Source organism: Medicago truncatula, chromosome 7 (genome assembly GCF_003473485.1).
Source record: "Medicago truncatula cultivar Jemalong A17 chromosome 7, MtrunA17r5.0-ANR, whole genome shotgun sequence".
NCBI lineage: Eukaryota > Viridiplantae > Streptophyta > Magnoliopsida > Fabales > Fabaceae > Medicago > Medicago truncatula.
In genome coordinates, this window is record NC_053048.1 from 3,721,854 (window position 1) to 3,792,291 (window position 70,438).

The 70,438-nt window shown below is 31.9% G+C and overlaps 10 protein-coding genes and 1 long non-coding RNA gene across 16 annotated transcripts in view; 4 read left to right on the forward strand and 7 right to left on the reverse strand.

Moving 5' to 3' along the window:
* The first annotated feature begins 4,932 nt into the window (after positions 1-4,932).
* Positions 4,933-6,995, forward strand: LOC11437018 (uncharacterized). Its single transcript, XM_003621306.3, has one exon. It carries the CDS (start codon positions 5,062-5,064, stop codon positions 6,700-6,702), a length of 1,641 nt encoding a protein of 546 aa, XP_003621354.3. The 5' UTR covers positions 4,933-5,061; the 3' UTR covers positions 6,703-6,995.
* A 1,669-nt stretch (positions 6,996-8,664) lies between these two features.
* On the reverse strand, positions 8,665-10,310 carry LOC11416342 (uncharacterized). The gene is made up of 3 exons (XM_024770338.1): positions 9,753-10,310; positions 8,847-9,596; positions 8,665-8,757 (listed from the first exon to the last, which is right to left on the reverse strand). The coding sequence occupies exons 1-3, from the start codon at positions 10,308-10,310 to the stop codon at positions 8,665-8,667; spliced, it is 1,401 nt and encodes a 466-aa protein (XP_024626106.1).
* A 5,113-nt stretch (positions 10,311-15,423) lies between these two features.
* Positions 15,424-19,344, forward strand: LOC11429183 (EID1-like F-box protein 2). 3 transcript variants are annotated; one of them, XM_003621339.4, is made up of 3 exons: positions 15,424-15,623; positions 16,945-17,724; positions 18,881-19,341. In XM_003621339.4, exon 2 carries the CDS (start codon positions 16,954-16,956, stop codon positions 17,704-17,706), a length of 753 nt encoding a protein of 250 aa, XP_003621387.1. In that variant the 5' UTR covers positions 15,424-15,623; positions 16,945-16,953; the 3' UTR covers positions 17,707-17,724; positions 18,881-19,341. The 3 variants fall into 3 exon arrangements, with proteins under 3 accessions (XP_003621387.1, XP_024626918.1, XP_039683712.1); XM_024771150.2 differs by having other exon boundaries at positions 15,425-15,623; positions 16,936-17,724; positions 18,881-19,344; XM_039827778.1 differs by lacking the exon at positions 15,424-15,623 and adding an exon at positions 15,681-16,162 and having other exon boundaries at positions 16,936-17,724; positions 18,881-19,344.
* A 2,898-nt stretch (positions 19,345-22,242) lies between these two features.
* On the forward strand, positions 22,243-26,277 carry LOC25497506 (uncharacterized). 3 transcript variants are annotated; one of them, XR_003006644.2, is made up of 7 exons: positions 22,243-22,600; positions 23,215-23,331; positions 23,450-23,586; positions 23,722-23,843; positions 24,084-24,303; positions 25,005-25,507; positions 25,899-26,277. It is a non-coding gene; the product is annotated as an uncharacterized lncRNA (long non-coding RNA). The 3 variants fall into 3 exon arrangements; XR_003006645.2 differs by lacking the exon at positions 23,215-23,331 and having other exon boundaries at positions 22,244-22,600; positions 24,088-24,303; XR_003006643.2 differs by lacking the exon at positions 23,215-23,331 and having other exon boundaries at positions 22,245-22,600.
* A 2,502-nt stretch (positions 26,278-28,779) lies between these two features.
* Positions 28,780-36,470, reverse strand: LOC11429184 (chaperone protein ClpB3, chloroplastic). 2 transcript variants are annotated; one of them, XM_003621342.4, is made up of 10 exons: positions 36,101-36,470; positions 34,437-34,655; positions 33,749-33,986; positions 33,182-33,377; positions 32,471-32,525; positions 32,111-32,261; positions 31,519-31,827; positions 30,716-30,981; positions 29,590-30,516; positions 28,780-29,299 (listed from the first exon to the last, which is right to left on the reverse strand). In XM_003621342.4, exons 1-10 carry the CDS (start codon positions 36,344-36,346, stop codon positions 28,970-28,972), a joined length of 2,937 nt encoding a protein of 978 aa, XP_003621390.2. In that variant the 5' UTR covers positions 36,347-36,470; the 3' UTR covers positions 28,780-28,969. The 2 variants fall into 2 exon arrangements, with proteins under 2 accessions (XP_003621390.2, XP_013447561.1); XM_013592107.3 differs by having other exon boundaries at positions 34,437-34,708; positions 36,101-36,220.
* A 1,176-nt stretch (positions 36,471-37,646) lies between these two features.
* On the forward strand, positions 37,647-39,432 carry LOC112416474 (CENP-B homolog protein 2-like). Its single transcript, XM_024770339.2, has 2 exons — positions 37,647-39,061; positions 39,426-39,432. The coding sequence occupies exons 1-2, from the start codon at positions 37,647-37,649 to the stop codon at positions 39,430-39,432; spliced, it is 1,422 nt and encodes a 473-aa protein (XP_024626107.2).
* Positions 39,433-41,649: 2,217 nt separating this feature from the next.
* LOC11421554 (glycosyl hydrolase 5 family protein) lies at positions 41,650-43,954 on the reverse strand. The gene is made up of 3 exons (XM_003621344.3): positions 43,544-43,954; positions 42,586-43,195; positions 41,650-42,071 (listed from the first exon to the last, which is right to left on the reverse strand). The coding sequence occupies exons 1-3, from the start codon at positions 43,952-43,954 to the stop codon at positions 41,650-41,652; spliced, it is 1,443 nt and encodes a 480-aa protein (XP_003621392.3).
* A 1,728-nt stretch (positions 43,955-45,682) lies between these two features.
* On the reverse strand, positions 45,683-50,400 carry LOC11424143 (glycosyl hydrolase 5 family protein). Its single transcript, XM_003621338.3, has 3 exons — positions 49,990-50,400; positions 47,024-47,621; positions 45,683-46,104 (listed from the first exon to the last, which is right to left on the reverse strand). The coding sequence occupies exons 1-3, from the start codon at positions 50,398-50,400 to the stop codon at positions 45,683-45,685; spliced, it is 1,431 nt and encodes a 476-aa protein (XP_003621386.3).
* Positions 50,401-54,610: 4,210 nt separating this feature from the next.
* Positions 54,611-55,736, reverse strand: LOC11410571 (prostatic spermine-binding protein). Its single transcript, XM_024770341.1, has 2 exons — positions 55,620-55,736; positions 54,611-54,841 (listed from the first exon to the last, which is right to left on the reverse strand). The coding sequence occupies exons 1-2, from the start codon at positions 55,734-55,736 to the stop codon at positions 54,611-54,613; spliced, it is 348 nt and encodes a 115-aa protein (XP_024626109.1).
* Positions 55,737-63,116: 7,380 nt separating this feature from the next.
* Positions 63,117-66,108, reverse strand: LOC11416331 (glycosyl hydrolase 5 family protein). The gene is made up of 4 exons (XM_024770343.1): positions 65,698-66,108; positions 64,694-64,903; positions 64,302-64,590; positions 63,117-63,403 (listed from the first exon to the last, which is right to left on the reverse strand). The coding sequence occupies exons 1-4, from the start codon at positions 66,106-66,108 to the stop codon at positions 63,117-63,119; spliced, it is 1,197 nt and encodes a 398-aa protein (XP_024626111.1).
* Positions 66,109-69,197: 3,089 nt separating this feature from the next.
* The window catches only part of LOC11414189 (glycosyl hydrolase 5 family protein), a 2,292-nt gene continuing 1,051 nt past the window's right edge, over positions 69,198-70,438 (reverse strand). Inside the window, exons 2-3 of the mRNA XM_003621321.2 lie at positions 69,893-70,438; positions 69,198-69,619 (exon numbers count right to left, since the gene is read on the reverse strand). The exon at positions 69,893-70,438 is cut by the window's right edge and continues 52 nt beyond it. Coding sequence (XP_003621369.2) covers positions 69,198-69,619; positions 69,893-70,438 — 968 coding nt within the window. The remainder of the gene's footprint in view (positions 69,620-69,892) is intronic.

The following is a 70,438-nucleotide window of genomic DNA, read 5'->3' on the forward strand; positions in this document are numbered from 1 at the left end:
GAGAGAGAACAGAAATTGATAAGGTGTGGGAGGGTGTACGATGCACTTACTCTCTCACGGTGGGAGACTTATTAAGCTCTCCCATCCTAGAAGGCGCCTCGGTCACATTAACTTAAAAGTAAATTTTATTTTTGGAGAACAAACTTCAAAGTAAATTTGAATGTAAAAATTATGTTTGAAATCAAAAACTAAACATCTTAATTAATTTTAGAATTAGAATCATTTCTAGAGATAAAATCAATTCTAATTAAGGACATCTAAACATATCAAAAATCAACTATATGCTTATAAAATTAATTTTGCTACGTCTAAAATTGAAACCAAACATACACTAAAAGTAAATTCAATATATAAAATTGATTTATATTTGAATACATCTTTGTAAAAGCGGATTTGAACAATTAATTAAAGACTAAAAATCAATTGTAGCGACATATATCTAGACTATATATTTAAGTTAAAAATTAATTTTGTTTCAAAAAATTTAAAATTCTTTAGACAAAATTAGGTTTACTATAAAATGTTTAAACATCTCAAAATCAATAACACATATCTAAAATCAATTTCAATTCTTCAAAAAGTTGAACAAAACAAACAATAACAACGTGTCAATGGGTATCTAGTGTTCAATTTGTATCAGCAACCTTTAGAAACCACAACATTGAGGTCGAAAATCACTTAAGACAACCCAACACAAGCACAAGTATTCTCAAATAATTGAAAAACAACAAAACCCTTATCTTTGTGGGACCTTAATTTGATTTGAAACTTCCGTACAAAACTAACAACTTAAGAGTTGCACCTCTCCTTCTTAATTAATTTTGAAGTGAAAGTGAAGCAATTGCACCATACACATGCACCAGGACACTCAAAGGTACTAATTCAAGATTATGTCTCCATCTTACATTAAGTGTCGGTTAAGATTATGACACTTGTTAAAACAATTATTAAGTGTGTGTTTATTTTCATTGATAAAATATATTTTATTAATTAAAGTGATCTTAAATATCATTTTGTAATTGTCCTCGAAGATATTCTAACTTAATACTTTAATGTTACCCGCTCTGGTTAAGCAAAAAAATAACTTTTTAGGTTCATAGAATAATTAAGTATCTAGTTACATTTATAGACAAAATACATTAGATATTCAATGAATCTAAAAAATTGTGTTTTGCTTATAAATGTGACTGGAGCGAGTATAATGTTAAGCTCTTATCATTGGATTAATACCTTCAGTATAAGTTTTATTAACTAAAATCTCCTTATTAATAACACAGTTGGTTTCGTCTGTAAGACCAAATTCAATTGACAATGTTAAAATTGTTAGATTGAACATCATTAGAGTTCAAATATGAGATCTCCGTTTTATATGTGATATTTTTCAAGTGATGTATGTTACTCCATCTGGAGACCAAAAAATAATAGTAAGTGACTCTTTTAAAAATAAAGTGAGTTGAGTAGTTAAATTGATTAAGATATACTAGAAAATAATGGTATCAGTGGCCAAAAAGTAAATAATGTTTCTTTGGGTATTTAAAAATAACAAATACTAATATAAGACAATTAGATATTTTGGAATATGGCTCAATATGAGGGTATCTAACTTGTAATTGACTACATGTACATTATTATTTTTCATACGATGCATTATTAAATCTTATAAGTTGAGAATTAACGATGATTAAAAATATAATTGTTGTAGATGCTCTTAGTGATTCATCTTAAGGAAGGTGTTGCAGAACTGAAGAATAGCTTAAGAATATGTAATGCTTATCATGTGCGAGATCTTTTTATTTTGTTTAAGTAAATGGGATATAGAGGAAAAACTAGTCCTGGAAATAATGTGTGAGTTCAAGATAAAAACGATATTGTACAGATCATAAAAGGCATATTAATTTGGCTTTTACTTTTTCCACTCTGTGCGTTACTCACGCGTCCTATTTTTTTTTCCATAATACTCTTTGCGTGGATTATATAATCTGAACCATATTTGAGATAATATAATCCAAAATTTTGTATTGCCTAGATTTACAAAACAACATTGACATATAATATTAAGAAGACATAATTAGAAATTACCAAAAAATAAAGTTACTATAAAAAGACAAAAATGAATCAAATTATCATTTTATTAATAGATCATATCTTTCATAGTATATTTACACTAATGTTGAAGCTTATTACACAAAATTATCAAACACCTAATGATAAACCTGTGGTACTGAGCAAATTCTCATTTCGTTAGTAGATGGAGGGTAAGGAGACTAGTATGAGGTTTATTTCCTCTCCAGAGAGAATGAGACTTTGATGATCAATCTTACACATTGACTATTGGTCGTAGCCATGCGCCTCATGCGCATGACTTATGGTAACAGGCGAGGGGCACTTCAGGAAGCCCCTCGTGCTCGAATTCTACAGTTTTTGACCATTTTTTCAAGAGTTCTTCCGTCTTGCAATGTCTTGGAACTTCAAATGAATTCTTCACTTTGTATTGTCTTAAAATGTCTTCTGAGAGTCGTTGATGTTCGATCTTTATATCATTGATCCTTCATTTGATGTCTTGTTTTGCCGATTCACATGATTTCTCATTAAAAAGACTCAAAACACCAATTTCTCAATTCAATCACGAAGTAAAGTTACCATTATTGACAACTTAGCATCAACAAGATGCCTATTTAGATGATCGCCAAGATGTTATGTTTCCTGTAAAAAAAAATAAAAACAAACAAACAAACAAGAAGTTATGTTTTTTTCTTTTCTTTTTTGTGAACTAATTTATGTTTATTCAAATAAAAATTCATTGTATATCAAAATAATAAATGATGAAAATCAATCAAAACGGCCCGTCCTTGTCTTAATGTTGAAAAAAGAAAATCTAAATCTACTACTCAATGCTCCTCTCAAAAATAAAATCTAAGTACTCAATGCGGAAATTTCAGTTTCTTTTTTTTTTTTTTTATTAAATTTCATTTGAAGAGAAAAAGACTTTATCACTTTTTCATGTGTGTCTCACTTGATCACTTTTAAAGTTTTGATGATCCGGTTAAATTTTAATTATCGTTTCAATATTTCAAAATTTGAAATTCAAAGTCTACAATAAAGTATTATTCAAAAAAAAGTTTCATACAAAGGTTAAAATCCACAAAGTGTGAGAACTCATAATATTTGCTATGTAAATTCATTTAGTAACCGCAAAGTGTTGGTTGTAAAACTATTAATGATGCAATTAAATGGATATTATCAACCATTAATTAACAAATCAAAACAAACATTCTAATTACATCATAATAAATCATAAATATGTTAAAAATAACAACACTTGATTTTCTCATTTTATATATTGCTATGATTATATTTTTTAAAAGGATTTTATTTCTTTTATATACTCTACTTTCCCCCTTAAAAAAAAAATACTCTACTTTCTATTTCCATTAAAAAAATCTCAATTTTTTTTTATATTTTTCTCATGTATTTTTTTTAGAGGAAATTTAGAAAATCTTTGTACCCGCCAAAAAAATAAATAGCAAAATCTCTCTCTCTTATTTTTAGATTTTATATAACAAACGCGCTATAGTGTAGTAACAGGCTCAACCAAAACCAAACCAAACCAAAAACTGTTACAATCTCTTGAACCCTAATCCTCATTTCAAATTTTGAAACCAGAAACTGTTCCTTTTTTCTTGTTTTTCTGTTAAACCCTAACCCTAGTTTTTCTCTATGTGAAACTGCGGTGTTATATAACAAAGGTACGTGTTCTTTTTAAACTATGATATTTGTGAGAAAATTATTGGGTTCTTTGAAATATGTGATTTTGTTTGAGTTTTGAAAAAAGGGTTTCAAAGTATACCCTTTTTCTTGAACCTGTTTCGTGTTTTACATGAGTTTCGATGGTTTTTTTTGTAGTTTTTTGATGTGGGCTTGCTGAGGAATTAGTTTAAGGTGAGTTTCTTTTTATGTTTTTGTTTTATGAATATAATGTATGAAATTATTTGTGTTATGCTTATGCATATGTTAGCATGAAATGGGTGCTGCATGGATCCCATTGTTTGTGTTAGATGCATATTTAAGATGAAAACGACCAAATGAATCTGATTGTAATGCTTTAAATTTTAAGTTGTTGTTTTCTTCTTTATTGATTTCCTTGTATGTTAGCCTCTATCGTGGTTTTAAATTGCCGTTAGGGCTACAATTAGGGTTGGACCGTGAACCTTCATACTAGAAAGAAAATGTGGTTGAGGCTGTCGAAATTGAGGTTGCAGGACTTCAAAATGTTTTATATTGTGGCTGCATTTGCGGTTGGGAATCACAATGAAAAACCTTGCCATTGACACTTTAGATCGAATCTTTTTCTTAAATTATCACCGACCCATGTAGTTATATCCAATCTTTTTCATTTTCTTAAATTATTAGTTATGTTGATGTGTCGTGTTAGTATGGTGTCTGATGTATGTCGACTACCTGCTTGATTTGCTTGATATGGACCTTTTTGTTTTACGAGTGTCTGTTAAATCTTAGAGATGCTCAATTGAAACACCTATACATGCAGAAAATTTGTTTATTAGAAGTGAGAATGTTGCTCAGTGAAATATATTTTTGATTTTGGGTGGCTGAAATTAAAGAATGAAGGAGCCTCTTAGTTTTTTTTATTTTCATCTGTTTTTTATGATTTCATTTGTTTTCTATGATTGCTGTTTTATGGCATGTTCTTATTGCATTTATTGTTTCACGTGTATCATTTGAATTCAAATTCGAATTTGTTTAAATTAATGTACATGAATCAGATGAGAAACCAAGTAATTCTGATGTTGAATTTCTTATACATTAAATTCTGTACATTATTTCCATTTATTGATAATTAAGCCAATTTTTAAATTAGAGATCATAAAATCAAAAATTTTGTTTTACAACTTATATGAAGAGTGTTTAATAAATTTTCATTTCATATCACCTTATAACAATTTAGATATTAAATAATTACTCTCTTTTAGGTTTTCTTGTGCTGAAATTTTGAATAGGCCTTGGTATTGCATTTTTCTGTTATTAACCATTTTCTGTTATCAAATGGCAGAGAAATGTGTTGATGTACCAGTGATTTCTGGACTAACTATGTCGACACGTGTTGGTGTATTAAGAAGAAGACACACTTCTGGAAAAACTAGTCCTGGAAATAATGAAGAAAAACTTGTTCCTCATTATCTTCGAGATTCGACAGGTTCCTGTCATGATTTTTGCAAATATGGGATGAAGCTTGCACTTGAAGAAAAGAAAAAAAGTTTAATACCAAGGATAGCCGAAAGAACACAACTTCACAGAAGTACACTACAGAACCTTGCTGAAATCGTAACATCAGGTGTCAAACTTCGTGCATCAATGAATTCCAAACCAACCAAGATGTCGTTGGTCAAACACAGGAAATCAACTGATTCTGAGGTCCGGATTTCTAATGTCTCAGACACGACCAAGGTCGTTAAAACTGAACCTTGCGAGCTAGTTAAACCTGGCAAGGAAGTTGTGGTAAACAGGAAGAAAACATCACTGGCCGGTGTGAAGCGATTGCCCCTCCTTCCAAGGTCGCAGAATTGCTCTACCTATAAAACAAGGAAGCCAGAAATTTCATCAAGTTCTAAGGTGGACACTACACCGAAACCAATTTCCAAGAGGGTTGGAGCTTCATCAATATCAAATTTCAAGAAAGAGGAACTTCTATTGAAATCAACCTCTCGAAGGGTGAAAACTCATCCAGTATCAACTTTTCAATTGGCCAAAACTTCATCAAATTCCACTTCTAAGAAGACGCAAATTTCATCGAAGTTTTCTGAAAAGAATGTGACTTCATTGAATCTAGATTCCTCCAAAGCAGATTCACCAAGGGCTTCCTTGTCATCAAAATCTTCTCGAAGAAGAGTTGCAGGTATTAATATCCACAAGAGCCTGAAAACTGCGTCACGTGTTAAGAATTATCCTAAGCCTAAAAAGGTTGAACATGAGGAACACTACAGTGAGGCCGAGGAAAAGACTTTGTATGTCATCAAGATGGAAAATGAAGACAGTACTTTTCAATCTGATCAAAATGCAATCCAAGATATTGAATTAAGCCCCTCTAAATCATTGTCATCATCCAAGTTTTCATCACAAGATCAAGAGGAATCTGAATATGCAACAAGTGAGTTCGAGGAGCATTCTTTTCCAGAAAACGATGGAAAAGAAAACAAGGAAACTTTGGAGACATTGTTGGATTTGGAAGTTGAGGAGAATGAGAAACCTCAAAAGGGTGAGACTGAAAAGTTGGCTGAAACTGAAAGTGAGAAAAGTTGTCCAACAGAAAACTATGGAAACGAAAACAAGGAAACTTTGGAGAGATTGGATTTGGAAGTTGAGGAGAATGAGAAACCTCAAAAGGTTGAGATGGAAAATTTGGCTGAAACCGAAGTCGAGAAAAATAGTCCAAGTAAGCTTAAACTCAATGGAGGAAAAGTGTTGAAGGAAAATGCTACTGATGGTGATGAAACTGTTGCTATAACTGGTCTTGAGAAAATTGTTTTGAGACATCAAGATGTGAAGGGGAAGAAAGATGAACAAGTATTGTTGAATAATGTGATCGAGGAAACAGCTAGTAAACTGGTTGAACCTCAGAAGGGTAAGGTGAAAGCTTTGGTTGGTGCATTTGAAACTTTAATTTCTCTCAACGAGAAAAAAACTTGAGAAAATGCTCTCAATTGATGTATCGGTAGACATTTTCTAGTTATTTCATTTAGTGTATGTTTGGATCGTAGAAGAGTTTGACCAAATCACAATGCGTCGTTGTGATTTTGTCAAACTCAATGTGATTCCGAACATTTATTTACTTTGTAAAGAAATAATAGGATAATAGACCAAAGCTTGTGACAGTAGATGTCAGTCAAGTTAACAAGCTGATGGTTAGATTTTCCTTGTTGAAGTTAAATTAGAGTTGAAAGGGGAATAATCTTTGTATTCCTGTTCACCACTCATCATAAATTGCATCGAATAGTTTGAGTAAACATGCTTCATTCTATTTTTGAATTCTTATCTTTTGAATAAAACAGTGATGATACGAAGTTATTTTGTGTTTATAGAAATGCTTTTAGTTACAATCTTATTGTTCACATAGTGAAAGTGATGTTGAGTTAAACAGTGTGATATTAGGGTTACAATCATATCAATAATTTCTTTACTCACATTTGACAGTTATTCTTTGCAATATTAAGAATTATTATGGTGATTAAGAATTATTATGGTGACTAAAAATACAGAAAATACATGTTTTGATATATATATTCACATATAAGAGCTTAAAAAGACCGCCGATGAAATCAACCGTGTATATCCTAAAAATTGTACTGAACTTTGAACTGGTGATACGTTCAAATCATAGATCAACCGCAACGGTTTTTTCTTTCTCTTACCATTTAATTATGATTATGATGGAAGTGAATGCTTGGTGCACTCGGGGCCAGAAGAAAAAAAATTAGGCGAAATTTGATTGGAATTCAAATTTTTAATCAAATGTAAAACTAAAGAGTTGAGAGGATTGCTTAGAATTTGAGTTTATCATTCATCACCCTTTCTGTGAAAATAAGGGAATGAAATGTATACTTTAATTGCTTTCAATTCAAGGACCTTGAAGTGTTGATCTATGGTCCGTGAGTTTGCAATGCTACACTAGCGCAGCTCCCCCGCCCTTGCCCATCTTCCATGTCTACGAGCCATACTCAACATTTGTGTCTTTAGCTTCAGAGTTGAAGGAGATTCTAAGTTGATTGGTTTCACAAGAACAATCATATTTTAAAGAAACTCTAACAATAAATGACGCAGAGACTAATGCAAAGATCATGGAATTGGAGGGAAAAAAAAAGAGCAACTTCAGGGTTCAACCTCTTCTGCTGAGAAGCACATAAAGGAGTTGGATGATCTTAGGACACAACAAGTAGTAACTAGAGCAACAGCAGATTCAAGTGCCGCATCAGCTCAATCAGCGCAGCTCCAATGTTTAGAACTTCAAAACGAATTAGATGAGAAAAAGTTCACTAAGAGAGCATGAGGAACACGCAATTAGACTAGGCGGTCAGCTTGATAATTTGCAGAAGAATCTTCAGGCAAGGAAATTTTCACAACTGAGAGATGAAGTTTTCAGCATTGAGCGTCATATTATGGAGGCTCTTGCAAAATCCAGAGAACAAGGATTGCAAAAGTGAGTTTTCAGAATTGTAACTGTTTTCAATGATCCTGTTTTAATATATCTGTTTTCCAATTATTTTGATTTGGTTTTACGGTAACTCTATCTCACGCACACTCACGCGCGCACACAAATCAAATTTTAAGGCAGAAATAATCACATGCGGATAGATGAAGAATACAGAACTCAATTATGGGATGACAATAGCTCTGTGCTAAGAAAGTTAAAGTGCAGTGGAGATTATTGGCTGCCAAAACAATATTAATCAACACTATTATAGCAATCATTCCAAAAGGGAGTACCAATGAGAAGAGAAATGCTATTATTCATGACAAAAACAGAAAATAATGAAGAAACGAAGATGTACTGTTGACATATTCAAAATATAACCAAATACTTGCTGAAATAGTGTCCATAACATATCAATGCTAATCAAGAGCAGCTACGCTACGGCCACGGCTCTAAATTAGTCATTTCTCCACCTTAACAGTTTTTATAAATTTCTTCAATCCACATTGCAAAGCAGATGTTGAGGTCAAAGATGCTTTTAATATGCTAAGTCCCTGTAACATTTAATGAATAAGCTAGTAAGTTTGAAGTAAGCAAATGAAAATAAATAACGATAAATGACACGTCTTGAGAAAATGCTTACCTCCTTCACACCAATTTTGATAACTCTTTCTTCCAAATCAGATAGACGAACTTTTGATCTTTTGAGAAACAACATTGTAGATATTGACGACATTAGACTCACAAACAAGCTATCAGTCACCATGTACGTTGATGGTCCTTTAACAAATGATGATTTTGCAATAGAAGGATCATGATCAGCCAATTCTAACGGTACAAACTTTTCTGGAAAACCAACTTTATCGTGAGTATAATCCGCTTCTTTCGTAAAATTGAGAACACATTTCCCACTTACGTGATCATAGTAAGTATGACAGTAATTCACAGGTAAGGTAGCTACACCAATTGGTAAGAGTTGTTTGATTAGCTCAAATTGCGTCGCTATGAGAGGCTTAGTTAGTTTATCTTTGAGTCCCTGTGACATTAGATATATATCTGGACTCAAGTCGCACAAGCTCTTGTATAAGTTATCAATGCAGCTTAAAGAGGAGAATCCTTGAAGCATGTGTAAAACCCGTCCTAAGGGGAAGGTTAGAAAACTATAAACAAAGTCAACAAAATCATCCCCGGCTTCAACAAACAGAATTTGTTCATCTGATTTTTGTACGGTAACTTTCACAGATATCTGCCTATCCTCGTCAGAAGGTAGCTCTCCAATCAGAAACTCCAAGTTGTTTCTTCGGCTCGGATTAACAACAAATCGGTTCTTCTTTAAAATAAAACTGGTCAAAGCAGCCTTTGAGGTTAAAGATAACTTGAGAAGATCAACTACCTATCAAAATTGAATAAGAAGTGATCAATTAGAGAAAATAATCAATATTTAAAGATGATGTAGAAGATGAGAAAACATGCCTATTTCTTGTCGATATCAACAGTTTGTTCCTCAATAGCATCGAGTCCAAGCTTTTTTCAGCAGACGTAAACTTGCCTCAAAAACATTCGGCATCACGTATAGATCATCAGAAATGATAAAAGTAACATTTTTCTTAACAAAACCGTTTTCCAGGTTTGGATATTCGGGGAATACTTCTCTATTCATTACTTTCCCACAATAGCATATTTTGTTCCTAAAAATGCTCAAACGACATCCGCTGTTTTTTCTTCTGCAATCCCAATTCTCGCACACAAAATACTGCATAGACGTGTCGTCTATATTCAGTTTGAGCTTCTGGCAATAATCTTCCATCGAGTTTCTAGGATTGAGTAGCATTTCTTTGCAAGTATGTGACCATAGATATTGTTGGTCAAATTTTGACACACTTTGATATAGTGAGCTAATGCTACCAAATTTCACTGCTTCAATATTTGAATCCTTAGAAACTAATCTTGCAATAGTACCTAGAGGCAATGTTAAGAAACTAAAGAGAACATCGACGAAATCCTTACCGGCTTCAGCATACAGAACTCTATTTCTTTCTTTGTCAACTAAAACTCGCAAGCTAACTTTGTCAACTTGTTCAACTGATTGAGTTTCAATTGCAGCCATGATATGGCAATAGAAGAACACAAAAATGCAAAGATGGTGTCCCAAAAATGCTTATAAATAAGAGTTCTTGTTTTGTTCTAGTTTCTAGACGACTTTGGAAAGGGAAATATAATTAATCACGTACTAAGATAGTGTAACCATTAAAAGGTTTGGTTATTTTGATACTTCATTAAAAATGTAAACAAATAACAATGGGTTTGGGGTTAATCGAAGAGACTAACCATATCTTCTTGAAAGAGTGAAAAAACTTGGTGGAATTGAAAGCGTTAATTGAAAGTAGGGTTAATTATGTTTTAGGTGCTTATAAATAGACGCGTTTTAACATTAGTCCCTACTTAAATTTTATTAAATTTTTGGTCCCCGACGTTTTTTTCCGTTAGCAAAATAGGTCATCGCTGTTAATTGTTGCTGATTGAGCAAACGGAAGCACACCTAGATGCCACATCTGACTTTTTTTTGTTGGGTTAAATATGTTTAGTTCCTATAAAATTGAGGCATTTTAAACTTAGTCCTTACTTAATTTTAATAGTTGTTTTAGTCCTTACAAAAATAATATGCATTCAATATTAGTCCCTGATCAATTCAAATTTGTTTAATTTATTCTTAAACGCTTAAGTTTTTTAACAATTTTTTGTAGACGTGTTAAGAACATTACTAAAAGTTCCGCCACAAAATTTGATTTATATGTCCATATTTTATTACTTTTATCTTTAACTTTTATTGTTTTCAAAAATTCATATTTAATTCGTTTCATGTTAAAAAAATTTAAATTTTATTAATTGAATCTTTCATAGTGTTTTAAACTTGCCTCAAAAAATTCATTCAAAAATTTAAGAGTTTAAGGATAATTAAACAAACTTTGTTTTAGTAGGGACTAAAATTAGAAGTGATTTTTTTTTGTAGGGACTAAAAAAACCTACTAAAACTAGTTATGATAGTATTTTCATCAGGAAAATATATTTTTGATTAGTAATTATTCCATAAAAAACTATCAATTCGGCAACAAAACCACTCATGCCCGACAATTAATGCAAAAGAAGTCATCGATAAAATAGTGAAAATCATGAATATTTTTGGCATTGGGATAGTCATTCCGCCCATTTCGTCAAGATAAAGAAGACGTAGTCTATCATAACAAAAGATGTTGACCAAAAGATGTTGAAGCGACATAGATTATGAGTAGAACCTAGATATCATTAACCAGGGGCAAAATATTGAATGAGCGTGGGAAAATAATTCCATATTAATTCGAATCAACTCATATGCTCCCATTTCATGCAAAACTAGTGGCAGTATACAAGATGCCTACAGATCAACCAAAGAGTAATGATTAACACATCTACAAAAAAATTGTTAAAAAACTTAAGAGTTTAAGCATGAATTAAACAAATTTAAATTGAGTAAGGACTAATACTTAGTGCATAGTATTTTTGTAAGGACTAAAACAACTATTAAAATTAAGTAAGGACAAAACTTAAAATACCTCAATTTTATAGGGACTAAAAACATATTTAACCCACCAAAAAAAGTAGATGTGACATCCACGTGTGCTTCACCGTTTGCTCAATAATAACAATTAACAGCGATGACCTATTTCGCTAACGGAAAAACGTTGGAGACCAAAAATATAATAAAATTTAAGTAGAGGCTAATGTTGAAAACGCGCCTATTTATTGGAACCTAAAACATAATTAACCTTGAAAGTATTACCAGTCATTTTATAATATCATTAAATAATTACTATTTATTTTCTTATTATGTCCTATACTATTTATTATTTTATCTTTTTTTAATTCATTTCTTTTATGTTTTTTATATCATTAATGTAGAATATTTAGTTGGACACAACCCCTGATCAAAATTATTTGAGTACATACACATAAATAAAAATTTAAAAGAGAAATACTTAAATCACATAACTTAATTTCATTTTATTTTTAAATTTTATCATATACGTATGTGTGTTCAAATGAATTTTATGTAGGCTTGTGTTAATTACAAAGAGTTGCTTTGTTTTTCATTAATAAAATAAAATGAGAAATGATATTTATACAATCACGTGTATAGTATTCTAAGATTTTAAATAAAAAGAATGGATATAAAAAACACTCTCATTCACCATCACATATTGGCTACGGAACCTTGATAACATGCAAGACAGTAGAAAATATACTATAAAAAGAGAAGAGAAAAATAAATAAATTTCAAGCACCCATCCAAATATCAATTTTAGGATCCTTCATAGCCTGGGAAACATTCATCCAAGTAGGAGCAATCTTCTTAAGGGAATGTCTTTGTTGAATAGTCTACATATTGTTTTGATAAGAAAAATTTATTGACATTGACTTTAAGTATCTGCATAAGAATTTATTTTTGACTTTGGCTAATGTATTTGCATAATACAATATTTTATTTGAACCATACACTTTTTTTTTTTGGTAGATAGACGAAATGGCAAAGCCATTATAAACTCACACACACAAGTGGAGGTACCAGGGTTCGAACCCCGGTCATGGCATCCGGCCTAACAATTTCGGCATTTTGCCAGTTGAGCTAGGACTTCTGGATACTATACACTTTTTTTTATTACTGAAACCTAATTCTGCATAAGATTATATTACATATTATGATTTGGACTGATATTCCAATTCCCCCTTTACTGACATGTTCTTCCTATTCCCACTTGTAGCCTATAATATTTTGTTTTACTATTGTCATATATCAACTGCTTTAAACCGTTTGAATAGGGAGAAAATCGCAATTGGACTATTCAAATAACTAAATTGTATACTTCATTTATGGTTCAACTGATTGAACCATTTGGTCCGACCTTTAGAACATTGCTAAGGATGCAAAATTTGTGTGCCTCTAGCACACATCACATTACAAAAACGAACTTTCATTATCTCAGAGCTGCGTCATAAGACGCTGCGCCACTTAAATTTCTGGTGGTACCAATGGATAATTCTTTGGATAATTCTTCAACAGTAAGAAATTTTAGAAGATTGGTTAGAGGATGCTTCACATGTTTTGTATCTCATGTGTGTATTTTGTGCAGCAAGTGTGGTTTAACAGGTGGGACTCAAGATTTGAGAATCAGAGACGTGTTTTGTGGCTTTGATATTGGTATATACTATCAGAATAAAATCATTTGAAGTGGATGTATTGATACTTTCGTTTGCGTATATTTTCTTGTTTGTACTTATGTGATTATTCCCTCCGTTTTAAAATATAAGCAAATTTTACTTTTTAGATTCATTCAATTAATGATGTATGTGGTTTATAATATGGACCACATACATCATTAATTGAATGAACCTAAAAAGTAAAATTTACTTATATTTTAAAACAGAGAGAGTATTAATTTAGCAGACAAGGTATATGTGTGTGTCTTTGAATTCAATTAATTAGATTAGAATATGCTTTGAAGAGAGGAATGATAACATCACTTACTTTCGAACACTTTCTCTAACATTCACTATTTTATTAGATGAAATGTATATCTCCCATCACTTTGTGTAGATTCTATTTTCAATGTGTAGAGTATTAAGGAGTGTCTAAAAAAGAGTGTTGTTAGCACTACTCATGCTTTGAATATACTTTTAGCTTCTTACTATGATAAATGTGGACCTTCATTAGAAACATTTTTATCGAGTAAGTGTAAGTATTTCTAAAATATTACTCTTTCTACTTGTCGCTTTCATAGGATAATTTTGTTTCAGTTTACTTGTCGGTTGTCACATTCAACTTTCAATGCAAAATTAATTATTGATTTATCGATAATACTCTTACATATTTATTTTAAAGAGAGAAAAAATAAAATGAAATAATAAATGGTTAAAAGTATTATAGAAAAGATACAAAAAATTTCATAAAAAATAACAAAATTAATTTGAATTTTTGGTATGTGTAAATTCCTTAAAAGTGACAAATACTATGAAACAAAACGAATAGTAACATTTAAGTGCACATGTTTTTATTTATTTAATATTTAATATTACATGTTGTCATTTGCAATTTCCAAATACGAATATGCTATAAGATGTGTTGATATTCTTAATTATTCCTTAAAACAAAATCATTTGAACGACTCTGATAGTCATCCATACCTAGAATAGATTATGTTTAACAATGAAATGAGATGTCACACTCAAAAATTTATACAATACAGAATATAGATTCTTCTTTCTCAGGATTTGGTGTGTGTGCCTTTGTATTTTGATCTAATCATCGCAGCCGAGTTTTGTTACTCTCAACAAACAATCTCAGAGACACTAAATCCACTCGTAGAACGTACAAGCTAGAATGTTAAATCTCCCCAACAACGACCTCCAAGACATCACCTTGATCTCCTTCACTAGCTCATCCTACCTCGCAATCTCATTGTTAAAGATGCACCCGGTTATAGCTTTCTAAATTACCCAAATCATACGCAATCCCTTTGAATTCTCTTATTTAGAGGACCACATCCCAATACTTCCAACGTGTAAGTTTTTATTGATTATTGTAATTTCGTCTATCTATAAAAAAAAAATAGTTGCACAAATTTCTACGCCAAAGTCTTGATTATTTAAACAAACTAATTACTCATGCGTCTCAAAATGATTGATTTAGTTTATTGTTTCACATGTTAATACAATTTTGACTTTTAATATTTTAAATTAATCTATTAGCAAAATTTATAATAAAGTTGATATTTAATAAATATTTATTAACAAAAAAATCTAACATCTTATATTCTGGTGAAAAAATATGATCAAAATATATTAGATAGATAATACATGTATACAAACTTTACTTGATCACTTGTTGTTTGGAGGAGTAATGATATTTACAGAAATATTTTATGACAACTTTTGAAACACAATATCTTTTGTTTTATGTTATTGGTCAAAAATAATATAGATAAGGAGGAAGAGAAACAATAAAATTATTTTTCGAAAATTCCCTAAAAAAATTGTGTTTTCAAAATAATCTACTTTGTGCCAGCTATGAAATGATTATGTCACCCATAACCACCACGTGTCGCAACATTACTGGGCCCCATAATTTGGATTATAAGAAAGGCACTATGATCCAAATGATTGTCCTAAAAAAATCTTTGCAAGTTGCAACAATCTCTGTTTCTTTCTGCATTGTCCTTACTCTTTTACCTTCTTTATTTCTTTATCTTATTACATTTCTTGACCAAATTGCCCCTCATATTAGCTGCAAATTGCTTAACACTGTTGTTGTTGATAACTTCTTATTCTCTCTCTCTCTCTCTCAATTGTTCCAATTGCACGCAGAGGTGGGTTTTTCTAGGGTTTCGAGGTAATTCTCTCTCTCTCTCTCTCACTCTATAAAATTCGATGTTCTTGTCAATCTTTGATTCATTACACTCTAAATTTGATTCAATATGTATTGGTTTATTTCTTTATTCAAAGTTCTTGTCAATTTTAACTTGATTTGAATTCTATTGATGGGAAATTTCTGGGTGATCTATGACCTTGGGACTGTTTGATGTGGATTCTAAAAATTTAGCAGAACTTTATTCTTTTGTGCTGTTGACTGATTGAAGTGACATCAAGCATGGTAGAATTTGCACAGTGATAATGCGACTTTCATTGTGTTTCTAACTCCGTCTGGAAGAAGTGTTGAGTTGATGATAGAATACAATGATATTTTTGTAGAAGAGAAAAAGTGTGCTTTCTTTATTTATGATATCTTTCCTCTAATGAAGGACGGCGTTTTGTACCAATAGCAATTACTTGTGTATATTTTTGTAATCAAAATTGAAAATTCTAAACACATCAATTAGTGATGGGTTTGGGCTGGCTCATTTGAGCTTGTCTACTGACATAAAAACTTGCGTAAGTCTATTTGTGAGAGCTTATGGAAATAACTTATGACATGTACATCAGCTGTTTTCAGCTTATTTCCATACGCTTATAGGATAGTTAATGAATACAACTTATATTTTATATGAAAATGATTTGACTTTATTTTATCTTTTATTATATAATTAGCTTATACATAAGCATTATGTGATAACTGCTTATGTTATAAGTGTTTAATTAAGTTGTTTATATTCTAAACATGGCTTTTATGTATGATTTGAGGGATTTATGAATATTTGAACTCTTAGGTGCATGAATTTTGATGATTTCGTATGTGATTTCGTATGATTTCGTAGGAATGAGTTGAAGCCAAATTGATTGAGTATTGTTTGGATTTTCTAACTTAATATTTTAAGAGCGTATTTGGGGACAAAATTGTGAACATGTGAGGGAAATAAAACAAGGTAGTATTTCTGTAACTATACTTGTGCTGGAAATATATCAGCAGAAAATGAAACCCACAGCACACTGTTGGAAGCAGAAATCTTATTTTTCTTTTCTTGAACTGGTTTGTGAGTACTATGAATTGCAACCCTTTTAGTTTAATATTAATTTTAATTTGCTTAAGTATATATTGGTATATTTCGATATCGATTCAATCAGTAGTCTTGATCTTGCTGAACTTTTGATATTACTGTGAAATGTTTTCTTTTTAAAGAAAGTCAGTGTTTAAGTTTTGTCAATTTGGTGAGTACCATGATGTTTGTTAACCAAGAATTTTTATAAACTGATAATTTTTCTTTTAGTTTTTCTAGGTGAAGAAAATGATTATCACAAAGCAGTACCGATGCATACATTCAGCTAGCTGTCAATGTTCCAAAGGGCATCTAAGTGAAGACGCGATTTTCTTAGTGTTTCATAATTTAAAATGGAATCCTAAGCTGATTGCTGCTCTATCATGTGTGTGCAAATGGTTTGACGATCTTGCGAAGCGAGTTCTATGGAAAGAGTTTTGTCGAACAAGAGCTCCAAAGATGTTGTGTGATCTGCAATCTACCGGGAGCCACGTCGTTGATGGGAACTGGAGGGCATTAGGGAAGCTTCTTACGTACTGTTCAGGATGCACGAAAGGTGGCTTGTTTAAAAACATTCAGAATCAGATCCCTGGTCACTTTGTGTATCAGACTCGATTTTCTAGAACATCAGGGAAGAGCTTTCTTTTGCCACAATGCAGAACTGATGTTTTGTATGTATCTGATCCTTGTGAGCATCTAGATCAAGGTGAAGAAGGAGATATAGGATTCTTCCGTGGAGTTTTTAAGTCGTTTGCAACGTCAAAGGTCAGAAAGATGCTTATTAGTAAAGGTGCTAAGCTTCATCAAACAGAAGTTTGCCCTTATTGTAAGGCGAAGTTGTGGAGCATGCAGCAAGCTAAAATGATTCCTCAAAGTGCTAGCTGCAGGTTGGGGTCTTATGAAGATGATATTGAGTATTTTGTGTGCCTCAATGGTCACTTGATTGGGATATGTACCCTATTGCCGTTGTCTGATTCGGAAGAGGCACCTGAATTGGAGTAATGGTTGAATGATTTTCAGGTATTTTTGTGTATCTGGAAAACCATAACTTACTCCTTTTCTGTTCATCTTTACTTTTCTTTGAGAACTGAACCCATTTTGAATGTTAGTAGGTAGAATTTTATTGTAGTTAATCATTATTCTTTACTGTTTTACAATAGAAATAATAATCTATGATTTCTTTGTAGGTAGGGTCAGTTATATGGATTGAACATCATAAATCCCTATCAATTATTAGGTCTAAAGATCAACCATTTACCTCTAACGATCTTTTTCTGATTTGGCCCATATCTTTCCTTAGTCTTCCTATACTTCAATATTAGGTCTAAAGAGTCTTTGATGTATTGTCTTTTCCACATGGAACCATGCATAGCTCGAAAGGAGCGGTTTCCCCTGAAGCGACAAAAAACTATGAACATCTACACTTCAATGTTATATATTTGCCACATTCCCTCTAAAAGTCATGTTTTAAATTTCCTCAATTTTTTTTTCTTGATGTCTAAACCACCTAAGTTGAGATTGGACCATCTTTTTCTCTCTAACGATTGACTTTGTAGTCCTATCTTATCTTGTGTAGCATTCTAATCTGAAGTAACATTTTCTGCAATGTAAATAATTTGAACATGTTAATACAAAAAATAGATAGAATCAATATTAATTATATTTGTGAATAGTTCGTTGTCTAGTGATTTTTCCTAATAATGAAAACTAAATGTAGAAATTGCCTCGAGTAAGACATTACTTGAGTAAATTGTATGTTGAATTGAGTGGAATTGTTGGAAACTCCTTTTTTCCTGTGTATCACATACTAATTTTTTTATTTTTTTTATTTTATTTCCTGTAAGAATTGAGTCAATGGTTAGTGATGGTTGCATTAGATATTTTGCAAATGGTTTTGTTTGAACAATTACTATAATTGCACCAGTGGAAACAAAAGTCTCAGATTAACCATTGTCAAACTGTTTTGAACACTTATTGACCACTTTCTCAAACAATGAATACCAGACCCTTCTACTGTTCTATATTTGCTAGTTATATATGTAAGGAAGTATCTGATTAAATTTGGCAAATGATTAGCAACTATCTTCTGGTACCTCAGTAACAGGTTAATTGTATGTGTTATGTGATTAAACTAGTTTGAAGGCTAATCACACTTGTGTACTAAATGTTTCTGCAGCTGTCATCATTCATTCTGATTCTGCTAAATTCAAGATGAAGAAGGCAAATAGTGTGCCTCTTGGGGTGGTTTATGATGTGCTATCGCATACGTTGGAAAAATGGTTGAAAAATTCTTCAGATGCAGATCACTTGTGCAGATGAAGAATACTCGTAGTATAGATGACTAGGATGTAGCATGTAGCATGATCCATTTATTGGAGGTGTTATTGTTGTATTATTCTTGTTTTATTCGACATTTATTGTTAATTCTATTATTTTCAATGTCTGGTTGGTATGCTTTGGATAGAATGTATATAATTGTTTAAACAACTAGCAAAATTTACAGTATGTAAGAACAAATTCAAGCAAATCAAGTTTTAGCACTCTGATTTTTTAGGGTATGTATGTAAGAACACTTATGCTTGGATAAGTTAAGATGTGTCCATCCAAACATGACATAAATAGTCTGACTTGGACAAACTATACTGGTTTTGTTGGCAAACTTGAGCTTGTTAGCACTCATTGTCCTCATGATATCGTGCTTACAAAATAAAGATGAATTTAATTGTTTTTGATCATTCAACATCTCAACTAACATAATTTTGAAGATCAAAATATTCAACCTTGCATGTTCAAAACGAGAAAAATAAAATATTTAAGTTTTTTTTTCTTTTCCATTTTGAGTCTTTGACATACCTTCTTTGTTTGACCGAGGAATGAGAGCTTCCATTTGATCACTATGTCGATGCGCCTCTACACCTTAGCTCTCGAGGAATTGAAGCAACGCCAACAATGGATGATGTGTGGTGGTGTGACGTTGAAACAAGAATGAAAGTGATGCTATACATTGCGAAGGGAAAACTCGTGAACCCATCACGAAGTACATTCCATAGTTAAAATAGTTTAACGGAAAAATGGCGGAATTTACAAAAATCAAGTAGGAAATCATGATATGTAATTATCTTCTCTCGGTGTTGGGTCTCAAACCGAATACCTTGAGGCGCAAGAACGAATCCGCAACCAAGTGACCTCTTGAAAAACGAGCAAATCATGATATGAAATTGTAATAATGTGTATCCTGATCAATCAGTGAAATACTATTTTCTATACATAACATTATCTAACGCCCACACCGGATATGGACCGAACTGTCTCACGACGTTCTGAACCCAGCTCACGTACCGCTTTAATGGGCGAACAGCCCAACCCTTGGAACATACTACAGCTCCAGGTGGCGAAGAGCCGACATCGAGGTGCCAAACCTTCCCGTCGATGTGAGCTCTTGGGGAAGATCAGCCTGTTATCCCTAGAGTAACTTTTATCCGTTGAGCGACGACCCTTCCACTCGGCACTCTTGTAGCTCGACTTCTTCCTCTTTTCATAGTGAAATATTCAAGTACCTAAAAGAGCCAGCTATATATGAGTAATTATGTTGGAATTAAGTCGCATAGCTTCTCATCTACTATGCAATTCGACTCAAGGTCTGGCGCTAATAGAAGTTGCTTACTCTCCTAGTTAGAAGGAAAAAGGCAGGGCTTTTTTCGTAGTAATAGTGGGCGGGTCTCATGATATCTATGCCGGCCGTCGGAATCAAATGAAGGGGACGGGCCTGAATTCAGACCAGACTCTTCTTTATTTGAGCTGCTCCCACGCGCACTTTCTCTGGGTTTCAGAGTGAGTGGGTTAAGGAGCCTTTTTCCGCCTTTCGTCTTTCCAGTCAAGCAGTGGTTCCCCTCTCATGAATCTACTCGACCTGGAAACGGAAATACCCACATTAATAGCTGGTCTGATTCCAGCATTGAATAGATCGGCCTTTTTTCTGGTAGCGCAGTGGATTTAGTCCTGAATCTGGTGCTGCTTTGGTCCCTATTCGTCACGCTCTCTTGAGTGGCTCTCGCAGGTGGACGTATCGAACCGAAATAAGATCTCATATTGACATCTTGATAAACTAATATACCATAATAATAAATAGAGTCAATGGTGACTCCGCCGTGGGAATAGCCGCTTCTTTCTTGCTTGATAGAGGGGCTTCCATTCACCAACGCTGACTAAAAGTGCTCTCCGAACCGTGCAGGATAGTCACCCATCACACGGCTCAGATCTAGCAGATATTTCGATTCCAGCTAATGATGATGCTATAGCTTCAATCCGATTAATTCTTAACAAATTAGTTTTTGCAATTTGTGAGGGTCGTTCTAGCTATATACGAAATTTTTGATTAATAATAAGCTCAAAAATGGAAATAAAGAAAAAGAAAGAACGAAGAATTAAAAGAATGGTTCAAAATTTAAGATAAGAACAAAAATTGTATGTATTCACAAAAAACTACATGGATAGAAACGAAAAAAAAAATGAATATCGAAGTTATTTGGGTAATTCAATAAAAATTATTCATGAATTAAACCATTTTTATCCTTTATTTATCCTCGTACAAGCAACCCTATGTCTGTCTGTATAAATGGCCCTAACATTGCGTTCTAAGCGCCAATCTCGATTCTCCTCGCAGTTCTCCCTTGAACCTCTAATCAAAAGTCTAGCTGTCTGCCTTTTTGTCGTACGAGGGGCTATATTCTTACCATAAATCCATCTTCTTTAGAAGTAAAGTGGGCGAACGTGAATCAGATAAATCAGAGTGTAGTAACCGCATTTCTTACAGCTGTAATTAGTTTTTATTTAATAAAATAAGTTTAAAAATAGAAATTACAAATTGACTAACTTTTGATTTAGTTTGATTTTAGTCTATGAGTACACCTCAAGACGTCTAATGACATTTTCACTTGCCACATCAAGGAAATTTGAAATGATTTATATCCAAATTTAATGTGAGAGACTAATTCGACTAACATAATACATGATCCAAGATTATTTTGTGTTTTTTGGTTGAGTCGGGAATAGAAATATGACCTGAACTGACAATAAATCAAAACCAGATTGTACATTGTTTGAACTTATGCCGAAACATAAGTTCCTTAAGCTTGTTTGGAACGTGAGAAATAGAGGTGAGAGAAAGACAAGAGAGAGAGGGAGTTTGAGAATGAATGCATCACTTCTTCTTTTTGGCACGGTCGAAAAATAGAGAAAAAAAGACCAAATTGATGTAGGACCCACAATTTATCTTCCATTCAATGATGCGAAGAAAGTGGAGAGAGTGACTCAAATTCTTACCTTTTTCCATAAATATGAATTATATGTATGAGTTTACTTTTAAAAAAGAGAAATTAAAAATAAAAATAAAATAATTTTTATGAGAATAAAAATTTAGACGAATTAAAATGAAAAAAAATAAAATAAAATTAGATAGATTAAAATGAAAAGTTGTAACGCTGGACGTCGTCATTCCTACTAAAATTAATAAATTTTGGAACTCTCGCTGAAACAACAACGTTTTTACTCTCTCATAAATAAAGGGCTTCACACTGCTCATTATCCTTCGCAAGTTTTATTCCTTCCTTCATTCCACCATCAAACCCTAAACCCATCTTCTTGGAAGCATATACATTTTTCACTTTTTCATCAGATCTGTTTCCTCAATCACTTCTCTCTTATCTCTAATCAACACTCGATGCACCTTATGGAATCGGATGTTACCGTTATCATTACTCATATTTATCTTATTCCTACGACCGTGATTTCCTTGATTAAATCAACATATACATGTACTGATATCTTCACACCCACCATCTATCAACTTCAACTTGCTACAAATCTTCATATCTTCATCCTCAGAAGATAAATCAATGTATTTCTCTTTCAATTTTGTTCTGTTCTTATTTTTTAATTCTTAACCTTGTTATTACAAGACTTTGATTTTCGTGTTTTTCTCTTTGGCTATTTGAAGTTAGTTTATTCAATTTTAGCAACTCTAAAGTTCGTTTATTCAATTAATGATCCTATGCACTATATGGTGCCGCTCTTCAATGTGTGTTTAATTTAAATTAATTTTAATTTGATGTTAATTTTGGGAATTTGACTAATGAATCCCAAAATTGTAAAATTTCATTCGAAATGGTCTATCAGTTAACTTATTTTATTTTTGCTTCGTTGTCTCTAATTTATTATCATCGGTGAGATGTAAAGCTCTCTATTCATACTACATGTAAAATTTAAAAAAAGCTTAGCTGAAAGATTTTTTTATATGTGATATGTTTTTCTGAATCTTGGATACATGTTCAACAAGATTGAACTTAGGCTTTGTAAGTGTTGATGTTTGCATATGATGTGTTTATCTGTGAAAGATGATGGGCTATTGTTACTTGTACAAAAATTGTACCCATAAAACTAATAATAACAATCCTATCATATGCTAAACAATTTAATTAATTTTTCTTGCATGTCGATGAATATGATGTTAAGGCCTTAATAGTGGGATTGCTACTAAATGATCCAAAAGACACCGAAGCATTTGTAAAAAGAGTTCAATTACCAGATGATCATTTAATGGCAGCTCATAAATATGGGTTGTTATTGAATGTATGTTCATTTCTTATTATTTTTACTTTTAGACAATTGTTTTTTTTTAAATTATGTCCATAAAACTAATAATAACAATCTTATCGTATGCTAACAGTTTAACTAATTTTTCTTGCAGGTTAACAAATATGACGTTAAGGCATTAATAGTGGGATTGCCACTAAATGATCAAATGATACCATGACATTCGAAAAAAAATATCTATTACCATCTGATTATTTAATGGCATCCCATAAATATGGGTCGTTATTGAATGTATGTTTCATTTCTTTAACATATGTCTTAATTATTACTTTTACTTTTAGACAATTGCTTTTTTTAAATTGTACCCATAAAACTAATAATAACAATCCTATTATATGCTAACAATTTAATTAATTTTTCTTGCAGGTTAGCAAAGTTCCTCAATCACTTACTATTCTTGCCAAGACATGGTGCTACGAAGAGAGACTCAACTAACGTATTAACTTACTATTCTTGCTACGAAGCATTTATTAAAGCAGTTAAATTAGGTAAAATAATCGCAACAGTTTCTATGTCATATTACTAACTTCTGACTACCCATATAAGTGGTAATGTGGCAAAAAATAGATTTTAATTTGATGTTAGTGTAGAATTGTTTTACACCGACACTGCATATCCATTAAATCCTGAGTCAAAATAGTCTTTTAATTTTGGAATTTGACTAATTTATCCCAAAATTGTAAAATTTCATTCGAAATGGTGTTTGATGACAAATTTTATCTTGCAAGGAAGTGAGCCACTCAAAGATGGATTTAACACCAGGACAGCCTAACAAAGTTCTACCAGATCTGTTTCCGCAGTCTCTTAATCGATGAAGCCCGATCATCGGATACTATCGTTCATCATTAGTCTATTAGTTTATTACCAACTGTGATTTCCTTGATTAAATCAGTGATATTGGCAATGATCGATCTTGGCAATGATCGATCTGATGAAGATGCGTTTAAGGTATCAAAGATCTGACGAGGACACCAAAACACTAAAATATGCTGTAAATTTGTTTGTTAGTAGTGAGAATGCGGTTTATTCAAGTTTATTTGTGAAATTGGGTTGCTGAAAATAATTTTCAGTTCTTAACTTGTTTTCTATGATTGTGGTTTTATGGCCGGTTCTCATTGCATTTGTTGTTTCATGTATATTATTTGAATTTGACTTTGTTTAATTTAACGATAGGGGTTGTCATATGAATTCTATTATGACTAATGCCATTCTAGTTTCTTTATTGTTGTTGCCTTGTCAATTTCTACGAGTAAAGAATTCTTTCACATTTCTGTTCGTAGTGTTGGAAATTCCGACTCTTAACACACACACACACATATGCCGATTTGTGAATTAGGCATCATAAAATTATTTACGAAATTATTCTGTTATTGTAACTTACAAAGAATATGATTTGTTAGTAGTATTATTCTTGATACATAACATACTCTTTTATTTAATTTGAAGAGTAGTTGATAAATTTTCATTTCATATCACCTTATAAAATGTAGATATTAATTACATGATTAGTCTCTTAATTTTTTTTTACATATGCTGAAACTTTGAGTAGGCTTTTGTGTTATTGCATTTGCTGTTTTTAATCGTTAAGTACCATCATGTATTTTTCTTTGCATTATTTGAAACTAATAACTTTCTTCTGTTGTTTCCAGATTCGTTTTTCAAGCATTGGTTAAGCGTGTTGTGAATCAAACTTATGGATGGATTTTAATGACTCATGGCGTAGACATTATTGAGCAAATTGGATGATGATGTGTGCACTGCTTCAGGTAGAACTGTGTCAACAGAATGTGGATTTCATGAACCAACACAAGTAATTCTTGATTACCTCATTGAAGACAATAAGTTAGGATGATGATCGTAGGCAAATATGTGAGTGGAGTTGAAAAAGCTGACAAGAAAATTAAAGAGGTTATTCCATCATATGCTCCTAATATTCATTGTGAAAGCGACCTAACAGTGATCAGTTCTGAGTCTGATGACTGTGAGGATTCAGATTGTAATCATGTAGATTCAGATTGTAATGAGGAGGAGTCCATTGATTCATACAGTGATGATTCTGGAAAGCAGTGACTTCGACCCACGTGAAGAAAATGCATATTTTGGCGGGGAACTTAAGGTCACCAAAGCTGTTGCAAGAGGACATAATGTTCTGGTAAGTTTACTCAAGTCTATCACATTTTTCATTAATGTCATAATCATTACACCTTTAGATGTTTCAACAAACAGAAGTCTATCTAATTCATTTTATTTTGTAGCATTTCCCAAACAACACTACTTAGTATATTATTGGTACCTCTCAGTCAAAAATAACAACGTATGTTTAGTTCAAGCCATTACTCTAATTGCAGTGGAGCTTCTAGATCTAAATGAAAAACAAAAGTCCTGCATAGATTAACCATTCTCAAACTGGTTTGAATACTTAATAACTTAAAGTTAACCACATTTTTAAACAATGAATTCCTTAAACTGGTTTGAATACTTATCCACTTATGTGATTAGATTAGTTTGAAGGCTAATCACACTTGTGTGCTATGTTTCTGCAGCTCTCATCATTCTTTCTGAATCTGCTAAATTCGAGATAAAGATTGTTTAGAAGCGTGAAGAAGGCAGAAGGTGCCTTTTGGAGCGGTTCTTTACGTGCTATCAGATATGTAGGAAAAAAGGAGAGAAATTCTTCATATTCAGTTCACTTGTGCAGGTGAAAAATACTCATAGTCTAGGTGACTAGAATATAACATGAGCAACCCTTATCTGTAGGTCTTGATATTGTATTATTCTAATTTGTATTCAATATGTATTGTTAATTCTGTCACTCTCAATGAGTGGTTGTTTGGATAGAATGTATATAAATACTTACACAACTAATGTGTCTTTGGATTGACGGTAAGTTCGATTGTCGGTGAATTTGACAAAATTGAGATACATCCTTATTTTGTGAAGCTCTAAACTATAGATTTTACCAGAATCGTGATGGCTCAACGTGATTTTATCATTCTCACCCTTAGTACAAACATGTAACACAAATTTTAGAGGCTTAATTATTTCATCAGCATAGTTCAATGGACTTAAATCATGTTTGATGATCGAAATGACATAAAGCCTGTCCTAAATTACTTTTTATGACATTTAGATATATCAAGATAAAATATTACATGTATTCAAACTCATCGATAAAGCCACAACTTATAGATTAAGGTCCCGTTTGGATTGTCTTATTTTGAGCTTATGTGGGCTTATCTACTTCCATAAGCCTTTTTAAAGGTGTTTGGGTAAATAGATAAAAATAGCTTATCATAGTTTCATAAGCTGCTTATGCCATATTTTAATAAGCCTAAATTTTTAGCTTACCCTCCGGCTTAACAAGGAGCTTATGAATTTATGTAACCTCCTTCGATTCTCTCATTTTTTCAAAACATATATATATATATATATATTTTTGTTTTTAGAAAAAAAACATATTTTAATTATAATGTTAGTTATCTTTGGTTGTACATGAGTAGCAAAATTGCTATATACTTATCTTACTAAAGTAACATACGTAACTAAGATTTTTTTTTTAAGAATGATTTTTATTATCTTTTTGTTACGTAACAAAATGAAACTGAATAAAAAAAACAAACTTAACTTGTCTTTTTTTGGTAACAAACTGTACATTAATATCTATATATATGGTAAGTTTACAATCATAATTTCTCAAGTTTATATTTTTATTATTATACTTTTTTTTAAAAGAAAGCTTATTATATATTATTATACTTGTGTATAATGATGTTTAGACTATTTATTTACACCTCAAATGTTAATTTTGTCTTATATGAATATTGATATTTTTTTAAGGATGAATATTGATTATACTATATATATAATTATAATTAATATATTATAATATTGTTTTTTACATCTTGATTAATTTTATAAAAAAAATCTTGATAATTGTGGTTCGATTCTTTGATTTTTTTGTTAAATTAAAAATATTTAAAATTTCGATAATTGCTTATGTAATGTCACATCCAAACACTTCAATTTATGTAAGTACTTTTTAGTATACATATCCAAACATAAATAGTTTATCAAATATAAGAGCTTATGATGTAAGCTCTAATATTATAAGCCCTAATGCTATAAGCGTCTATATAAGTTGTTTATCCAAACGAGGCCTAAATAGTCATGCTTTTATTTTTTAAAATTAATTTTTTAAATAACTTTGATTATAAATAAATTATTGATTATTTTACAACAAAAAAGTAAAAAGAATAATATTTTGCCTTTGTAGCATCATTTTCTCAGTTTGAAGTTGACACCGAAAATCTGAGTAAAAACTTTGGTGCTCTTGGAATACTTAAAAGGTGTGTTTTAATAAAGATATAGTTAAAAAGTTATTAAAAAGTTATTAAATACATATGAAGGTGAATGTTGCTAAAACATACCTTTTAAAAAATAAGTGGGTGTATGTTAGTAATTCCTATAAGAGTTGTTAACATACACTTACTTATTTTTTTTTTTTTTGGTCAAGTAGCCCAGCGGCCGGAGATGTTCACCTTAAAAGTGAAATAGTAGGGTGTCTGGGGTTCGAACCCCGGCCCCTACACCCACTTATTTTTTAGAAGATGTGTTTTAGTAAGTTATAACTAAAAAGTAGTGAAATGCACCTTAAGGTGTAGCTTGCTAAAACACTCCCACATAAAAATTAGTGGATGTGTTATACACAAATCCCATATATATATGATATTTGGTTGACGCATGCACAATGATTCATACCTTCATCATCAGGATTCAATTCAACGTCCATTAGCATGAATGATATACATAGTTGACGCATTCACAATGATTCATACCTCCATCATCAAGATTCAATTGTAAGGTTTATTCTATAATGAATCCCAAAAGAGATTTATTTTGTTTAATGACTTTGTGTATGTGTAGTTCGACGATGACAATAATTGATTTTTCATAAAATTGATTCTATCTAAAAGTTACTTATAGATACATTGAATTGTGTTTGAATGTAAAAGTGAATTAAACAATTTTATGAAATCAATTTTAAAATTACAAAATTTTAGCTTCAAAAGTAGAATTAATTATGGAGTGAAATCAATTCTACTTGAAAGCAACTAAACATGCCAAATTAATTTTACACCTGTAAAATCAATTTTAAAAAGCAAAATTTTGATTTTTTGGGTCAGCTACGAGACTGAACTAATTGACTAAGATATATATTTTTGGGAATCCAACCAAAACCATATCACATATTGCAGTTCTTAAGTCTGTAAATTTTAATAAATCTTTATTCTTGTTAGATTGAAGTCATGCTTCTCAAGTCGAGACATTAATTCTTAACGAAGCTGGAACTAATTCAGTATGTTAAAATTGAATCAAGCTCAGCCATACTCATATATACTCAATAGTAACATTATCATGGGTTCGTTTAGTCAATTCTGAAGGATGCAACTCATTCAATAGATAACATTAATTCAATATATTTACAATGCTTTGTAGTGACAAAGGTGATACTTTGTCATGTATGATATTCGTATTAATCAATAGATAGAAAACATAATTACATATTAAATGAATCTAGTACGCTGAAAAATCAGGAGCAGCAGAAAACATTCATTCAGGGAGCTTGTGAAGAATGTTCCAGGCTTTCTTGCGGTGTAGATCGTGAATCAACTTCAATCTTCCTAAAAACTAGCTTTTGCTGTGGAAGTTGATTGTTGGCTAATGCTGTGAGTTCTGTGTCTACTAAGATTGTGTCCTCATCTTTAAATTCTCCTCTCAGAATACCCTTGGCAAGTTCATTCTCCACATTTTGCTGAATCACTCTTTTGACTGGCCTAGCTCCGTAGTTAGGGTCATATCCTAAGCTTCCAAGAAGTTGGATGGCAGCATCTGTCACCTGGATTTTCATCTTGCGATCTGTAATTCTCTTCTGCACACGCTCCAACTGCAATAAAATGTAGAAAAAGATAGGAGTTAGGGACATTAAATGACATGTAACAATATCCTGAAAATCTTGAAAGGCTTGATGTAATCCTAAAGGGACTGCAACTATGGCTATATTAGTTGTGTTTAATGGCGATTTTCCATAATATCAAGGATCACAATGTGATCACAAATTTTATAATTTCAAAAGACCGATATTCATAATTTTGATATACTTGCAAGAACCGTCAATCAATATTGGAGTCGATCAAATTTTAGAAAAACGGAAAGGAGTGGGAGGAATGAAGTTACCTGTAACCTGACAATGCTACTAATTTGATCACGGTCGAGAGGCTGGAAGACAATATATTCATCAACTCTATTCATAAACTCGGGACGAAAGATGGATCTTGCAGCATCCATTACCCGCTGCTTTATGGTTTCATAGGCTAATTCCTTAGGCGCCGTGTCATCATCCGTGTTTAGAATGTACTGTGATCCAACATTTGAGGTCATAATGATAACAGTATTGGTAAAACTTACTGTTCGACCTTGTGAGTCGGTTACTCTTCCATCATCTAAAATTTGAAGGAATACGTTGAAGACATCCGAATGTGCCTTCTCAATCTCATCAAATAAAATAACAGCATAAGGTCTGCGGCGAACTGTCTCGGTAAGCTGTCCCCCCTCTTCGTACCCAACATATCCAGGTGGTGCCCCGATCAATCTTGAAACTGCATGCTTTTCCATGTACTCACTCATATCAATTCTTACAAGTGCTTCTTCTGTATTGAACATGTATGAAGCCAGTGTCTTAGCCAACTCGGTTTTTCCTACACCTGTAGGCCCCATAAACATGAAGCTAGCAATTGGACGATGAGGATCTGAAAGACCTGCTCTTGAACGTTGGATAGCCTCGGCTACTGCTTTAACGGCAGGATCTTGACCTACAACACGCTTATGAAGTACTTCCTCTAAATACAACAATTTCTCCCTCTCTGATTGTTGAAGTTTTGAAACAGGAATACCGGTCCACTTGCTTACAATTTCAGCTATATCACTCCCTGTTACTTCCTCTCTTAGCATAGACTTCCCAGAGTTCATATATTCATCTAACTCTTTCTCCGCACTCTCAAGTTGTCGTTGCAATGAGTTAAGGCTTCCATACTTTAATTCAGCAGCGCGGTTCAGATCATACTCCCGCTCAGCCTGTTGGATCTCAAGGTTCACTCTGTCGATCTGATGCATAAATACAGGACACATTAGTATTTGGTGCCGACCATTAATCAATATACATTCATTTCCTAATTAATTAAATTTCAATTATAGTTACCAAATCAATCCATTTATTTGCACCAGTTTTTCCACATTGTGAAAAATATTACAGAATCACATATTTGAGAACCTTTAGTATTAAAAAAAGTATATGATAACACACCTCTTCTTTGATTGATTGAAGTCGAGTCATTACTGACTTTTCATGCTCCCACTGTTCAGTCAGCTCAGCCTGTTTATGTTTTAACAGAGAGAGCTCAGCCTCGAGACGACTTAACCTATCTTTAGAAGCCTTGTCTGTATCATTCGTCAGAGAGAGTCTCTCCATCTCTAGTTTCAGGACCGACCGGTTGATCTCATCAAGTGCAGTAGGTTTTGAAGTGATCTCCATTTTCAATTTGGCAGCCGCCTCATCAACCAAATCAATAGCTGTAATTTGAAAGGAGCTAGAAGTTAGTGCCTTATGAACATTATTGATTGCGGCCCAGAAAGAGATTTTAAGCAAATAATCTTGATAGTGGAATAAAAGAGAGAAGAGTCAGAACTACATTTTTATCGTTTAAAGACTATGTTCCCTAACAGTAGCCTCAATTAGATTTAAAGATCTTTATGAAATGACAGTGTCATCAATTATGACGGCCAGCCAAAAATCCACCATAGAAATGCCGCGTTGCAGCCTACGGCATAAACATTGTGGATATACCAGTTGTTGCTGCCTATGGAGGCTAAAACAAAATCCATGACAACACCGTGGCAGAAATTTACCTACACTGGAAACTAATCAACAATTCTAACAAACATCTGTAAATTATCTGTTCTCCATAAACAAGCAAGTTTGTTTTCTCAAAAGCATGCTTAAATCAATCAAAAAATCTGAAGTGTTATATTAGTAATTTATTGTTAGAATCAAAGCGAATGCTTATGAAACTTCTCAGTCCTTTTGTAATTTAAAAAAGTTAAAGTTACCTTTGTCAGGCAAAAATCTTCCACTGATATATCGATCCGAGAGAATTGCAGCTTCCACAAGTGCACTATCAGAAATTCGGACTCCATGATGCAGTTCATACCTTTCCCGCAGTCCCCTTAGTATTGAAATGGTATCTTCAACAGTTGGTTGGTCAACATAAACTTGTTGGAAACGACGCTCTAGTGCTGGATCCTTCTCGATATACTTCCGATACTCATCAAGTGTTGTTGCACCAATGCATCGCAGCTCTCCTCTGCCGAGCATAGGCTTTAAGAGATTACCAGCATCCATAGCACCGTTTGTAGCACCTAACATGCGAAAAAGTATAATTGCAGTCAAATCCAGCATGCTCATGTTACTTTATAAATTCCATTAGGCATAAGCGTCATACAATGGTCATCTATATGATTAGATTCCTTCCGATTTAACAACGTTTTGGTAAATAAACTAATTTGCATCAAGCCTCTGTCTACCGACATTTTTGGTAAATAAACTAGTAATTTGCATCAAGTAATAGACCAGCCTTCAGCAGATTTTTAATCCACAAAATCAGATATCTGAAAATGAAAAGCTTTGAAGTTTATTTGTTACCTGCCCCAACAACTGTATGAATCTCATCAATGAAAAGGATAGTTTGACCATCAGATTCTGTTACTTCTTTAAGAACAGCTTTCAGCCTATCTTCGAATTCTCCCCGGTATTTTGCTCCAGCAATAAGTGCACCCATATCAAGGGATATAAGCTGAAAAGAGACCAGTGATCATTGAACTAAGAACTTCTGAAGGAATGTAAATAAGAAAATGTTATATTTTTTTCCTATAATTTAAATTCAAACTAGACTGGTAGAGGATATAGTAAGGATCATTACAATGAAACTGAAAATATTATATTTCTAATCTTTGCATGTCAGTTCTATAAACAACAGCCTAAGCATTTTGATGAAGCACATACCCTACGGTTCATCAAAGCTTGAGGAACATCTCCTTGCACGATTCTCTGAGCAAGTCTGTTTCAAAGAAAGAGATAGGTCAATGTGCATAAACTTGTAAAGAATATATATTAAAAAAACAGCATCCAAATTATGGGGAAAGAAAAAACATAATTATATAACCTGTTTGGTTTCCAATAAAATTATGAGACAATCCTTAACCTCAGGTTAAACACATTTCACAGGTACGAAAGTGGCAATGTCCACAGTAAGTACTATTCATATAATTGATCCTTATATTACCTCAAATTACAAGGTATCACATTTTCCTTAGTAGTTTAGTTTTTAATATCATTGAAAAGAGAGGAATAAATTGTCATATCAAGAATCAAGATGATCAGAAAGTTGACCAACTTATCATTTTAAATTATTAACCATTTAAGCCAAACTCTTAAACCCATTTCATATTTTTAATAGATATCTTTGAACTCCAAAATTTGCATGCAGATCTTATTTTCAATATATTTTAAAGTATGTTTAAATAAACTTTGTACTATTTACTTGCATTACTAGTATTTATGGAGCTAGTTAGAGTTAGACATTGAAATTAAGATTTTACGAACCAGCTTGTAAAATCTATTCCGATAAGATTTTAACAGCACAAGTGCTCGACAGATGGGAAAATAATCCAATCTTAAGGAATAGATATAAGGAAGGAAAAACTAAGCACGCACCCTTCAGAAATTGCAGTCTTTCCAACACCAGGCTCACCAATCAGCACGGGATTGTTCTTTGTTCTCCTGGAGAGAATTTGAATGCACCTGCGTATTTCATCATCTCTTCCTATAACTGGATCAAGCTTTCCTGCTTTAGCCATTGCTGTCAAATCTTTCCCGTATTTTTCCAATGCTTCATACTTCCCTTCAGGATCTATAACAAATATAAAGCAGTGTTGTCAATCGCGGACGGCGTAAAATAGCAATTTATTCAAACTCCACTACATGTAAGTGATCTAGCGCGCCGCTATGTGATATTATTTTGTATCAAATAACAAATTGTTCAAATTCCACCATAGCCGCAATTTCACAACATTGATGTAAGACAAAGTTTGATCAATACTAAATGTAGAAAATCATATACAACACACAACTCGTAAAAGCTATAAAGAAGAAATTCAAGTACAACATGAATCCCCTGCTTAATTTTCCCATAGATATCTAAGTCTTTTCAGTAATGAACAACACGTTGATATAATCATTTATTAAGAAATTTAGAATGAGACAAATGGAAAATGTCATTACCTTGGTCAATTACTGACTGGCGTCCCCTAATGGACTCTATTGCAGATTTTAGACCCTGCTGAGATATCTGAAAATCTTTAAAGAGTTGCTTCCCGAATCGTTGGTCCTGGATAAAACCAAGAACTAAGTGCTCAACAGAAACAAATGAATCCCCATATTCTTTCTGGAAGTCCCTGGCTCTCTGAATCAATCCCTCCAAATCGCGCCCCAACATTGAACCAGCTGATTCCCCTATAACCTAACATAATTGAAAGCGAGTCAAACAAATTAGCTTTTTCGGTACAGAATAAAGAAACCGGAACAAATATTTCCAGCCTATTTGGATTGACTTATTTGAGCTTGTGTACTAGCATAAGTGCTTCTGAGATTGTTCAGAAGAACTTATGAAAAGCTTATGACATATCTATAAACTGTTTTCAGCTCATTTCCAAAAGCTGAAAACAGCTTATAGTTTCTATAAAATCAGTTTGACTTTATTTTACCTTTTGTCATACTAGTACTTCATACATAAACACTTCTATTGTAAATGCTTATACATGAGTGCTGAATTGAGTTATTCATCCAAACAGACCCTAATCTGCTAATGAGTACATTAGTAGTAAAGCTAAAGTCAACAAATCAGCAAAATACAAGACTGCAAGTGCTCCTATTTCAATTCAAACTTGTTCAAATGTAACAAATGGATCACCTTGGGTTGCCGCTGAATGAACTTATCAGTAGCTTCTAGAAGCTGAGTATTGTCCACTCCAACCTTGGTAAAGATCCTGCGAGCAAGACCATTCTTCTGCTCCAACAAAGCCTTCATCAAGTGCTCCGTCTCCACAATCTGATGTTTGTTCTCTTTGGCCACCTCCGGCGATGAAACTATCGCCTGCCAAGCCATCTCTGTGAACTCTTGCTGTGTAATCTGCCATTGCATCAAAACCCCAAGTCCCAACATCAACTGCTGTACCTCACAAGCTATAATACACGTAACAAACAGAATAAAAATTTACAAATCTCAAATTTTGATAACAAGCTGAGAAAACCGTGTGTGTGGTTAGTTAATTGGTGAATAATTAGTTTGAAGAATATTGATTGCTCACTTTTTAACTCGTAAGCGGTACCTAGGCTCTTTCGTTGTTCCACTTTAATAACTTTTCATTATTCAATCAATTCTTTTTTGTCATCACTTCTCTCTCAACTTCCCATCCTCTCTACAATGTTTTCTCTAAGAAATCGTGGTTGAGCCTAACACAGCCCCACAAAACCGGCTTGTGAGGATTACCCCCACTTATAAACACATTGTCAGGCCATCACCTATCCGATGTGGGACTCTTAACACACCCCCTCACGACCAGCATTATTGGGCTTGGTTCGTGGACATAAATGGTGGGTGGCCCGATAGCGGAAACCTGATAGCAGCCCCCTCACGACCAGCACTATTGGGCTTGGTTCGTGGACATAAATGGTGGGTGTCCCGATAGCGAAAACCAGATAGCAGGTGGCCCAATGGATCATGGAGAGGCTCTGATACCAACTAAGAAATCGTGGTTGAACCTAACACAACCCTTATAAAACCGGCTTGCGAGGTGAGGATTGCCCCCACTTATAAACACATTGTCAGACCATCACCTATCCGATGTGATGTATAGTCAACTACCTTAACAAAACATTTTAACTAAGACAATGAGTATAAAAAGGCTATGTGATAGGTTAGACCTTGAGCTTAAGACCATATTAAACAATCTAGTCCCTTGTAAGATTGCATCAACATCTACGACGACTCTCCTCAGATCAGGTGTGTTCGGTGTCGGACAAACGTCGATGTCTGACACCAACATGTCACCGACACATATAATTACATTGAATTATATGATTTTCTCAAATGATTATCGGTGTCAGCGTGTCAATGTCTGTGTCTGTGTCTAGGTCAGTACGCGTGCTTCATAGATCAACATATTCTTGCACATGGTAGAGGTCGGTTGAGTAGCTAAACTGGTTTGAGCTAAGTGTTAAAGAAACCGGGTTCATACCCTGAGAAGGAGAAAATACCAATATAACAACTAATTACTTACATCTAGCTATCCAAAAAAACTAAAAACATAATCTCGTGCATAATCAATATTCCAAAATGACACTTACATCTAGCTATCCAAGATTGAACATACATTTTTTTTTGTCAAATAGCTAGTATCCGGGGTTTGAACATATTACAATGTATTATCTCTACCAGCTGAGCTGTTCATGGGACAAGTCATATAGTTTTAGTCTTATGACTCAAACTTGAATTTGAAGCAATTTAATCTAATAAACTTAATAGCTTCTACTATAATTAGTTTCAAAAAGGAAAGGGAAAAAGAATGAAATTACCCTTCCAGTGCCAGTTGAAGAAGCTTCACAACGAACAGAGAAACGCTTCGAATTTGTTTGAGTTCTGCAAATTCCATTTGCTAGAAACCGTCTTTGATTTAATGGAAGTGATGATTTGAGTGAAACGCGTTTAGCGGAGAAAGAGAGAGAAACACGGTGATGATGAGAAAAATATATAGCACTGTTTCTTCTGTTGAAGGAAATGGGAGTTGAATAGGGAAGAGAAAACGACGTCGTTGAAGCCATCACTGAATTGAAAGAAGAAAGAAAGAGTGATGATATTGAATATTGATAGTAAGAAAGTGTTTGTGTTTGCGTTAATACTGAGAAAGGAATAAGAGAGAGACTGTTTGAGTTTGATCCTTCAATGGATCATGAATACCAGTGTATTTAAAGCTTTTTTTTTTTTTTTTTGAAAAAAAAAAAATACAGCAATTAAAGATTATAAAAACATGAATATAGCCGTTAATTTTCATTTTTTTACCAATATTATTATTTTAAACTCCGTATCTAATTCAAGTACCGATTAATTCGTCATATAATTCACTTGCAAGAACTCATTTAAAAGTAGAGAAAAAAATTGCATGGACTTGTCCACTAAAATTGACACGGAGGAATCAAACATGATATATTGCAAACTCCTAAAGCAATCAAAATGATTTTATTAACAAATATTATTAGGTCATAATCCTCGAAGATTCTAACAAGTATTTAAAATAATCTCACAATTTTAAAATAATTTCCATTTTTGTAATACATTTAATAAAACAATCAATAACGTTAAAATATTTCGTTAACACGGTTATATCAATCTCTCTATATATTTATAATTATATTAATCTAATCAGTACCGCTTTAATAAAACTTATTATTAACATTGAATGACTATTTTAATTATGGAAGTGTACCATCAGAACTTATTTTTTAGGGGATAAAATTTATTGTGGAATATATTATTTGGCCAATATTATTACTGTTATTGAAAAGAAAAAGAAATTAAGAAGAGTGAGTGTGGAGCATTCTGGGAAGTTCGTGAAGAGTGTCGATGTTACGTTACTACCACACGACGAATGCGCCGTAAGCAACCTTTAGCCACGTGGGCCTTCTCTTCCATGTCACTTTATAGGTAGTTAAGATCATATATTCTTATTCCCACGGAATAACTCGTAAAAATATTGCATATTGCGGTAAAAATTCTATAAATTAATAATGTTGGAATTGGAGAAATTTATTAATTTAGAGAGTTATTAATTTATCGATAAATTAATAATTATTAATTTTAAGAGTTTTTAAGTAATTATACTGTACATACCAAACAAAAAGACAAATTAGTCTATGTCTCTTAGAATTACGTTGCACCAAATCTTGGGACTCAATGTAAATTAATAAATATTGTATTCATATCCATTGGAAATATGACTTTTGACTTTTAAAGTGTATAGTAAATGTAAACAAGTGGAATGTTCAATGTATTCTTAAAGCAAGTTTGGCATATATAAATTACATGAATGTGTTAAAAGTATTCAAACAATATCTCACTCACGAGATGGCTTCTCATCTAAAAGGTGTTGCAAAATCAACTATGTCAGATCAAATACATAAGGAGTTGTGCGAGTACAAGAGAGATAATCCTGCAACCACACAAAAAGACTTGCAGAGATGGCTTGAGGGAAAATTTCAGTTGAAAGTTAGTCAAGGAACAATATCAAACACACTTAAGCGGTCAAATGACTATCTCTCTGCTGAAATAGAAAAGGGAAGAGCGGAGATCAAAAGACACAAACCAGCAAAATATCCTGACATGGAGAAGGTTGTTTATGAGTGGTTTCTACAGCATCAAGAACGTGTGAATATCACAGGAGAATTAATTTTGCAGAAGGCAAGAGATACAATGAAACTCTTGTACCCTTATGATGATTCAGATTTTAACTTCTCTACAGGATGGCTTGGGAAATTCAAGCACCGACATGGCATAAAGTCATTTCGTCGTTTTGGCGAGAGTGGGTCTGTTGATGTACAAGACATGGAGCAGAAATTGGTATCAATTCGAGAGAAAATTGATCAGTTCCCTATGAAAGATGTTTTCAATATGGATGAAACTGGGTTGTTTTATAGGCTACAAGCTGATCGTTCACTGGCAACAAAACAACTTGAAGGAAGAAAACAAGATAAAGAAAGGCTGACGGTAGTTATTTGTTGCAATGAAGATGGCTCTGAAAAAATCCCTCTATGGATTATTGGGAAATATGCAAAGCCTCGTTGCTTCAAGAATGTCAACATGAATAGCTTGGATTGTCAGTATCGAGCTAACAAAAAAACATGGATGACTAGTGTGCTTTTTGATGAATATGTTCGTTCATTTAACCAAATGATGCATGGTAGAAGAGTTCTACTTGTGGTGGATAATTGTCCAGCACATCCAAGAAATATTGAAGGGCTAAGAAACGTTGAGTTGTTCTTCTTGCCACCCAACATGACATCAAAGATTCAACCTTGCGATGCTGGGATAATAAGAGCTTTCAAGATGCATTACCATAGAAGGTTTTACCGCAAAATATTGGAAGGTTATGAGGTGGGACAATCTGATCCAGGGAAGATAAATGTCCTTGATGCTATCAATTTGGCAATCCCAGCTTGGACGATAGATGTTCGAAAAGAAACAATAGCGAATTGCTTCCGACACTGTAAAATTTGTTCAGCTAGTGACGTTGTAGGAAATTTGGATGAATCCACTTTTGATGAAGAAACTCAAGACCTCCAGACTATGATCAATCAATGTGGCTATCGTAATAAGATGGATATCGACAATCTAATGAACTACCCATGTGAAAATGAAGCATGTTCGGAGGTTCAGAGTTTAGAAGATATTGTGCGTACTATCATTGAGAACAATGCAGAGGATGACGACGAAGATGATACGGTGTCTTTGGAGCATGTTACGCGAAAGGAAGCACTTATGGCGTCAAATACTCTTCACAACTTTATGATACAATACAAAAATACAACACCTCAGCTATTGGATGCAATAAGAAAAGCTAGAGATGAGCTCCAAACAGACTTGAACTTTAAAGGAAAACAAACAACTATTGAATCATATTTCAACAAAGTGTAATATATTTTTTTTCAGTTTCTATGAATTATTAATTTATGATTTTCTTGGGACCGAAAATTATAAAGGGATCTCCCAAAAAATTATTATCTTATTATTTTATCGAATTATTCAATTTTTTACACTGGCCCAAGTCGGGACCGGACAAATTTATTATTTTAGAGAGTTTATTAATTTACCGAGTATTAATTTAAAGAGTTTCTACTGTATATACAGGAACTGAGATTCGAACTCGGACACTCCAATTCTTCACAATTAAATTGTGTGAGCTCTAACCATAAGTTATTTAACAAAAATAAAAGATCATTTATGACAATTAAAGATATATAAAGAAACGTAAGTATTAACCTAAAAATCAAAACAATAAAAAGAGAAAAATAGTTGTTCAAATTGTGGTGTATGACTTATTTGGTGAAACACACAAAGTGTAGTAAACAATCCTAAAATATATTTTTCCTCCAAAAAAAATAAAAAAAATCTTAAAAGACATTATAACGAGTGTTTAACTACACAATACGAAACCAACCTTAACTAATAAATTACAAAATAACTCAAATTTAGATCAAACAAACACCCACCACAAACACAACCTAGCGTACCACATGCAAGATGCGTAACTGGATTAAAAAAAAAAACAATGGTGTTTGTGTGTGTTTATCAAGATCTAACACATGTCAAAACGAGAAGGCTCAGAACGGTTGAATCGATTCGAGACAAGCCCATAAACAAACATAATCACTTGAGATATGATGAATGACTACTACCACAAACACGATGTATCCCTAAATTATCATATTTTATTCAAATTACTCTTTTTTTTAGTAATATGTATAAAATTGTATTAAAATTGAATATTACTAAAAAAAAAAAAAAGAGTAATTTGAATAAAATATGATAATTTAAAAACTAAATTGATGGTCTCTCAAATAAAATTAAAAACCAAATTGATAATTTACTCTTATTATATAAGTAGTCGGTTTAGTGATAAGAGTCGAATTTTACATATTATTTATGTTGCATTTAGTTTGTTTAGTTGCCCTTGGGGACTCCTCCTTATATTAGTGAAAAATGAAATGCAATTCGCAAGGAATAAAAATAACAATATTCATCCTTAAAAAAAAAAGCATTTTCTTTTAAGAATTTAATTGGTGTCCGAGATTTGAACCATAAATCTTACATATATTATACATTAAGATAATGCTTGATATCCCGATCTTTTTTTTCAAGAGGATATCACGATGGTAGTTCTATAGAATGTGTAAGCCACACCACCCACAATATTCTCCTTGTTTTCCGTGAAAGGCCTGATTTAATTGGATGAAACTATATTCGGGAAGCTCTTGGAATGAAATAAGTCGTGATATATAGCATTGTCCTATTTATTTTGAAAACAAATTTGAGGTTTAATTTTCTTTACGTGAATTCTCGTGAACATAGCTCAGTTGATATAGATAATTAGGGATGGGAATAGGTCAAACGCTCGTCAGGGGTCTATGGTCCGGCCTACTGAAAGCCCGGCCCGGCCTAACTCGTTTAATAAATAGGTCAGGCATGAGATTTTTAAAAAGTCTATTAATTTAAATGGGTTAGGCTTAGGCTTATAAAAAAGCCTATCAAGCTTATCAGGTCGGTCCGTATATGAGTATATTATATTTTCCCACGTTTATTATTTACAAAAAAATAATAATAACAGTTCCTTCAAATTCTCATATTAAGTTGGTGATTTTCTATTATCACATTGAAGATTTTATGCATTTTTTTCTACTTAATTATTATTGATTTTGTTTTCAGTTTTTTATTGTTTAAAAACTTGTTAAGTTATCATTAAATACTCATATTGTTATTTGATTTGTGTGAACTTTTGAGGCTTGATACTAATATGTCTAAGGTTAATCATGGTTATCAGATTAAGTTTGAAATCCTTTTTGTTACCAACATTTATTCTTGATAGTTTCTATTCATCTGTAAATTTTATGATTGTGTTTTATTAGTTTAATATGTATCTAATTAATGTTGATCTCTATATTAAATACGTTGCTCAAATTAAAAAGAAAGAAAAATTGATGAATGAACTCTATTTGAAATTTATAACAAAAACTTGACTTTTAGACAAATTAATAGGTTAGAACAGACTTTTAAAAAGATCAGGTCAAACTTAAAATAAAGTCTTTGATAGGTAAAAGGTCAAGGCTTAGGCCTTAGTTTTATCAACCAGGTCAGACCTATTTAAGCAAAGCCCGACTCGGTCCGGCTTATTCCCACCCCTAAAGAACTACCATCGTGATATCCTCTTGAAAAAAAGATGGGGATATCAAGCATTATCCAAATAAATAATAAAGAAAAAATACGCATCACAATGTAGGGACTCATGCAGGAAAAACCCATAATTTATTTCTCATATTTGTATTATTCAAAACAAAACAAAACCAAAAAAAAAAAGTTACACATTTGTTGTAACTAATTGAAACCACTGACTTTGTGGATCCTCCAAACAAGCAGGATTATCATCAATACATATGCATCTTTTTGTGACAATCTTAGGTGAAGTTGGTGATTCCCTTTGCAAGCATAATTTTTGTCCTTGTTCATCCAAAGTACCCAAATGAAGATTAGTTGCTGATAATGTTTTCCAAAAACTTTGCTTGCTCTTGCAATCATTTGATACCTTCACTTGTGATCCATCACTAACTGCTTCTATGTATGTACCATTGCCAACCAATTTGATTTGTTGCCCTTCTTGATTCCATTTACTTGCCCACTCACAATCACCCAATTCAAGTTCATTGTTAGTGTTCACTTTCACACATTGTCCACTTAATGGGTGATATATTATGTAGGACTTGCTTGAATTTAAACTTGGGTCTGCAATTAATAAAATTAACAAGAACTCATCATCGTAAATTATTTAGATAAGCAACTTATTTTCAGTTTATAGTAGAATAATGATAAAGACACATGTATAATCTTACCTAAGCTATTTCTATAGTAAAAGATGAAATAAAATAATGTCGTTTTCGTTTATGCTATAAGAGGTTCTTATATGCTATTTTGGAGAACATTATGAAAATACTAAACAGAAAAAAGTAAACCTTATGAAAAGTAAACCTTATAAAAAGTAAAAAAATTACTATGCATGCTTGTAATAAATCTCTAGCAATTAGACACATATTTATGTTCTATTTGGTTCTATAATATTTTTAAACAATTATATTTTTATATGTACCAATCTACCTATGTATTAGCTATAACTTCATTCCAATATATGTCAATTATATTTGTTAACAAAAAGTTATAAATGAACAAGTATGAAATAAGTCTCAAATTTCATCTCAAAGTGTTAGAGACACTAAATTTATCAAGTAGTAAAATGACATACCTAGAAGCTTCTTTTGCACAAGTTGAAATCTTTGAGAAAAATCTGGATATCGAAGTGATTTAAAATCAATATTCCATATACCAAAAGGCTCACTCGCATTACTTTCTTTATCTCTAATATAGTAAGAACCTTGTGCAGTCCATAAAGCCCAATCCAAGTCAACCCCAGCAAGATAAGCTAACATACATGACAAGAATCTTTGATTGAATGTTTGATTCTTGTCATCAATAGCAGTCAAGTCAGCACCAAATTCACTCATAACCAATGGATTAGGGTTAGAACCACTCATTAGAAACCCTGCCTTATCATTCAAATTATTCATTACATTAGCACATTTTTTGTTCAATGGTTGTTTGTCCCAATCACTTCGATCCCCAGTTGACCATGCATAGGAATGTACCTCGTACACCAATTTGTCTCCTATGCTTGTGTTTAGAGGATTTGTTTTCAAGAAGCTTAAATCAATGTCATAGTTAAAGCCAGAAACAAATACAAGAACATTGGGATTTTCTTTGTGAACTGTTGTTGCTCCTTGGCTCATGTACTTCTGCCAACTGCTTATGTTTTGACTTGGACCTCTTAGTTCATTTCTTAACCCTATTGCCACAACCTATAATTCAAAACTCAAACATTAGAAAAATTGTTTGTTTATGGGTTTAGGGTTCTTAACCCTATTGCCACAACGAATAATTTTTTTATGTACTCTCTTTTTTTATGTACTCTCTTAACCCTATTATGCCATTTTTTCAAAATTTTATCCGTGTCGAAGATATTAGTTGAAGATAATACACCATTAGCCAAAAGAGAGTACATCAAAAATTTGTGTAACCCTTTTAATAGTAATATAGATAGAGTAGTAGTGTATTATATACTAGATGATTGATAAAATGAACAGTTAACCTAGAAATTAAATTTTACATTTGTTATAGAAGAGAAAGAAATAATGTTTTATATATACCTGAGATTTTCCTTTGACACGGTTGGAAACATTAGAAAGTCCTTGTAGCCATTCTTCGGGGTTGAAATATTGGTCACCAAAGAATCCATTCCCATCATTATTGTCACAACACCATTTTGGATCGCTAACATGATTATCAGCCAAAACCATCATACCTTGTCTCCCAAACTCATCAATCACGTTATCAAATGCTTCCACAACGGTAATGTTCTCGAAAGAAGGGTTATAAAAACGAATTCCTAACCTAGAACTAGTGAGGTTTAGTTTGTCTAAATTTTCTCCAACTTTATAATTTGAGTAGCGTGTGAACATTTTTGTTGCCCATGTGTATCTAACACAATCAAACCCTAATCCCTTCAATTGGGTTATAATATCTTTTAAAGGTATTGTTTCAAGACCTTCAGCTACCATTGCATTCATGTGACTTGACCAATTGACACAATGTAGCTTCACCCTCTTCCCCGTCTCATCTACTATCCATCTGTTGTTGGTTGAGAGAGGAAGAGAATTTGAATTTGATGCAAAAATTGAAAATGCCAAAAGTAAAATTAAGCTCAAAGGTTTTCCTCCCATCATGAAATTTTAAAATTTATGATGTGAGAAAGTAGAAATTTGTAAAATAGGTTTTTGGGTTTTGGTTTGGTGTCCCCTCGATTTCATGGTTTGTGCTTATATAGGATTATGAATATGCCTTTTTATTCAAAAAAAAAGAAAAAAGAAAAAGGTATGGATATGCCTTTAATAGAGGTGATCTCTTGGTCAAAAAAAAAAGAAAGATATTTTGGTGACATTGTTTGTTATTATGAAATTGATATAAATGATAAGATTGATTATTTTTCCTTTTCTAATTTTAGTATGAATATGTCTTTTTATTCAAAAAAAAAAAAAGGGTATAAATATGCCTTTAATAGAGGTGATCTCTTAGTCAAAAAAGAAAGGTATTTTGGCCACATTGTTTGTTATAATGATTATGAGCTTGATATAAATGATAAGTTGATTATTTTTCCTTTTCTAATTTTAGTATGAATATGTTAAAAAAAGAAAAGGGTATGAATATGCCTTTAATAGAGGTGATCTCTTAGTCAAAAAAGAAAAATATTTTGGCCACTTTGTTTGTTATAATGATTATGAGCTTGATATAAATGATAAGATTGATTATTTTCCTTTTCTAATTTTAGTTTGAATATGCCTTTAATAGAGGTGCTTTTTATTTTTATTTTCTTTTGTAGAAAAAATCATGAAGCAATTTTGTCATATTCATTAAGTATAAATATAAAAAAAAAGACTGTCAATTCTCTACACACAAAAAAAAAACTATACAATACATTGTACTACAAAAAAAAACCTTGAAAATTTTAAATATATAAAATTTATCAAACAATTGGGTCCAGGGGATCTCCTCCATCTTATTAGAGGTCCAAAGTTTGTCTTAGAAATGTAGTATTAGAAATATAGTATTGTATCCCCGTGAGTTTAACTCAGTTGGTAGGGATATTGCATTTTATATACAGGGACTGAGGTTCGAACTTCGAACACTCCATTTCTCCACAATTAAATTGTGTGAGCTCTAGCCACTAGACTACTTGACAAAAAAAAAATTGTTAAATCTCGTAGAGAAATATTTACCACTTATCTTGCTTCTATAAACTCGAGTGATTAGTCTATTTAATTGCGTAAAGAGGATACTTGATTAAAAAACAAAAATTTAATTATATAATAAAAATATCAATAATTATTAAAATATAAGATATCACAATAAATGATACTTTATCGTTAACTCATAGGGATTCATTGTTGGATTTTTATATCATGTGCAAATTTACACATATTAAGACGTTTAGAATAGTAAGTTTTTATTGAAATTTGTGCATTTTATATCAAATATATAATTTTTTAATAAATAATTGTTGTTTTCAATAAAAAATTATTATTCTTAATTGCTTTAACATGTGCGATATTACTTGCAATTTGACTCAAGTGGTTAATGAGCTCCACAAAATAACAAATTGTTTAGGAGAACCTTAATTTGTTTTTTGGGTGAAACAATTCTTGCTGTCTAATGAGAATGACAATAAAATAAACATAGTAGTTAAAACAGTTATACATTTGTATTATTCAAATAACAAAAAAAAAAAACAGTTACACATTTGTTGTAACTAGTTGAAACCACTGACTTTGTGGATCGTCCAAACAAGCAGGATTGTCATCAATACATATGCATTTTTTTGTGACAATCTTAGGGGAAGTTGTTGATTCCCTTTGCAAGCATAAATTTTGTCCTTGTTCATCCAAAGTACCCAAATGAAGATTAGTTGCTGATAATGTTTTCCAAAAACTTTGCTTGCTCTTGCAATCATTTGATACCTTCACTTGTGATCCATCACTAACTGCTTCTATGTATGTACCATTGCCAACCAATTTGATTTGTTGCCCTTCTTGATTCCATTTACTTGCCCACTCACAATCACCCAATTCAAGTTCATTGTTAGTGTTCACTTTCACACATTGTCCACTTAATGGGTGATATATTACGTAGGACTTGCTTGAATTTGAACTTGGTTCTGCATTTAAGACAATTAACATGCAGTTATCTATATTATATATAAAGAAAATAATTTTTGGCCCCTTTAGGCTGACTTGTTCTCTTCCCCAAATTACCATAAACTTAAAAGATAAAAATCACACATAACAAATAGATAAGAGTAAATTCAAATATTTAAAAAAGTGTAACAAACTCAATCTTTATAGACCAAGATATATCAAAATTTTGTTCCTTATTTTTATACTCTGAAACAAATTTTTCTATAATAATGATTGTCGTTGGTGTCATTAAAAAGATAAGAATTTAGATTTTTTTTTTTGTTATGTTGTTGGTGTCATTTAAATAGATAAACAAGGAGTTTGTTTGTTATAATTTAAAAGCAACAATCATTTATATTTATACTTTTAATCAAAATAAAAATTCCATAGAAAAACACTGTTTCATAATTTTCAAATTTTATTTGCTTGTCATCATAAATTATTTACTACTATACAACACTATTTGGATAACAAAAAAACTTATTTGCTATTTGAAATATCCTCTCTTATAATGAAGTCTTTGCATTTTGCAGTGCTTTAGGGAAACAATTACTATGCTTGTAATAAACCTCTAGCAATTATCCTTCAAAAAAAAAATCTCTAGCAATTAGACACATATTTATGTTCTATTTGGTTCTATACCATTTTTAAACAATTATATTTTATATGTTCCAATCTACCTACGTATTTGTTATGACCTATGCTATAATTTCATTTCTATGTTTGTTAGAGACTAAATTTAGAGGCAAATTTCATTCTTTCCCCTCTAACGATTTCATAGGTAATTCAATTTTTTTTTGTCAAGTAGCCTAGTGATAATTCAATTCTTTCCCCTACAAACTGAGCTAAGTTCACATGGTATAGGTAATTCAACTTTATTAAGGTGTAAAAATGACATACCTAGAAGCTTCTTTTGGACAAGTTGAAACCTTTGAGGAAAATCTGGATATCGAAGTGATTTAAAATCAATATTCCATAGACCATAATGCTCACTCACATTACTTTCCTTTTCTCTAATATAGTAAGAACCTTGTGCAGTCCATAAAGCCCAATCCAAGTCCACCCCAGCAAGATAAGCTAACATACATGACAAGAATCTTTGATTCTTGTCATCCATATCAGTCATGTCTAAACCAAATTCACTCATAACCAATGGATTAGGGTTAGAACCACTCATTAGAAATCCAGCCCTATCATTCAATCCATTCATTACATTGGCACATTTTTGGTTCAATGGTTTCACAATCCAATCCTTTGGTGACCCAGTTGACCATGCATAGGAATGTACCTCGTACACCAATTTGTCTCCTATGCTTGTGTTTAGAGGATTTGTTTTCAAGAAGCTTAAATCAGTGTCATAGTTAAAGCCAGAAACAAATACTAGAACATTTGGATTTTCTTTGTGAACTGTTGTTGCTCCTTGGCTCATGTACTTCTGCCAATTGTCTATGTTTTGACCTGGACCTCTTAGTTCATTTCTCAACCCTACTGCCACAACCTATAATTCAAAACTCAAACATTAGAAAAATTCTTTGTTTATTATAATAATACATAGTAGTAATAGATTTACCTAGTACTCTTGAAATTTTTATATAATAAATTAGAATACTTAATCTTCCAAATCAAAAAATCTTTTGACTATGAACTCGAACATTAACAAATAAAACTATATTTATCTCATCCTCGTGATCTTAGTTCAGTTGGTAGGGATATTGCATAATATATGCAGGGGCCGAGGTTCGAACCCCAAACACTCCACTTCTCTACAATTAAATTGTGTGAGCTCTAGCCACTAGACTACTTTAAAAAAAACAACTTATATTTATCCCACTGAAATGGGATATATTGATTTTTTTTTAGGGGAGGGATATATTGATTTAGTAACCACTTCCTCTCCTATTTATTTAGAAAGCTTGAAAAAATTGTGTGAGTTATAGCCACTAGATTACTTAAAAGAAAAAACTTATATTTATCCCATTGAAATGAGATATATTGATTATTTTTTTTAGGGGAGGGATATATTGATTCAGTAACCACTTCCTATCCTATTTATTTAGAAAGCTTGAAATGGAGCTGTGAAGGGGGTTATAACTTTTTCCTTTGGTGGTGTATGGGGTTCGAACCCATACCTTGCATATATTATGCATTGTCCTTACTAACTGAGCTAAACTCACCAGACAAGGGAGTTTATAACTAAACATGGTTTATTTTTCTCAGCCATGTTAACACTGGCGGAGCTACATGTACCCCAGTTTTTTTTTATCTCATGTGTATATCTGTGCAGTGGCGGATCACCACTTGAGCCAAGGTGGGCCACGACCTACCCCCCATTTTTTTTTTTTTTTTTTTTTTTTTTTATATATCTGTAAGTACAATTATACCACTAAATTTAAATGCAAAATTTAAGTTGCCCACCCAATTATATTCACTTCTATGTGTATGTTTTGTGATTTGTTTACTTTAAGAATAAATATACTTTTGGATCTCATCAAATGATTGATATTCATTTATTTGAAAAGTGTATAATATGTTAATTTTGAGACATTAATTCTAAATATAGCATGACAATTTATATTGAAAGAGAAGTTAGTATAAGTATTAGTTTTGATTATATTTTATGTGATTTCAAGTATTTTGGAATGCGTAAAAAAGTATTTTAAATTTATAATATATGTTGTCTAATTTTTTGATTTTAATCTTTATGTTTAATGCACACTGCAACATAAATTTTGCTTTATATATCATAGTTCATTTTGATGGCCCACCCAGATTTTTTTTTTGCTCCGCCACTGCGTGTGTGACTGTTACTAAATTATCTTTTGTGTGTAGATATATTTGATGTTAACTTTTAATATTTTAAGACAAATTTGTAGGATTAATAAGAGATACATTTTAAAGAAGAGTAATAAATGTATTTAAAAATTTGTAGATGATTTTATATTTATGGTGTAAAACTCTTTTATAAAGGGCCTTATAATTAATGATGGAGAGTAAAAAATAACATTAATTACATTTAATTTCATCCGTTAAATTTAACTTCTCTTTTTGATTCAATCAATTACAATTTTAAGAACAAATATTTCATTTTCGTAATTCATGCATCTCAATTTACACCGACACGACACTGATACGACATTGACAACTATGATTATGTTTAATTATGTTATTTTCTCAAAATTTTATCGGTATTAATATGTGTCTGTGCCAATATCGTATCCGATGTTCGTGTTTGTGTCCGTGGTTCGAAAAATTTGATTGATTTTCGACATCTAAGTCCCAATATTAAAAAAATAGCACAAATATGGGCACTAACGAGCTCATTTGTATGATCCTTTCAACAACAAAAAAAAAGAGCTCGTTTGTATGATTTTCTATTTAGGTATTATCCTATGTTTTTGATTACTTTTTTTTTTAATATATTTCTGATTAAGTTGAATTTTAGTTGAAGTTTTTTTCTCTCTAAAAGATTTGGAGTTTTGTTTTTGATAGGTAACATTCTTGCATTTAAGAAAACAATAATATATAAATATGATGAAACGAAAACTTGGTGTGAGAGATTAGTTGAGAGTGACTAAAGTCATGATTTAACAACCGAACCATTAATTGTCAATGTTTAACTTGTATATCGAAGAGAAGCTACCTCAAAAATTTGTGTAACCCTTTTATTAGTAATATAGATAGAGTAGTAGTATAATATAAAGTCCTTAAAAAAAGTAGCATATTATATATTAGATGATTGATAAAAAGAACAATTAACCTAGAAATTCTCCTTAAAAAAAACCTAGAAATTATCCTAAAAAAATTAACCTAGAGATTAACTTTTTACATTTCTTATAGAAGAAAAATAAATAATGTTTTATATGTACCTGAGATTTTCCTTTGACACGATTGGCAACATTAGAAAGTCCTTGTAACCATTCCTTTGGGTCGGAATATTGATCACCAAAAAATCCATTCCCATCTTTATTGTGACAACACCATTTAGGATCACTAACATGATTATCAACCAAAACCATCATACCTTGTTTCCCAAACTCATCAATCACAAAATCAAATGCTTCCACAACAGTAATATTCTCCAAAGAAGGGTTAAAATTCCCAATTCCTAACCTAGAACTGGTGAGATTCAATTTGTCTAAATTTTCTCCAACTTTATAATTTGAGTAACGTGTGAACATATGTGTTGCCCATGTGTATCTAACACAATCAAACCCTAATTCCTTCAATTGAGCTATGAGATCTTTTAAGGGTTTTATCTCAAGACCTTCAGCTACCATTGCGTTTAGGTGACTTGACCAATTGACACAATGTAGTTTCACCCTCTTCCCCGTCTCATCTATTATCCATCTGTTGTTGGTTGAGAGAGGAAGAGAATTTGAATGTGATGCAAAAATTGAAAATGCCAAAAGTAAAATTAAGCTCAAAGGTTTTCCTCCCATCATGAAATTTTAAAATATATGATGTGAGAAGGTAGAAATTTGTAAAATAGGTTTTTGGGTTTTGTTATAGTCCTCTCGATCTCATGTTTTGTGCTTATATAGGATTTTGTTTTGCCATGTTGTTTGTTATAATAATTATGAGCGTAGATATAAATGAAAAGATTGATTATTTTTCCTTTTTTAATTTTAGTATGAATATTAAAAAAAAAGGGTATGAATATGCCTTCATTACAGGTGATCTCTTAGTAAAAAAAGGAAAATATTCTGGCCACGTTGTTTGTTATAATGATTATGAGCGTAGATATAAATGATAAGATTATTTTTCCTTTTGTAATTTTAGTCTGAGTATGCCTTTTTATTAAAAAAAAAAAGAATGAATATTCCGTCAATAGAGGTGATCTCTCAGTGTCCTTGTAAACTTAGCATAGATGATAATACATAGGGTCGGATTTCGAACTCCAGACATCCAATTATTCACCTTTGGCTTAGTCCATTTACTTTACTATGAATAGGTTAACAGGTGGTTGGTGTTAAGCTGTTTTGTGGCGCTTGCTTTTGTTTCTTTGTAAATTTCGTACTTTGTATCATTTTTTAATGGTTTTTATTCCTTTGCACACCTTGTGTTAGGAAGGCCTTTATTGTGGTAATATATTTCGTTTTAGCTTCTTAAAAAAAAATAAAAAATGGTCTCTTATTCAAAAAAATAATAATAATTTGGTCACGTTGTTTGTTATAATGATTATGAGCTGATATAAATGATAAGATAGTTTTTAAGGGATATGAAGTTTCTATAAGGTATATAAATGATAAGGTTGATTATTTTTCCTTTTCTAATTTTAGTTTGAAAGTGCCTTTAATAGAGGTGCTTTTTATTTTTAATTTCTTTTGTTATTCATCTTTTTATTTTTGTAGTGGTCGGAGTTTGAATCCCGAACCTTACATATATTATGCATTGTTCCAACCAACTGAGCTTAGCTCACGAGAACTTTTATTATTCATCTTTAAGAGATGAATTTCTAACCACTAAACTATCTGCAAAAAAAATTACAAGATCTATTCCAATGTCTCTGAACTCTCCTTAAAAATTTAATCATACGTGACAATTTCTCCTTGCTATTGCCATATCAACAAATTTAAAATAAAGAAAAATTCTATATTTAATCCAAAACATAAATGTCTACATTAACTACATTTATTGTCAGCATAATTACAATAATTTTGTATTCTTTTTCAAATAATTCGGAGTTCGACCGTAAGATAAAGATATCATGGTCCATAATTATTCCACCAAAAAATTGAACTTGGATTCTTCCGAACAATTCGTCCTTGATGATACTCATTCATCTCTTGAGCTCAATTGATTGGTTTGAATTATAATAATTTTTATCATCCTCTTAAATTATTCTTTGAAGGGTTAAATCATAACACATGACATGTGCAAACTAATCATTAGTATGAAATTACATGGAAGTTTTTTTTTTTTTCCTGTCAAGCCGATAACTAGAAATTCACCCTTCAAAGTGAGCACTACAACATTTTTTACTTTAAGCAACGCCAAAACATCGTGGCCAAAGGTCGAAAAACCGTTTTCTAAACATTCAGGCTACGGATTTTGCAGGCGTGGCATTTACGGCTGTTGCCTAAAGTATAGACCACAATTTTTGAACTTCTTGCAACGTAAATAAAGATTATCGTCTGGGTGCCTCTTAATGTCACGGTTTTTATGCTAGTTTTGGGCCGCAATTTCCAACTTAACAATGATAACTAACTTGTGGCCTAAGCTGCGAAATAAATAGTTGGCATACACTTTAGACAAAATGTATAAAGCATTGCCTGTTCACTTAACCCACACAAACAGAACCATGGCCTCACACATTTTTATAATTTTTTTTTTTTTTACCCTTTTTGCTTTTATTTCAGTAAAATTTAAGTACAACCAATATCATACTTTGCTTAACGTAAAAAAAAAAAAAAAAAAAAAAAAGCTTAATTGATCTGCCGGTCCCTTTTTGCTTTTATTTCAGTAAAATTTAAGTACAACCAATATCATACTTTGCTTAACGTAAAAAAAAAAAAAAAAAAAAAAAAAAGTTTAATTGATCTGCCGGTCCCTTAACTTATTTCTTTTATTCAATTTGGTCCCATAAGTTTTAACTTTCTCAAACACGTCCCTTAACTTATTTCTTTTATTCAATTTAGTCTAATTTTAATAATTTTAATCCCCTAAAAAAAGAAACCGTTGGATTACGAAGGTCTATAAAATTTTATAGTATATCACCATCACCTAATTTTTTACTTTCTTCTTTGTTTGTAGTCTATCAATAACAGCAACAACAACTCATTTTTAATAAAGAATCTGAAAACTCCATCTTTAACAACAACAACAACATGTTTGTTCAAAAAAATAAAAAACAACCCAGACTGAAACAACAACAACACCATATCTAATTTGCTCTCTTTCGATTTCAACTCAACAATAACAACACTAGTGGCAACAACCTCTTAAAAAAAAAAACACTAGTGGCAACAATTCCTCTTTCAATAATAACAACAGAGTGAAATTTTCACTTCCTCCTTCTACCCTTTTAACGTGTCCTTTCTTCTTCTTCTCAATGCCTTTTCATTCTTCTTTGTTTAATTTTCAGATTAGGGATTTTTTTTTTGTTTGAAAATTGGCGATTTTTGTGTTGTTTGATAATTGGGTTTTGAGATACAGAGGGAGAACAAGTTTGATGATTAATTTTTAGAATGTTTTCATTTTTCTGGGTTTGATAATTGGATTTGAATAACCATAATAGTTGTTGTTGTTGTTTGACAGTGGTGGCGCTCCGGTGCTGAAGTCACGGTGGAGGAAGAAGAGGATGAGATCACAACAACATCCGTACAGGAGCGTTTGGCGTTCTTTCACACAAGGAATTCTGCAAAACGTAAATCAGCTTATTCAACCTAAGAAGGAGAAGCTTGGATTGTTGTTGATGATTTGGATTTTTCAGATTATTAATTAATTCTTTGTATTTGATGGAAATTGTTTCTGGGTTTTTTTTTCCTGGATTTCTTTGAACGTTAGATGAATATATGATGATATTGATGAATAAGAAGAGGGAGGAAGATGAATAAAAAGAAGAGGGAGGAAGATGAATAAAGAAAGTAAATAAATTAGATGTTGGTGATACACCGTAAAATTTGATAGATCTCCGTAATCCAACGGTCTCTTTTTTTAGGGGACTAAAATTATCAAAATTGAATAAAAGAAATAAGTGAAAAGACGTGTTTGAGAAAGTTAAGACTTATGAGACCAAATTGAATAAAAGAAATAAGTTAAGGGACCGGCGGATCAATTAAGCCAAAAAAATATCATGTTTTGCTTAGCACATTCACTCTCGTGTCTCATAATAGTCTTTCACTACACCATTTATCCTTTATAAAAATAATCGAAAAATGTTGCCAGAACTATGAAAATCGTTGCCTAAAGGTATAGGGGACGTTTTCCGGGCGTCTCCTATACTAGCGTCGCCTATAGTCTATGGGGACGTTTTTTCATGATCTTTGGGCACACTTTTTCAAAACGTCGCCTATGCCCTAGGAATAGGGGACGATTTTTTAGGGATTCTAAGAGGACGTTTTTAAATGTTCCCATAGGTTGCTTCAATTAATAATCGTTGCCTTAAATGTGAATCTTAAGAAAACATAAAAACGTCCCCATAGCTTACAGGCAACATTTTTAGAGTGTACTCGTAAAATTTTAGAATTTCCAATTATTTTAGAAAAGTGACTATAGCTTAAAGACAATATTAAAACTGTTAATTATAACTCAAACAAGATCGAATTTAGCAATACAACCACAAAATATGTAATATAATAAAATAGTTTAAACATTAATTCAAGACATAATAGTAATCAAAATGTCAAACATTACTTGATAAATTTAATGTTTCGAAGTATAAGCTTAGCAAAATAACAAAACTATAGTTCGGACAAGTTTAGTGGTTTAACTACAATCCAAAATATGGTTTAACTACAATCCAAAATACAACACCATCCAACTCGATCATTCAAGTTTATCTTGTAATTCATCATCCAAATTGTCCACTTCAAATTCATCACCGATGTTATCATCTTGAATTTCATCATCTACATCATCCTCTTGAAATTCATCATCTACATCATCAACCTCTTGAAATTCATCATCTATGTTGTCCTCAAGAAATTCATCATCTACGTCTTCCTCTTGAAATTCCTCATCTATGTCATCTTGTACAACATCTTCATTGATACCTTGCTGCATAAGAACAACAAAATACATAAACCATAGATATTGTTGGGTCAAAGGTCAATCAAAGACATCAACAAGTGTTGTACCTCGCACAAATAAAAACAAAAACAACAAGTAAAACACAGTCAACATAGTCGCAAATCGGAAACTTGTTTTACACATTTCCCTTCCTTATTCTATCATTACAATTATTCTATCATTACAAACGCATTTTTAAGTTTGTGCAACTTATGTCATGTAATGCAACAGAGAAACAAACACAAAATGCAGAAAAATAAATCACAAGTTTGCACAAACACCACAACAAATTGCAGAAACAAAATTTATGCATAAAATTCTGCAACACAATCAAAATCCGACTTTGGACACGCATCTTAAACAATTCAGCCAAACAACATAATCATAAGTTCGCACAACTCTAATTCAGACCCAACACACGCAAGTTCACAATTTCAGGCACTTGCCTACATTCCAAGTGATGTCACTACTAACAACTTTTTGCATATATAATAACAAGCAAAACAAAATATATGCATAAAATTCTACAACACAAACATAATCCGACCCTGCACACACATCTTAAACAATTCAGCATAACAACATAATCATAAATTCACACAACTTTAATTCAGACCCTACACACGCAACTAAACTGTTTCAGGCACTTGCCTACATTCCAAGTGATGTCACTACTAACAACTTTTTGCATATATTAACAAGCAAAATATAACTAGTTTAACTCAATTACAGTAACATAATCAATAATATTTCTATATATGGTTACCTTTTCAGGACATGGAGTATGAATTGATGTAGAGGAATGCATTTGCGCTCTACTATCCTTTGGGGAACTGTTAGCATCTCCATAAGATAATCCTAGCAAATGTTCTATTGACTCCATAACAATTGAAATTCATGCCTTAAAGTAGATACCTCTTGACTATGTGTTTGTTTCAAAGCATTCATCTCAACCTTTCGCTTCAATATCACTTCCTTTCTTTTCAACCATTTCTTGAAGTTGGGACTAGCAAAAAAAATTCAAGAAAACATTAATTAATATTATAAACAATGTTTGCCGGCAATATTAAGTAAACACAATTTAACGTAACTGTAAATTTTTACATACAAATACTTTTCCAGTTTCTTCATCCAATTGCTTTCCTCTACTTCCTTTTCGAGTTTCAAAAAACATTTTTGATTAAGTGGGCTCTCTTTTTTCCTTTTCACTCTGCACAAATCATAAAACCTCCCATGAATTAAAATGCCTCTCGTAGAAACTAGACATGAATTTAAAAAATGCCCAAAGAAACCAATTGATAAATATTTGGCAAGTGTACCAAAACTATCAAAGTAGTAATAAAGTTCGTATCCACGAGGACCGTTGTGAACTTCTACTTAGCAAGTTCGTTAAAATAAAGGATGTATTAATTTATGGGTTGCCCTAAGCAGTTGGATTTGGTTGCAATAAAAAGTAAATAACAAAAAATAAAATGGTTTGATAATTGGATTAAAATAGATGATCAAGCTTTCGAATCCTCTATTGCTCATTGTGAGTAATTTGCCTCTCTTCTCTCTCAAAGAAATTAACCTAGCTTTACGACGGATTAACCAAGTGGTTTTGATCAATCTCTTGACTCAAAACCCTTTCCTAAGTTATAACCTTTTAATCTCTGAAACTGATTGAATAACCGTGGAAGCTATGTTAGAACGTTAATTCATAAGTCATAACTCTCAATTTCCTATCTCTAGGTTCCTATGTTGAATTAAACAGAATTACTATTTCAGGATTAAAAGCTAGGGTTAGTAGTCATTTAATTCCTAAGATCAATTTATGTGATTGAAAGAAGCTAGGGTTAATAGTCATTCAAACAATCATACGAAAAGCAATGAACACAAATAATTCTGAATGAAGACTAGGTTTTCATTGATGTTAAAGAGAGTTCTTCAAATTACATGGTCAACAGATCACAAAGATTCATCTCATGACTTAATCAATCTAAGAGTTTAGCTACTCATAACTAAACAATCAAATACATAGAAAATAGTGAACATACATAAACCAGAACCAACTATAAGTTTGCTGAGATCCACCGCGTGTTCTTCAGCTTCCTGGTGCCGTCTATGCTCTATTTAGGTCTCCGAAATCGCACCCTAAGCTTCTGGTCGCATCTGGCTTTTATAGACAAAGAATTAGGGTTTTAGAAAAGCCCACCATCATGCCACGTTTCGCTTCCATCGTGGCACATTACATATCCATCGTGCCACGATTTTTCCAGTATCTTAAGGTAAATTCCACGCTTCAAACGTGCCACAATTTAGGTCCATCGTGGCACGATTTCTTCAGTAGCTAAATTCTTGCATTCTTCTACAATTTGTGCAAAACTTCTCTTTTATGAATCTTAAGCTGATTTAACCATGTATACAAACATTTGACTCTCAAAACATTACAAAAACGACGCAAATATGACTAAAAAACTAGCGTTGACGTACTGTCATCACCAATCATCTATTAAAAAATAAATTCAATTGAAACCAAACTATTAAAAAATAAAACTACTACTATATAGTAGGAATAGTACCCTTTCACTTTTTAACTAAAATATAAGTTGAGGAAAAATCAAACTGAAGCAAACATTTTCATTTTTAGTAAAACAATATCTTGAATATGTATGAAATAAAACATATATAGCAGCAAAGAAGTTAAAAAAACTTGAAAAATACTACCTGAAAACACCAACGCAGAGAATTAAGAGCACAACAACACAGAGAAGCAAGAACGCAACAACCGCGAAAATGTCGCAAACGTAGAATGTGTCAAAAACAGAGCTGCAACCATACGCTATGTCATGATTGTTAATAAACTTGCTATATTATTTGTGAAGGTGCTGCTACATGTTTATACAAAGATAGTGAAGACCACATGCATTAGTCCAAAGGATCATGAACAATTGAACTCTTTCACACAAACAGGTGCTGCTAATAAATTTGAGCTATATTATTAGTGAAAAAGGTATTGCTAATCGATAGTATACAGATATGGATACGGACACTGACACGCCGCCGACACCACTAATAATTTAAGAAATCATATAATTATGTGTAATTGTATATGTCGGTGACGTGTCGGTGACACGTAATCCGAACATGCTTCATTGACTGAGTTTCGATATAATGTATCAACCAACTAACATCCAATGACATGGTCATTCAAATCCAAAAAAAAAAAAACCAAAATCATTAATTGATGCCAAAAAGCTAATTCAAACCAAAATCATTACATCTAAAACTCACGAAATAATTCAGTACTTTATAAACTAGCCCAATCAAATTTATTGAATTTATCATACATAAACTGTGTTTCTATATTTGTTAATAGACTATATTTATGTGAGAATTTACCAGCTATAACCAAAATAAATTAACTTTTTTCTTTAAGCTAAACTTTTTTCAGGGTTTGCTTTTAATGAACTAAACGATGCTTGTTTCAATAGGCAAAACAAAATGAAATTTTGATACATTACATTCTTTAGATTCTTTCATGGTGTTGGCTGAAGCAAAATTAGATTCATGGTATCAATTAATGAGTTGGGGTTGGTTATCAAATTTCAGCACCCACAAAACACCCACAAAAGGGATGAAGAAGAAAAATTTAACTAAATTCAACAAAAAGTTGAACAAAAAATTAATTATAATCAACCGAAAAGCAGAAAAAAAAATTAAAATATGGATGAAGAAGAGAAGAAGAAGAAGAAGAATTACATGGATCTTTTGTTATTTGAGATGAGCAGGAAGAAGATCTTCTCTGTTGAAGTTCTGGAAATGAGCGGAAAAAGAGAAGAAGAACAACGAGAAGGTTGGATCGGATTCGGATCGAGAGCGATATGAGGTTCGAGGGTCACATGATTTTTCGATTCAGAACTTGAGTGAATGATTTTTTTGTACGAGGGTCACATGGATGAACTTCGAATGGATAAGGGTTTGAGTGAATGAACTTGAGTGTAGTGAATGAACTTAGAGTGGATTAAGTTTACGTTAAGTGAATGAAATTCAGAAAGTTGTATATATACAATAAAGAAAACGTAATTATATATAATAGCGAGAAAGCAAACTTTACCACAAAAAACCGTGTGGTGTGTTGGTTAAAGCCTTGTCTGTCCTATAGGTCGTGCATTTGATTCCCAGCTACGCCAATTTTTAGTTTTTTTTTGAATAAAAATTAGAAACACGGTCAAAGCTATGTTGACCAGACCATATTGGAGGGAAAAATTTGTTTTTTGGTAAACAAGCTTGGAGGGAAGATTGCCACCAAAAATTTGATGTTGGTGAAATTTTTAAGCAACAATCTAAAATTGTCCCCAAAAGTATCTAGGGGGACAATTAATGGTTGACAGCAAAGTAATAATAGTGTAACGTTCCAAAATCGTCCCCCAAAGTGTTTTAGGGGACTTTTATCAGGGGTTGCAAAAATATTTTTGACTACATTCATAAATCGTTGCCTTAGAGACTTTTAGGGGATAATTTTTGCACGTCCCTTAAAAAAGTGTTGCCAGAGACAATAAATGGTGTAGTGTTTTAACATTAACAATTATCAAATTTATTGAAAACAATTACATTAAAATACTTATGATAATGATGTAAAGTTTTTACATGTCATAAAACTATTTACAAGTAAGTATAATAGAATTGTTTCCGCAGGGAGTTGCGTATTTCATAAGCATTTTCACAATATTTATCGCATTAAATGTTTGGGTATAAAGTGTTTGTTTGAATAAAACTGTTTATCTATTCGACATAAAAGTAAAATGAGAAGAGATAGGGCTATTTCGCTTGGGTTCAGAGATATCAACCAAGCGTAACAGCTGCAATCTCTCGATCAAATAACGAATTATAGCTTTTTAAACGATATTATCACAATCACTCGACAATAGCATTTTTGTCCAAATGATATTGTTATTTCTAAGAGATTGTTTAAATGTCGATTTCTCAAACATTTAAACAATCACAAAGTCGATTGGATCGTTTAATCGACGATTTCCCAACCGATTAAATGACCCAAAAGCATTAAGTTCTAGATTAAAAGTGATTATCAAATATTAACATCTATGTCTAGAGTGATAACTTAAGATAGATTGTTATTCTATTTCTTAAATCCAAAAGTATTTGTCAATATCATTTTGAATCTCAATAAAACATTAAATACAAGAATAACAACAATATTGAATAAATAAGCTAGAACCATATATTAAAAGATCAAGTAATTACATAATAGCTTGTTTGAATACCTCAAAACCCACAAGGGTAGATGTAGCTACATATGTCTATGATAGCTTTGCAAAGGATGGAGAAGAGATGAAGATTTAATGCCTAGATCCATGATGTCTCAACAAATCTTGGGTTGAATCTACTCCTAACTACCTTTCTTTTTGTTTCTCTCTCTAGAAATGCCTAACCTCTCTCTAAAACCAGAAAAATATCTAATAAAACAGTAGTGAATGCGAAGAAAAATCTATTTATATGGGTCAAGTCTGCAAAATTTCGCTGATAGTCAAATATTTTGTTATCAGCGAAATTCTGAAAATCTTCTTCTACCCCAATGGGGTGGCTTCACGTGGCCCTTATCCTGTTGGATTTTTGTGATTTCGCCAAAACTTCGCCAATGTCGAATACTCCCTGGACAATTTTTCGTATTCGCTAATAGCGAATTTATTCAATTTTGCTTCAGTGCTTCGCCAAAACTTCGCCATTAGCGTACACTCCCTGTAACATTTTCACTATCAAATGGTTATAGAATCGTGGATATATCTGAATTAGCAACTATTCTCAACTGGTTAACAGACAAAATACAAAAACCTGTCAACTGGTATAAACTTGTGGCCTATTACCCCTTTAGACAACGGTTTTTCAACCGTGGGCTAATGTTTTCTTTAAAGTCAAAAATTGTGTAGTTGATTAAATGAGTGTCTAGTGTTTGACCTCCGACCACTGCATATATTATATAATGTCCATACATGTCGACTGGTATAAACTTGTGGCCCATTACCCATTTAGACAACGGTTTTTAAACCGTGGGCTAATGTTTTCTTTAAAGTCAAATATTGTGTAGTTGAATAAATGAGTGTTTAGAGTTTGAACTCGGACCACTGCATATATTATATAATGTCCATATTAACTGAGTTAAGCGCATGTAACAAAATTATAGAAAAGTTATTAACGAAATAGAGTGCATTGAATCAATCATCGATATAATTGGTAAAAGAACCGTGTGAATCATAGGTCGTGTAATAATATGGTGATTATATAAAAAACAATTACATTGGTAAACTTGTTAAATGTTTAAAGATGTTGAATTAAAATTATCAGCAATTATGTAATGTTAAATATGCCAAAATCCGTTAAATATGTTCACCACGCCCGTTGCAAATATTCCGTGCTTATATATGTGGATGCAAATTTTATGTATCGATATAATTGTATACAGATTTTCAATCAAATTTCATATTTATTTTTTTTAAATATCAACATGTGGTTGTTAGATCATGATCGTAATTAATATTGGATATTTTTTTAAGGGAGTATTGAATGCTTATTAGTATAAAAAACGAAAGTATTCATTTTTTGAGTCATTTTTATAAAAAAATAAGAAATGTTTATCTATTTTCAAATGTATTAAATGTTATATTTCATTTATACCCTTATTTATTTACTTATTATGAAGGACAATATCAGGACTATCTAAGAGTATCTACAATGAAGTTTCTCTTTATTCATAAAAGAAATGAAGTTCACCATTTTGGATGCTTGGATGCTTAAGTGTTTATAATGTGTACACATTACTTATTTTATAATTTGTTAATGTTAATACACTGAATAAACACTCACGTACAACTCAAAAAATCTCGTTGAAAGGTTCAAGGATAATATAAATCCACTAGTTCGTTTTCTCTTAGATACTTAACCTAAGTCTTCAATAAGTAAATTAAAAACTCAAACCAGTGTTATAATTTTTGTTTGACAATATTATTATATACTAAATACTGTATTGTGTGGAACAATAACAATTCATTCAAATTCCCACTATATACTACTATAATGCTGCTAATTGTTAACATTGACTCAAACAACAGTTTTCTCAAAACAAATGAATCCCCATTTTTTTTTTTTTTTTTTGTAGTCCATGGCTGTTTGAATCAATTCTTCGACATTGAACCCAGCTGATTCCACTATTATTATAGATGCATTTTAAGTTAGTTAGCAATTCACGGTTGAATTAGGCTTGATAGTTGGATTACTTGTAAAACAAGAAACTAGGTTGTTGAGTTAGATTTGCTAGTTAGTTGCTAAAACTCTCATTGGGTAAATATATAGAATCATAATGCAATGCATTATAATCAATCATAAATAAAGAATTTATCATTTTACTCTCTCTAAATTGTCTTACTATTCCTTATAATATCAATTCTTCAAGCATTCTATCACTTATAACCTAAAACAACCTCTACTGTGTGTACCTAAACACTACAGATTTAATCTTGCGACTATACAAGAATAACTCGTTAGAAAGAAAAAACTACGTTCTTAAAGCATTATTGCATTGAAAAAAGGAAGAGTGAGAGTTGAATTGAGAATTGAAGAAAGAAAGTGTTTATGCTTGCGTTGTTATTGAGAAAAGAATAAGAGAATGTAAAGAAGGAGAAAAGGAAGAATTTATTTTGGTCGTTCAATGGATGTTATAAAGAAAATGAAATGACTTGATAAAAAAACAATAATTTAAAGGATTTATAAAGTATATGATATGAATATAGTTCCAGTAAAAAAAATGATACGAATATAGCCGTTAATTATCAAAAGTTGATAATAATTTTAAATTTTGATAGATTTTATTTTATTTCATTATATTTTTTTTTTTGTGAACGTGTTTAAATAAATATTGTAATGTTCTACCAATAGATGTAAAAATAACAAATAAAGCATAATGTAAGAGAAGATGTAAAAATAACAAATAAAGCATATTGTAAGAGAAATAGATGTTAGCAAAATCTATTTTTGTTCTATAGGTACAATTGTTATGACAAATATTTTTTTTGTAAGAGCAGATGTAAAAATAGCAAATAAAGCATATTGAACCTTTTCGAACATAATTGATTATGTTGTTTGCAAAGAGTTAGTTCAGTGATAAGAGTCAGACTTTGCACCATATTTATGTTGCACTTTTTTCAGTTACACTTGCAGCCTCCCCTCATTTTAGAACAAAAATAAAAAAGTTACACCACATTTGTGGTAACTAGTTGAAACCACTGACTAGTCGATAGTACCACTGACTAGTCGATAATGTTTTCCAAAAACTTTGCTTGCTTTTGCAATCTTTTGAGAGCTTCACTTTTGATCCATCACTATTTGCTTCTATGTATGTACCATTGCCAACCAATTTGATATGTTGCCCTTCTTGATTCCATTTACTTGCCCACTCACAATGACCCAATTCAAGTTCATTGTTACTATTCACTTTCACACATTGTCCACTTAATGGATGATATATTATGTAGGACTTGCTTGAATTTGAGCTTGGTTCTGCAATTAAGAAAATTATCAAGAACCCATCATCATAAATTATTTACAACCTAATAGGTGATATAATAAAGTTAGTATGCTTGTCACTACTCCTACTACTGATTTTTATCCCTAATAGGCATGATCTTCCTAATTTTAGATTTCAAATGCTTTCATCAGTTTTTTGTTTTTGTAATTGTGTCCCACAAAAAAAAAAAAATCTTGCATTTTTTAATATGTTCTCCGGTCCTACGAGTGATTAGCAAGATTTATGGTGCTAGCATAGTTTAGATCACATTCTTTATAGTGATGCCATTGCATTTTAGCTGAGTTTAGAAAGGAAAAAAAAAAAATTCTATCCTAACAATATCTATATCTAGTATAATATATTGGTTCTCTATCCATTACACTTATATTTTATTTGGTTATACTATTATTGAACAAATTTATATTGGGTTTATATTTTCTATTCTATCTATGTATTTGTTATATTTAACCTATGCTCTCATTCCTTATATATTATATTCTATCAATATTTATACCTATATAAAATTTTAGCTGTCTCTTATTTCTATCAATAATGTAAGTTCTATGATTATTAAAAAGGGTTAATGGTGCTTTACCACCATGTAATATAGGTCATTTTTTGTTTTCCCCCCTGTAAAATATTTTTTTTGATTTACCCCCCTGTAAATTTATTTTTTTTGGAATACCCCCTAATAGGTCATAAAAAAACAACTTTATTTTTTTTTTTCAGAATTTTTTCGTTTTTTTATGACCTATTAATTAGGGGGGTATTCCAAAAAATAAAATATTTTACAGGGGGTAAATAAAAAAAAATATTTTACAGTGGGAAAACCATAAATGACCTATATTATAGGGGGGTAAAACACCATTAACCCTATTAAAAATGCCATACCTAGAAGCTTCTTCTGCAAAAGTTGAAACCTTTGAGGGAATTCTTGATATCGAAGTGAACTAAAATCAATACTCCATAAACCATAATGTTCCCTCACAATATTTTCTTTTTCTCTAATATAGTAAGAACCTTGTGCAGCCCACAAAGCCCAATCTAAATCCACTCCACCAAGATAAGCCAAAATACATGACAAATATCTCTGATTTTGGTCATCTATATTTTCCATGTCCATACCAAATTCAGTCATAACCAATGGATTAGGGTTAGAACCACTCATGAGAAACCCTGCCTTGTCATTCAATCCATTCATTACATTAATTAGCACATTTTTTATTCACTGGTTGCTCAATCCAATCTTTTGGTGACCCTATTGATCATGCATAGGAATGTACTTCATACACCAATTTGTCTCCTATGTTAACATTTAGAGGCTTTGTCTTCAAGAAGCTTAAATCAGTGTCATAATTTAAGCCAGAAACAAAAACTAGAACATTTGGATTTGCTTTGTGGACTGTTGTTACTCCTTGGCTCATGTATTTGTACCAATTGTCATTGTTTTGACCTGGACCTCGTAGTTCATTTCTCAACCCTACTGCCACAATCTATTTAAAACTCAAACATTAAAAAAGTAGTTTTTTTATTTTAATAAATAAAATAATGGATTTAGCTCGTACTCTTGGAATGTTTATACAATAATAATTTAGGATACTTAACATTTTTCTATAACATAAATTTAGGATGTTTGATAAAATCCCTTTAAGATTTGAGGGATTATTTAGTAAAAATAATTATAACTTAAAAAACTGATTGTACTTGCAAAAGTACAATAATCGTATTATGGTTTGTGTTGTATTGGTCATGTCTTGAGAAGACTCTCAAGGGTTGTATTTATAGCCCTTTATGAGCCTGATTTGTGGTTACTTAAGACATAAGTAGTGGGATATTTTAGGTATTTAGGTCGAGCTCTAGAGGCTTCTAGAAACTGGCTGAGGCGGCGCCCTGGGAAGGACGCGGCTTAGGCCTTAGATCCCTTCTAGAGGGCGCTAAGGCCTCTGGAAGGGTCTAATTGCCCTTTTGGAGGACTCCTAGATCCTTAGGAATATATTGACGGTTTACTATTTTTTTTTTTTAGATGCTAAATAATGTAACTAAAATTTAGTGACACCTATATCTTGTTAAAAAGAGCACTTTCTATATTTATTAAGGAAGTATAAGGGGTTGTTTATGACCATAATAGCTTAAAATGAAAAGAAAAAAAATTGTTAGAAATAAGTAGTATCCAATGTTAAACTAATTTATGAATTTACTCTAAAATAAATTCACATGTTTTTTTAAACTATCTATGTTAATCTTATTAGTATTTGGAAGAGATAAAAATAATATTTCTGTTACAAACCTGAGGTTTTCCTTTGACACGGTTGGCCACATTGGAAAGTCCTTGTAACCATTCTTCTAGGTTAAAATATTGGTCACCAAAACATCCATTTCCATCATTATTGTCACAACACCATTTAGGATCACTAACATGATTATCAGCCAAAACCATCATACCTTGTTTTCCAAATTCATCAACCACAAAATCAAAGGCTTCCACAACAGTAATGCTCTCCAAAGATGGGTTAAAATTTCCAATTCCTAACCTAGAACTAGTGAGATTCAATTTGTCCAAATTTTCTCCAACTTTATAATTTGAGTAACGTGTGAACATATATGTTGCCCATGTGTATCTAACACAATCAAACCCTAATCCCTTCAATTGGGCTATAACATCTTTTAAAGGTATTGCGTCAAGACCTTCAGCTACCATTGCATTCATGTGACTTGACCAATTGACACAATGTAGCTTCACCCTTTTCCCCGTCTCATCTACTATCCATCTGTTGTTGGTTGAGAGAGGAAGAGAATTTGAATGTGATGCAAAAATGGTAAATGACAAAAGTAAAATCAAGCACAATGGTTTTCTTTCCATCATGATTTTTTTTTAAATGGTATAGAAAATTATTTGATTTTCCTCGTACTTCACCTTTTGTGCTTATATAGGAATATTTAGGCCACAATTAGGGATGACAATTGGACCCAGGCCCGATGGGTACCTGCAAAAAATACCCACAATGGGTAGGGTAAAACCCCGCTTTCATGGGTTTGGGCACGGGTCTGGGTAATACCCGCAAATTTAAATGGGTATGGGCACGGGTAAGGGTACTATACTACCCAGCCCCGCATATACATATTTATATAATATCATAGATAATTTATTTATTTTTGATGTATAATTAATTAATTTATTTAGCTATTTAAGCCTAAATTTAAACCTAAACCAAAAAACTACTTAATACAATAACAACTCCATTCTGTCGGTGTACAATTTTTTAGGGATATTTTAAATGTTTTTTATTTGACTTAATACTGCAATTCATATTATTTTATAAGTTAATTTTAAAAAATTTGGACCATAGTTCTATTTCAATTGTGATGTTTTCATTGTCTTTTCATAGTTAAAGTGTGGGTAATGGATACGGGTATGGACACTTAGGTACTCATAGGGTATAGGGATGGGCACCAAGGTTGTTGTCCACGAAGATACAGGCATGGGTACAGGTATTTTTTACAAATACGGGTATGAGGAAGGGTACTGTAGTACCCTACTTATAGGGTACCCATTGCCATTCTTAGCCACGATGTTGTTACCAAGATCATGGCTTATAAAAATGATAAGATTGATTTTTACTTATTTTCTAATTTTACTATGAATATGTTTTAATGCAACTAGTTCCAGTTTCATTTTCTTTAAATAAATTTATGTTGTGAACTTGTGACATTTCAAACAAAAATTATTGTTGACGACATATTTGTTTCCAGAAATATAGTTTGAACTTACTTTATGCTTAAAAATAAAATAAATAAAACTCATCCGTTGAAGGAGCGATAGTTTAGCTATAGAGATAAAATGGGTATCCTGACTATAATTGACATTTGTCTATGTAACACAAAATATATATGGTTGTAGAAATATCATATATATATATACACTTGATTAATGATACTACAGTGTCAAACTTAATATACAACGTCGTTAATACTTCTTCACCGGTTAATCGTATTATAAAATTATCCATTGAATTAAAAGATAGTATAATACTTGACAAAAGAAAACGTATAATATAGATCATGTTTATAAAATTTGATAAATATGACCTATATTATACTATTCTTTATAAACATGATCTATATAAAACGTTAATTTTGATGTATTTTATAGGTCCAGGGTTTAAAGTCTAACCACCATAAAAAAAAAAAAAAAAAAAAAAGACTAACGATTAACGTCAGCTTTTATAGATATGATTTATGTTATAATATCTTGTAATCCAACAATCAGATTTGTAATCCAGCGATTATCAAATCGTTGTCAAATTCTGGCATCGGAACAACCAATGGTAACATTCGGATTCTAGCATCAAATCTCAGCTCAACGACTCACTAGGTCAACTCAAACGTAAATAGTATTCGAGAAGGAAATACATTTTTTAGCTGGTGACATTGATGGTTGAGAAGATTCGGTAGGATTTGCTGTGATAAGAGGATTAGACAAAGAGGTACCGGTTCAAGAACCAAGATGGGTTTTAAAAAAATGTATTTAATGTTTTGACGATAACAGTGTATTGAAGAATAATTGATTACTCTAAAGTTTGTTCAAATGTACAGGACTATAGAATTAAAATCTGACCCTGAAGTCAACACTTTGACCTTGAAACACACAACTCTAAATAAAGAAGAGAAACTTTGATGCTCGAGTCAAGCTTCTGAATATGGTAAACAAAAAAGTCAAAGCGATGATCTAATATGCAGAAAGTTATGAAGACTGACTCTGATTTGTAGGCAAAGCTTTGAAGGATCAAGTCAATGCTCCTAAGAACATGTGACCAGTTTTGTCCCTTTCTGATGGACCGTCCCTATCGATGATCTATCCACAATCAGTAGTATGTTTTGTCCTTGGTGAATTAAAACAAGACACACTGTAGAAACAGACAAACCTTTATGTAAGACAAAATGGAAGCAACAGATCATTCCTAAAGAAGCAAATGAATTATAAAGTATTATTTAATGGAATTATCCTTAAGAGGCAAACATTTTAAATATGAAGAAAACTTCTTAAGAAAGCTTGATGCTCTTAGAGTCTCTTCAAACAATGACTCTATTCAAATCTCCTATAAAATGACCATGAGCCTTTGGAGAAATATAGAAACATAGAAAAATATAGAAAACAATGACTCTATTCAAATCTCCTATTTTGTCTTCACAAAGGTTTGTATGTGTCTTCATTTAATTCACCAAGGACAAAATATACTATTGTCCCATAGAAAGCGACATTTCTTTAAAAGAAAACAAAACCGATCAGATGTTGTTCAGAGCCTTGACTATTAACTTGATCCTGCAGAGCTCTGTCTTCAGATCCGTGTTTGACTTCAGATCAGAGTTTGACTTCATAACTTGATGTAAATTTGGTAAAAGATTTAACCTTTTGTCGATCATCTTCAAATCAGAGCTTTGTCACAAGAGGCTTTGTCTTGGATCCAGCACTATAACGATGATGTTAATAATAGAGTAGTATTTGGAGTTGAGTAATAGGGATCTAGATGTGGTGTAGTATTTGGAGTTTCTTGGAGTGATTTTAACTCATTGTATTCACGTTGTATTTTTTTTTACCTAATCTAGATTAGTACTCATTAGTTAATTTTGTCTTTCCAAAAAGAAAAAAATATCAATAATAATAACAAACAAAAAAGTTTAAAAGGTGTTGGCTCAATGGAATATTGTAAAATGATCACTAATTTAACATGTTGCAAATTTTTTTAAAGAATAATAACAAATAAAATAAATATATATTAGTTAAAACGGTTACACGTTTGTTGTAACTAGTTGAAACCATTGACTTTGAGGATCCTCCAAACAAGCAGGATTATCATCAATGCATATGCATTTTTTTGTAACTATTTTAGGTGAAGTGGGAGATTTCCTTTGCAAGCATAAATTTTGTCCTTGACTATCCAAGGTACCCAAATGAAGATTGGTTGCTGATAAAGTTTTCCAAAAACTTTGCTTGCTCCTACAATCATTTGAGAGTTTCACTTGAGATCCATCTTTAATTGCTTCTATGCATGCATCATTGCCAACCAATTTGATTTGTTGCCCTACTTGATTCCACTTACTTTTCCCATCACAATCACCCAATACAAGTTTATTCCTTTTGTTCACTTTTACACATTGTCCACTTAATGGGTGATATATTATGTAGGATTTGCTTGAATTTGAACTTGGTTCTGCAATTTAGAAAATTAGCATTCACTCACCATCACAAATGTATGAAATTATTATGAAGCACAGACACTCTTCGAATTAGACGTGTCTCAGTGTTAGATATGTGTCGTGTCCGACACCGACATCTATAATTACATTAAATTATGTAATTTTCTTAAATTATCATTGGTGTCGGCGTGTCTGTGTCGTGTCGGTGTCCGTGTCTATATCTATGTTTCATATGTAAGGTCTACCAAATTTTAAATTTCAATAATATTTCAATAAAAATCTCATACCTAAAAGCTTCTTATGCATAAGTTGAAACCTTTGAGGAAATTCAATATATCTAAGTGTGCGAAAATCATAACTCCATATACCAAAAGTCTCACTCACAATAATTTCATTTTTTCTTATATAGTAAGCACCTTGTGCAGCCCACAATGCCCAATCCAAATCCACACCTACAAGATATGCCAACATACAAGACAAGAATTTTTCATTCATGTCAGTCTTATTTTCCATGTTGATACCAAATTCACTCATAACCAATGGTTTAGGGTTAGAACCACTCATGAGAAACCCTGCCTTATCATTCAAATTATTCATTACATTAGCACATTTTTTGTTCAATGGTTGCTTGTCCCAATCACTTCGTTCCCCACTTGACCATGCATAGGAATGTACCTCGTACACCAATTTGTTCCCTATGTTAACATTTAGAGGCTTTGTCTTCAAGAAGCTTAAATCAGTGTCATAATTTAAGCCAGAAACAAAGACTAGAACATCTGGATTTGCTTTATGAACAGTTGTAGCTCCTTGGCTCATGTACTTGTGCCAATTGT

Bases quoted from the DNA above. Each gene is read 5' to 3' on its own strand.
- LOC11416342 (XM_024770338.1), bottom strand. From the start codon at position 10,310: ATGGCTGCAATTGAAACTCAATCAGTTGAACAAGTTGACAAAGTTAGC. The intron at 9,597-9,752 runs GCAAGTTTACGT...CAATTTTGATAG, and splicing joins TGATGCCGAATGTTTTTGAG to GTAGTTGATCTTCTCAAGTT. The intron at 8,758-8,846 runs GTAAGCATTTTC...TAAATGTTACAG, and splicing joins TCAAAATTGGTGTGAAGGAG to GGACTTAGCATATTAAAAGC.
- LOC11429184 (XM_003621342.4), bottom strand. From the start codon at position 36,346: ATGGCTTCAACGACGTCGTTTTCTCTTCCCTATTCAACTCCCATTTCC. The intron at 30,982-31,518 runs GTAACTTTAACT...TTCAAATTACAG, and splicing joins AAGATTTTTGCCTGACAAAG to CTATTGATTTGGTTGATGAG. The intron at 30,517-30,715 runs GTGTGTTATCAT...TTTATGCATCAG, and splicing joins TTCAATCAATCAAAGAAGAG to ATCGACAGAGTGAACCTTGA.
- LOC11410571 (XM_024770341.1), bottom strand. From the start codon at position 55,736: ATGGAGTCAATAGAACATTTGCTAGGATTATCTTATGGAGATGCTAAC. The intron at 54,842-55,619 runs GTAACCATATAT...GTTCTTATGCAG, and splicing joins ATACTCCATGTCCTGAAAAG to CAAGGTATCAATGAAGATGT.
- LOC11421554 (XM_003621344.3), bottom strand. From the start codon at position 43,954: ATGGTAGCTGAAGGTCTTGAAACAATACCTTTAAAAGATATTATAACC. The intron at 43,196-43,543 runs GTATATATAAAA...TTTGAATTATAG, and splicing joins GTGTCAAAGGAAAATCTCAG to GTTGTGGCAATAGGGTTAAG. The intron at 42,072-42,585 runs GTATGTCATTTT...TATTAATTGCAG, and splicing joins TGTGCAAAAGAAGCTTCTAG to ACCCAAGTTTAAATTCAAGC.
- LOC11437018 (XM_003621306.3), top strand. From the start codon at position 5,062: ATGGCAGAGAAATGTGTTGATGTACCAGTGATTTCTGGACTAACTATG.
- LOC11416331 (XM_024770343.1), bottom strand. From the start codon at position 66,108: ATGGTAGCTGAAGGTCTTGACGCAATACCTTTAAAAGATGTTATAGCC. The intron at 64,904-65,697 runs GTTTGTAACAGA...AGTTTTAAATAG, and splicing joins GTGTCAAAGGAAAACCTCAG to ATTGTGGCAGTAGGGTTGAG. The intron at 63,404-64,301 runs GTATGGCATTTT...TCTTAATTGCAG, and splicing joins TTTGCAGAAGAAGCTTCTAG to AACCAAGCTCAAATTCAAGC.
- LOC11424143 (XM_003621338.3), bottom strand. From the start codon at position 50,400: ATGGTAGCTGAAGGTCTTGAGATAAAACCCTTAAAAGATCTCATAGCT. The intron at 47,622-49,989 runs GTACATATAAAA...TTTGAATTATAG, and splicing joins GTGTCAAAGGAAAATCTCAG to GTTGTGGCAGTAGGGTTGAG. The intron at 46,105-47,023 runs GTATGTCATTTT...TCTTAAATGCAG, and splicing joins TGTCCAAAAGAAGCTTCTAG to AACCAAGTTCAAATTCAAGC.
- LOC112416474 (XM_024770339.2), top strand. From the start codon at position 37,647: ATGGCTTCTCATCTAAAAGGTGTTGCAAAATCAACTATGTCAGATCAA.
- LOC11429183 (XM_003621339.4), top strand. From the start codon at position 16,954: ATGATTATCACAAAGCAGTACCGATGCATACATTCAGCTAGCTGTCAA.